Below are 72,089 nucleotides of genomic sequence, written 5' to 3'. Positions count from 1 at the left end.
GGGCCTTGTCGCCTTGCCGGAGCGCGTGGCGCGTCGTGGCAAGTTCATTGGAGCGTCTTGGTTGGCCTTCCCGGCAAGCTCCTCTTGTCGGGGTCTTGTCTCCTTAGCTTAAATACTTTGTTCTTGGATGGCTCCAAGGGAGCCTTGGGGGGATCTTGGCGATCACCCGGCAAGCCTTTGCTGCGGGGTGCTGCAACTGCCCGTGCACAAGTTCGGGGTACTAGGGTACCCCTAATCTAGTACACCGACAAAACTGTGTGCGATCTACTTGATTTTGCGCCTTGATTTGAGTTACGTAATGGGGTCAAAACTGCAAAGGATGGTGTTTGAATTGCTAGAACTTTTGTCTGCAGTGAACATGCAACTATAGGTGTGTCGTCAAAAAAATTTGAATTATTCACTGTTCGTTTGGACGTTTTTATAGATTAACTTGGTTTCATAGGTATTTCAGGTGCATAATTCAAATTTGAACTACATGCACATGCTCCAGTGCATATAAACAGGTTGAAAAATCAAATTTGTGTCCTTGGTTGCATGCTTAGGTCCCATGCAAGAAATGGGAATGAATGTCAAACACCCTGCCACCGTCAATCGGCCGCAAACATTGAGATAACTAGTTTTTAAATTCTAGTAAATCCAAAATTCGTATGAAATTCATGAAACTTGGCACGCTATCATGGAGCGGTATCAACATGCCATGGTAAATTTTTTGTCCCATTTGGGGCAGGTTTGGGTATAAGCTTCTCCCAAACCAGAGCTTCTCACAACAAGCATTATGGTTTCGGTAGGGAACGTGCCACATTTGGGGACGAAACGATATTTGTTGCCTCTTATTGCTTTCTTAAACTTCCTAGTGTCAACATAGAACAACAAGAGTGTTGTGTTTAATTTTGGAAATTTTTCGGGGTTCGTTTGGACATTTTTATACATGAACTGGGTTTTCCAGGCATTTTATGTGCTTAATTCAGATTTGAACTACATGAACATGCTCCAGTGCATATAACCTGCTTGAAAAATCAAATATGTGTCCTTGGTTGCATGCTTACGTCCCATGCAAGAAATGGTAATGAATTTCAAAAACCCTGCCACCGTCACTCTTTCGCAAACATTGAGATACTTGGTTTTTAAATTCTAGTAAATCCAAAACTCGTCTGTAACTCATGAAACCTGGCATGCTATCATGGAGCGGCATCAACATGCCTTGGTAAATTTTTTGACCCATTTGGGGCAGGTTTGGGTATAAGCTTCTCACATACCAGAGCTTCTCACAACAAGCGTGATGGTTTTGGTAGGGAACGTGCCACCTTTGGGGATGAAACAATATTCGTTGCCTCTTATTGCTTTAAAAAAAATTCTAGTTTCAACATAGAACAACAGGAGTGTTGTGTTTAATTTGAATTTTTTCAGGGTTCGTTTGGACATTTTTATACATTAACTGGGTTTTCCAGGCATTTTATGTGCATAATTCAAATTTGAACTACATGCACATGCTCCAGTGCATATAAACTGGTTGAAAAATCAAATCTATGTCCTTGGTTGCATGCTTAGGTCCCATGCAAGAAATGGGAATGAATTTCAAACACCAGGGCGCTGTCACTCGGCCGCAAGCATTGAGATACTTGATTTTTAAATTCTGGTAAATCCAAAACTCATGTGAACTTCATGAAACCTGGCATGCTATCATGGAGTGGCACCAACATGTCGTTGTAAATTTTTTGTCCCATTTGGGGGAGGTTTGGGTATAAGCTTCTCACAACAAGCATGATGGTTTCGGTAGGGAACGTGCCACCTTTGGGGACGAAAAAATATCCGTTGCCTCTTATTGCTTTCAAATTTTTCTAGTGTCAACATAGAACCACAGGAGTGTTGTGTTTAATTTTGGAAATTTTCGGGGTTAAGTTGGACATTTTTATACATTAACTGGGGTTTCTTGGCATTGTATGTGCATAATTAAAATTTGAATTACATGCACATGCTCTAGTGCATATAAACTGGTTGAAAAATCAAATATGTGTCCTTGGTTGCATGCTTAGGTCCCATGCAAGAAATGGGAATGAATTTCAAACACCAGGGCACCGTCACTCGGCCGCAAACACTGAGATACTTGGTTTTTAAATTCTGGTAAATATAAAACTCGTCTGAAATTCATGAAACCTGTCATGCTATCATGGAGTGGCATCAACATGTCGTGGTAATTTTTTTCCCATTTGAGGCAGGTTTGGGTATAAGCTTCTCACAAACCAGAGCTTCTCACAACAAGCGTGATGGTTTCGGTAGGGAACGTGCCACCTTTGGTGACAAAACAATGTCCATTGCCTCTTATTGCTTTAAAAAAAATTCTAGTGTCAACATAGAACAACACGAGTATTTTGTTTTATTTTGGAATTTTTGGGGTTCGTTTGGACATTTTTATACATTAACTGGGTTTTCTAGGCATTTTATGTGCATAATGCAAATTTGAATTACATGCACATGCTGCAGTGCATATAAATTGGTTGAAAGATCAAATATGTGTCCTTCGGTGCATGCTTAGGTCCCATGCAAGAAATGGGAATGAATTTCAAACACCAGGGCACCGTCACTCGGCCGCAAACACTGAGATACTTGGTTTTTAAATTCTAGTAAACCCAAAACTCGTCTGAAATTCATGAAACTTGGCATGCTATCATGGAGTGGCATCAACATCTCGTGGTAAATTTTTTGTCCCATTTGGGGCAGGTTTGGGTATAAGCTTCTCACAAACCAGAGCTTATCACAACAACATGATGGTTTTGGTAGGGAACGTGCCACCTTTGGGGATGAAACGATATCTGTTGCCTCTTATTGCTTTCAAAAAAATTCTAGTGTCAACATAGAACAACAGGAGTGTTGTGTTTAATTTTGGAATTTTTGGGGTTTGTTTGGACATTTTATAAATTAATTGGGTTTTGTAGGCATTTTATGTGCATAATTCAAATTTGAACTACATGCACATGCTCCAGTGCATATAAATTGGTTGAAAAATCAAAACTTTGTCCTTCGGTGCATGATTAGGTCCCATGCAAGAAATGGGAATGAATTTAAAACACCAGGGCACTGTTGATTACCGGCAAAACGTTGAGATACATTATTTTTAAATTCTAGTAAATTCAAACTCGTCTAAAATTCATGAAACTTGGCATGCTATAATGGAATGGCACCCGACAAGCACTACAACAAATATGTCAACTTGTGACCTTGACTATTGGTCACTGAAAGGTCATTGTTTTTCATTTGCGACCCTTTTTGACCAAAAACAGAAGGTCAAAAGCTGCGGTCATAAACAGAAATAACGACCTTCTCTATGAGAAGGTCGTGATCGTTTACGACCAAAATATGCCTACTATTTTGTTTTCGTCACTAGCAACCTCCCCATGCCACGTAGGCATCCGGCGTGGCAAGCTGATGTGGCACAAGATTCAGCCCGGTCCAATTCGGTTTTCTACATGGGCCTAGCCCAACAATTCGGCCTTTTTAATGTATTTTTTCTATCAATTTTTTATCGGCTTCATGGGCCAAGCCCAACATTGCATCCTTTTTATTTTCTAGGCCTTCGGCCTTTTTGCTTCCATTTCTTATTTGGGCCTTTTTACAATCCATTTTGGACCAGGTGTGTTTTCTTTTGTTTTCTTTTGATCATCCAATTAGGTCCCACTTGTCAGTTTTCTTTTGTTTCTTTCCAATAGTGAAATGGGACCAGGTGTGTTGTTTAGGTGCCACACGTCAGTTCTCTGTTTGTGCAAAAACCAATAACTTGAATCAAACAGAGCCAATAACACATAAATTTTCAAACAACAGCCAAATCATGGCAGGTAGTTTACAATCATGGCAGTACAAATCAGGTATTGAAATATAGAATACATCTAAATATTAACATGTCCAGCTCCAGAGAGATAAAACACATTGTTGGGTGCGAGTTTTCTTTAGGATTCTACTCCTGTAGTTCCTTGTACAGCAACTTTTGACGAATTAAGGCCAAAATCTGCGAGTTATAAATCAGAAAAGTTAGGAATATAATCAAGTGAAGCCATGCATATAACATTCTCCTAACAATGAAAAATAGGTGCAGAATTTGAGATCTAATAAGAAACCATGCATATAGCATTCTCGTAACAGCAAGACTGAGATATATTTGGGAAGGGAAAACGACAAGTATCAACCCAGTGCAAGATAACACAGCAACTATGTCAAAGTTATTCAGATTTCCTGATGTGTGTGTCACATTATACAGGCATGCATCAAGCATCAGGTGACCAAGCAAACTATTCTGGAATAGATACAAAACAAGCATGTATTGACCATCCTACTGGTAGCAAGTACATAATGGTAATCACTTAACAAGCAGCACGTGGTAGCAAGTACATAAAGGTAATCACTTAACAAGCAGCATGAACATGAACGAGCGAACATGTATTTGACATTTCGGGATTTCAATACATGCACGACAAAGAGTGACACTTTGTTCTTACCATGGCACAAGCGAGAGATGTCCCCGACGATGCCCTGCTTCTCCAGGTCGCACTAAGGCTCAACCAGCTCCGTGGTGTGGATGATGCCCCCTCCTTGCTCCATCTAGGGCCACGGACTAGGAAGCCCTGCATATTGCAATTTGCACAAGTTGAGAGCAATACAAGGAACTGGTATCAAGCAGAGCACAAGTTGAGAGAAAATTACTGTCCAGAGCCGACCTTCCAAGGGAGCATCATGATGCGTTATCGTGGTGCCTTCATCTAGAGTCACAGGCCGGAGTTGTGAGCTGCTGCTTTGCTTCCCCACATAGCGCGCCTGGGTTCTTCTAAGATACCAACCCGAAAGACGAAAAACATGATTAGGGAGCTGGTACATCAGAAAAGGAATCCATGCACGAATGACATATGCAACTAAAAAACTAAAATCAGTATTGCACATATTATTAGAACTGCATATTAGATGTCTGCAAGATAAGTGTTGCTTCATATAAGATGTTTAGTGATTTAACAATCAGTATGCTGCAGGAAATTTTGTTTGCCATGTCACCCAATGTTTACTAACAAAAATAGAAATTATTCACTGTTAATGCCTTTGAGCTATAAGATAACCAACTAATGTTCTGTCCCATTGAGATGATTTCAGCCCTTCACATGATGGTACATTGTTATCCATGTTGCTATAGTTGGTTACTTTACTTGAGAGATTGCATTTGTGCATCTTAATAGTTTCTTCACCTTTCATCATGGACAAAAGGCAGAAAACAAAAACATACAGCAGACAATCATTCACTTGCCTACAAAACTGCATTCAAGAAACTGACCAGGAGGATATATATACATAAAGAAGATCATATATATAGACAGATTTAACGCCTAAAGCACATCAGGCTTGGATCTAGTGAACAAAGGTTGTGAATAATTTTCATACGAGTATGTACAGTCATGGTTCTGGACATGAAAGTATTTATGTATAGTCATGGTTCTGGACATTAAAATATTTGACAGTTCAAACTGAATGCAAGCAAGTTTGCACATGACATGAGCAAGTCTGCAGTCCCTAATTAGTAGATGATGTTGCTTTTACTTATGATGTAAAACATTTGTTTTGACTTGATTTTCAGGTCATTAAGCTCTCCGATTTTGGCACTCAAGGAGCTGATTCCAACAACATTCTGTATCTAAGAAAACAAAACAGATGGATATAGCATCACACATGTAAATGGAAGAAAAAGAGGGCTTCCTGACCTTGGGCTACAGACTCTCTAGCAGGTCCATGTGCCACGCCGCCAATCCCTACAACGTGTTCTGCACAACCACCGCTGCACCTTGCTACTGCCCATCACGCGGTAATTCATCTCAATTTTGTGGTCTGCATAATGAACAAACAATCAAGCATCAGCATCTCTATACACTCATCAAGCAACAATAATAAAAGCAATAACGCCAAGCACGGGAAGGAGCCAGCAGTAGCTGCCCAGGCCGGCCACTTCAGCTGGCCAGTGCACGAGCAACACACAGCAGCGACGCGGCCCGGTGGCGCACGGAGGAGCACAAGCAGAGTCAGGGGACACCAATGCAGGGGAGGGGAGCGGCGCTGGCCTGAGGTGCTTGAACACGGCGGCAGCGGCGGAGGAGCGCGAGCGCGGGAACTTCCACTCGGACCAGGCGCCTTCCTCGGGTGCTGCTGCTGCTCCCCCGTCATCGTGGTCGTTGCCGTAGGCGCCATTGTGCTGATGTGCTCCCCCGTCGTTGTGGTCGTTGCCGTAGGCGCCAGCTACCGCTCCGTCCAGCCATAGCTCCGAGCCACGGAACGGAGTAGAAGAGGACGGGGCTCACGGCATCCGTGGTGGAGAACGGTTGCGGCTGGCTACGGCTAGGTCGTAGATCCGGTCAAGGCCGCCTCTGCCGTCGTTGGAGACGAAGTAGCTGCGAGCAAGGAGAGGTAGGGTGTGGTCGTCTGGGTGGAGAGGCAGGGGGCGAGGTGCGGGCGGTGGAACCCTAGGACGACGACGGCCTGGGTGGGTGGATGGATCCCGGAGCAGAGCGGAGCGGAGTGAAGCGGAGCGGGTGGGGGCGGCCAGGGGCGAGGGGAGGGGGATGGCGGAGATGGGGGCGACGCGAGGTGGGCTGTGGTAGTCGATGGGATCTGAGATCGAGGGCGCCGTCGATGGAGGGGATCTGAGATGGGGACGAGGGAGGAGGGGGACGAGGCCGTTGGTTGGGTGGGCAAGGACGTGGGCGAGCCGGGTGTGGATGGATGTGGGATCGAACGGATGGATGTGGATCGAATGGATGGATGGATGGATGGGCGCCATGTCATCGATCCGTGTCACGGCTAGTTCTACCAATAAGAATAAAGCACATGCAATTTTGTTTTCCTTCTTCATTTATCAAGTGCAAAGTTGGGTCTTTTTGTGAATAAACTACTAGATACTAGTTGCAAAAAGGCACAACCCCATTTTTCAAAAATATTAGACCACATTTTATGTGGAATTAACCAAATGGTTGTGTGTCAAAAGGTTTCGGTCCAGCTCTTATAAAAAAGAAAAAATTTCGTCGATTCAATAGGAACCGAGTCAAATTTGAAGTACACGTGCCGCATAGTTTACTCTTTAATTTTTCCAAAATTTATTTTTGGGTACATAAGTATCTATTTAATTAGAGAAATGCCAAAAGTTTTCCAAGATTCAACCACTAGCTTGGAACGGTCATGTCCGTCATTTTGACTGCATTAACAGGCATGAATAATTCAAAAGAAAATCAAAAAATTGGAAAACCTTTGCATTGTGTCATTATATATTCTTCTTGTAATGGAAAACGATGTTGCCTAAGGATTTTTTTCATTTTCTTTGGATGAAAAAACCATTTTCCATTTTTCGAGTGCCCAAAAGGACCTCCCAAATAATTGTTGCAAAATTGGACCAAATCATTTTACTAAAATACCAGGCCATATTTAATGCACAATTGACCAAATGGTTGGGTGTAAAAAGTTTTGATCCACCTCTCGTGAAAAAGACAAATTTCCGCCGATTCAGATGGAAGCGGGTCAAATTTGAACTATAGCTGCCTCATAGTTTACTATTTATTTTTTCCAAAAATCATTTCTAGGTACATAAGTATCTATTTAATTAGAGAAACACCAAAATAATTCCAAAATTCAACCACTAGCTAGGAACGGTCATTCCCGCCGTTTTGACCGCATTTTGAAACGGGCATAAAAAATTCAAAAAAATCGTAAAATTTGGAAACCTTCGCATTGTGTCATCATATGTGCCCAAGTTCCCAGGAAAAATAACAAACTTGTAATACGGCAATTATTTTAAAAAAGTGTTCTCAAAAACGAGCTATCACGTGTGGAGATCGATGACTTTCAAGCCAAATGATCAATCTTATGGCCACATTCAGGGCATAGTTTTTTCAAATGATCTCATAGTGTTCACAAGGGTGCATATTGGAATGGCAAACAATGTTTCCTAAGGAAGTTTTCATTTTCTTTGGACGAAAAAACCATTTTCCATTTTTCGAGTGCCCGAAAGGAGGTTTTTTTTGTGAAGGACCTCCCAAATAATTGTTGCAAAATTGGACCAAGTCATTTTTATAAAATACTAGGCCATATTTAATGCACAATTGACCAAATGGTTGGGTGTAAAATGTTTTGATCCACTTCTCGTGAAAAAGACAAATTTCCGCCAACTTAGTTGGAAGCGGGACAAATTTGAACTGTAGTTGCCTCATAGTTTGCTATTTATTTTTTCCAAAAATCATTTCTAGGTACATAAGTATCTATTTAATCATAGAAACACCAAAAAAATTCCAAGATTCAACCACTATCTAGGAACAGTCATTCCCGCCGTTTTGACCGCATTTTGAAACGGGCATAAAAATTTCAAAAATAAAATAAAATTGGAAAACCTTCGCATTGTGTCATTATATATGACCAAGTTACCAGGAAAAATAATAAACTTGTAATACGGCAATTCTTTTAAAAAAGTGTTCTCAGAAATGAGCTATCATGCGTGAAGATTCATGGCTTTCAAGCCAAATGATCAATCCTATGGCCACATTCATGGCATAGTTTGTTCAAATGATCTCATATTGTGCACAAGGGTGCAACTTGGAAGGGCAAACAATATTGCCTAAGGAAGTTTTCATTTTCTTTGGACAAAAAAACCATTTTCCATTTTTCGAGTGCCCAAAAGGAGGTTTTTTTGTGAAGGACCTCCCAAATAATTGTTGCAAAATTGGACCAAATCAATTTTCTAAAATACTAGGACATATTAAATGCACAGTTTAGAAAATGGTTGGGTGTAAAAAGTTTTGATCCACCTCTCATGAAAAAGACAAATTTCCGCCGATTCAGTAGGAAGCGGGTCAAATTTGAACTGCAGCTGCCTCATAGTTTACTATTTATTTTTTCCAAAAATCATTTATAGTTACATAAGTACCTATTTAATCATAAATACATGGTTTGGTGGCGATAAGTCGTGGTTTGGGCGGTGGCCGAGGCCCCCAACTCTAGAGCGTGTAAACTCGCATGCCCGCCGCGTGGTCACCGTGTGACCATGCCGTTGCCATGTGTTCTGGGCAGCCTAGGTATGTCTAGTGGGTTGGGTACTCCCCAGGTAGGTGGTAGGAAGAAAATTACAACATAAGATTCTCACGAGGAGACCGATCGATGCTCAAACATGAATTAGCAGCCAAGTGTTTGATTAGCGGTACGGGAAATGTACATGGCTAATGGGCGTGAGTTTTGGCAGAGGATGATCAGTTACTAAGAAGACCGTCTTCACAAATTTTCAGCTCAAAAGGAGGAGCCTAGGTGGTACTTGCTTTGCAAACTACCACACTGGACATAAATACGAATGTTGAAGCTCGGCTCCAAATAATGAATGGATTGAGCTGGCATTTGGTGGAGGATGGTTATTTAGGCATAGGAAAGCACTGTAGAAAATGGATACTATTTGGACATGCCAAAGTGGTACTTCCTTCACAAACTGTTGTTTTGAACAGAATAGGAAAATGAATATTTTTGAATTATTTTTGAACTAGGCAAGGAAGGTTTTTACATATTTGACGAATATATGACCCAAATAATTTATGAGATTTTTTTGGGAATTTTGGGAATGGCAGAAATATAGGTTGCTTTACAACCTAGGGCAAAAACTGCCACATGGACATGACACATAGGCAAAACTGATGAGGTGGCGCCTAGTCATAGCAACCCGCCACAATTTACAAGGCTATGACCATCTATATTGGTCGTTAACAACTAGAAATAAGGCTATGGCCATCTATATTCATGTAAGGAAATTACGACCTTTCTGACCAAAATGGTCGCAATGGTTTAGGGTTTGGAGCACCCCGAACAGCTTTTGACCAATTGGTCTGAAATGGTCATAGATCTATGACTATTTCTTCCAGGGTCATTGACAGAAGGTCACTAGTTGACATATTTCTTGTAGTGATGCTTTGGTATTTTTCGTGTCCATTTTGAGAGAAGGCCCACTCAAATAACAACCAACAAAGGCATTTAGAAACAAATAGCTGCCACTGTAACATCTCAAACGTTTTGTATAATTTAAATTGTGTGCGTTCTGTTAACCATTCACGTGACGCCACGCCTCACTCTTTTAATTGCTAGGAGGTGCCGTGCAGACAGGTGCTTGAGTGCTTGACTAAACGGGAGGCGTGCAAGCTGTACTCCAATGCGGAGGCTCACCGGGAAGCATGCGAGCTGTACGCCACGCGGGCTCACCGGGAAGCAAGCCCTTTAACTTCCATGGCCGCCCGCCTTGCTCGCATCCTCTCCATTAATGGCGCCCAAGCCGCAGTTTAATACGGTTTTTAAATATAAAACACTCATCCCAAATGTTTTAGTTAGAACACTGGTATGCAAACCAGCAACTTCCCCAGGAATCCAAGGGAAAATGTGCCTAGCTGGATTTGTGTAGCTCTTGATCGCAAACGTTTTAGTTAGAAGACCCGTATGCAAACCGACAGCTTCCCCAGGAAGCCAAGAGAAAATGTGCCTAGAAGGATTTCTGAAGCTCTTGATCACAAACATTTTAGATAGAACACTCGTGTGCAAAGTGAGAGCTACGGTCTCCCCCCTTAAGTCGAGGGAAAATTTGCAACGCAGGATTTGTGCATCCCTTCAACGCAAACGGTTTTTTTGGATGACCCGTGTGCAACCACGTACAAACAATTTGGTAAGATTTGCATCTGTCATATTGGGTATGTTGCCATTTGTCAAACTGGAAAGATTGAAATTTGTTGATCTACTAACATTGTCATTTGTCAATCCTTGTAACATTGTGATTTGTCAAAATATGTAGCTAGAAATCACTAGCACTATCTAATTTTTGCAACTAAAATTCAGTAATTAAGCATAGATTTCATTCATAGATTAAGCAGTCATTCTTAATTTATACAAAAAGTTCAACTCGACAGCTGAACCGACCAAAATTTTCCCCAATTGTGGTCAACCACGTACTGAAATAGCTAGTTCAATTATATATACTAGCTAATTTTAAGTACCTTGTATAGTTCCACCACACATCTATAGTCAGATGAACTGAACAAAATAGCCCCTAAATACTACTACTACGGAGGGGCTTTGTGCTACTTCCAGCAGCCTCTTCTCTGCCGAGCACTCTAAGTAAGAGGCAGAGGAGGAGGAGGCCAACGAGCTGGATAAATGCAATACAGTCTCTGCCGCTATTGCACGTTCAGCGACGCTCCCCAGCTCGAACGCCAACTGTCGCTCCAGACGTTCCCTCTAGAAGCGGCCGGACTGGTCGTAGATCTCCTGATTCCTCGCCTCTGTGTCGGTGTGTGCTGCGGCCACGGCTGTGGTAAGGCTCTTTGCATGCTCAACGAGGCATTCCTCCACCTCCCGCAGGAACTCGATGTAGCGTGCAAGGTCGCTGACGCACGTGCGGGGCTCCACCTCCGCCTCCCTCCTTCGGGCGGCGGTGGCGGAGCGGGTGATGATCCTGGAGGTCGGCGGTGGGCCGGCGGCCACAGCGGCCGACGATGGGGTGGTGGCCACGACGGCCACCTCCCGCCTTCGGGCCGCGGTGGCGGAGCAAGTGATGGCCTGTAGTGGGGTGGCGGCCACGAGGGCCACCTCCCGCCTACGGGCCGCGGCGGCGGAGCGAGCGATGGCCCTAGCTTTTGACGGTGGTGTGGCAGCAACACTACTAGGGAAACCTTATACACAGAACTTTAGTAGTAGCGCTTGTTAAAAAAGCACGCTAGTGCTAACTAGCAGTAGCGTGCTGGCAAAAACCGCGCTACAGATACATATGTAGCAATAGCGCATCTAACAATAAAAGCGCTACTATTAAAACTCCCACTACTAAGCCGATAGGCTACACATAGTAGTAGCGATTTTATGGAAACAACGCTACCGCTACTTGTTTTGTAGCAGCGCATTTACGAAGAAAGGCACTAGTGCTAACGGAAATAAAACTAAATGGAAAGCAAATAAGAAAGAGAAAGGAATAGCAGTAGCACATGTTCAGAAACGCGCTACAGCTAACATAGCAGTAGCGCACTTCCCGGAACTCGCTACTGCTACTTTTGACTTAACCGCACGATTCGTTCTTCCCCACGGCCACTTCCCCCAAATCCCAACTCCTACGCTGTCGCCGCCCTGCATCGCCGTCTGCCGCCGCGTGCTCTCCCGTTGCTCTCTGCACACCCTCGACGCCGCCCCCGACCCCGACCTCGATGCCGCCCTCCGCCGCGCGCCCGAGCCCCGACCCCGACCTCGACGCTGCCTACCCCTCCCTCGCCGCAGGCACCCGAGGTGAGCACGCCTCCTCCTCCCCCTCCCCTACCTCTTCCTAGCTAAATTTGCTAGGGTTCTTCAAATTTTAGATTGCATCAAATTAGTTAGGGTTCATCAAATTAGATGGTAATTAGTGCAGTAGTTCCTAGGTACTAATTAGTTAGTAAGAACTAGGGCAGTAGTGTTTAATAGAATTAGTAAGAAATTTAATAGAACTAGTTAAACTTGTTTTTTAGTAATAATAGTTTAATTAATAGAACAAGTGTATTTTTAGTAAGAAAATTAATATAACTAGTTGAACTAGTATATTTTTAGTAAGAACTAGTTTATTTTTATTTATAGTAAGTTTATTTTTAGTAAGAACTAGTTGAAATAATAGAAGTAGTTGAACATGTCACATTTGTTGTTATTTTTTTAGTTAAAGCAATTATTCCCGCATCAACGTCGATGATGCCTATCCCGCATCCTCGTCGTCGACTCGGTAGAGGACACATGCTTGACCAGATGGGCCATGTCTGGGACTGGGCTCCGTCAGGCTGGTACTGGGAGGCGCTACCTACCGGGGGACGCAGCTTGGTGAGGAGCCAGCCCGTCGTTGACCCGAACCTTCTTTGGTGACAGTCGCGTGGGCCAGTGATGGTGCAGAGGCTTGAGTACCCCGCGGAGGTGGTACGTCACCGTGTCAGCGAGGAGGACGCGCATGCCCGTCGCTACTTGTTTGCGTTGGAGCACATATTCTCCAATACCTGGCAGGTTCTCTAGGGATCTCACTGGAGCTATGATCCTGTGATGGTTCCTTCTCTTTGGGTGTCCACCGCCCGTGCTGATACCCCTCATGCGCTAGGGTTTTAGTTGTATTAGTGATGTTATCTGTATGATAATATTCGGGTTGTATTAGTGATAATATTCGACGATGTATGGACGCAAGAGATGATTTACTTTTGCTTATTGAATGCATGCTAATTTGAATACTTGTTTATTTTACGATTTGGTTTTGCTTATTGAATGCTCAAATTGGAGAAGTACTCCTATTTTGAATGCTAAAATTGGAACCCACTATGCAAGGCGTATGCATTTGATTAGTTGATAGCTTATAGGGTTTTTGTTTTTGCAGAAATCTAGGAGCCCCTCCATCATCCCCGCCGTCGTCCCCGTCACCGACCCCCTCCGACCTCGAGGTGAAACTAGCCAAATATCCATGTCAATATGAGTCCTAAAAGATATTTTGAAATGTTTTTGCTGATATTTTCAACCATTAAAATGCAATGACCATCAAGTTTGAATGCTCATATGATGTAGATAAAAAATGTATATCTTGTGTTGCTCAAATAGGATATGTGCTTGCCCAAGTGGCTGGTCATGTTTGCAGGTTACACCACCAAGTGGCCTATGTTTTGCCGGAGTGTTGATTAATTTCCGTTCCGGCAAATTTCAGGCGCTTGATATGTCCTTTTTTAGCAACGGTCATGCTGGATTTTTCCGTGAATTTTGGCATGACTTGTGCTAGAATATGTAGGAAATACCGAGTGGCCTGGATTTTCTAGAAAGATAATTAAACGATAATTTGGGTTGACCTTAAGTCTATCGAGGCTCCACCATATATGAGAGGATGAAGAATCCCGACGGTTGTCGTGGGGGTCATTTCTCTTTCTTCTCCTTGTGCTAGACCATTGTTATGCACTAGGGGAAGGAGGAGTAACGACCATAACTGACGGTTGCAAATGTCAGAGAGGAATCAGTGAGGGAGAGTATCCACCATGTATGAGAGGATGAAGAATCCCGACTGTTGTCGTGGGGGTCACTTCTCCTTCGTTCCCGTGTGCTCGACATTTTGGTGTAATGCACTCGGGGACGACAGGGGGAGCGACCATCACCAACGGTCGAATGTATACACCACATGAGCTGAGAGTTTTCAAGAAAAAACTCGGCAGACTATTAGTCAACCCGTGATGAATAATGATCTAATTTAGTTTTTGTAGTACATATATTTAATTGTACAAGTTTAATCTTTGAATTATGAACATAGGAAATGTCGTACTCGGACGACAAAAGTCTCCTGGGGGAGTGCGACTGGTGCAACGACGACCGAGGTCATTGCGACAGGCCTCAGCTAGACGAAGATCGGAACTTTAGCATTAAGCTCCAGGAGACCTTCGATGTTGAAACGGTACGCAACGATGACAAGTCTTTTTTTGAATTAAGCACGACTTCAACAATTTCAACGTGTAATTTTCGTCTTTTACAATTCAACTAGCTTATCCCATTCCATGCAAGACACTATGTCTTGGAGAGGATAGGTTTTGAAGACCATGAAAGTTTCGAAACAAAGAAAATTCACCTAAGGACCCATCATGGTATGGATTTTGAAGTAAATCTGTACAATTCTCATAGCGTTACCCATTTTGGTTGCACAAATTGGGAAGCACTTTCCAAGATGTATGGTTTTTATGAGGATATGATTGTCACCATGGATCTTGGTGATCCTGACATCGAGCAAGACAATATGGACATTTGAGTCCTTGATACGCTTCCAATTCTACCGCTATGTGAGTTTCTCAAACATAGTTATTAAATAATTTAATTTGTTTATTTAAAAATAGTGGACAGCTTATTTCCACTGACAGCTTATTTTCATTCTTCAAACAATGTGTAGAAGATGGTACACAGAACCTACTACACCGATGGCTCCGAATTAACTTATCAGGAGAAAAATCATCTGATCGCGTTTTGTACGGAACTTGAGAATTACAATATCTATTATAAAACCCCTCCACATTATGGTCAATATGTGCCACTAGTGCACGTGTTGAACCACTATAACATCCATGGAGATGCCATGGTAAGATTTCTTACTATTATGACATCCGTGCATCTTTTGCATACTTCTAAAACAGAACTACATTACTAACTACTAAGTTATTACTATGTTTTTCAACACAAAATCCGGAAGGATTGTGTGCCTCATCAGAATGGTCGCTTTGATGTTTTGAACACACAGCCAGGTCATCCTATGAATCTCACCTGTCCATATCAGATTTCTAAAACCGATGAACACATCGTAATCAAAGAATGAAAAAAATGTATGGACAGTCGTAAGGAGGTTCTTGGAAGCAACATTGTGCGAAAGGCAAGAATTGGAGACAGGATAATCACCATTCTCCATAATAGTAGGTCCTAAGAGAATGTAGTAGGTTCTATGAGGTACAATGTATATTATGTGGTACAATGTGTTAGAGTTGATGATGAGGAGTAGTTGTGATTATGACTAGTGACCAACTTGCTATGTGATGTCTCATTGATGAAAACGATGATCATGAGGAGGTGTTATATGACAATGATGTATTATGATGATAAGTTGTTAATGATATGATGATGATGATGATGATGATGATGATATTTATCATGTCATTAGGTGAAGGAACTGCGGATTAGTTTCAAGTGGATGTCCATCCACTTGAAACTAGTCCACGGTTCTTTCACCCAGTGATGTAATAACTCATTATGATGTAAAAACAATCTCTAAATTGTTGTTGTATGAAAACTTGTATAAAGGTGTATGAATACAACATGAAATAAAAAAAAATATGGAATAGGAGTAGTAGCGCGGGCTGGTAGAAGCGCTACTAGTAAGTACCACTAGCGCTGCTAGGGGAAAGCGCTACTACTAAGTTGATATAGCAGTAGCATGGGTTAACCCGCGCTACTGCTAACCTTTAGCTATAGAGCCGTACCAGTAGCGCTCCTTCCCACGCTACTGATAGGCCTAAAACCCGCGCTGCTGCTAGGCTTTTCCCTAGTAGTGCAATGGCGGGCGGCAACAGCTGCCGACGGGTAGCGGCGGTGAAGTGTGTGGTGAGTGTTCCGTGCACACCCAACAGGGACGCCACACCCACTACACTACGCCGGGGAATGAGCCGCCGCTGCGGTCCTCCTAGCTGGAGATGTCCTCTGATGACGGTAGAGTGGATGAGCGACGATGATGGACCGGTGCCATTGGCGATTGTGGGAGAAGCAGACAAGATAAGCTACAGGGAGGGAGGGGAAAATGCGACGCAGGACTCGCCGGCCGTGAGGGTTTATATAGCACGCCGGTAAGCATTGGGATTTTGGGGGACTTCACCGAGTCGGGGGGAAGCTTGCGTGGGAACCTGCAAGGTTGCACGGGGACGGGCTCACCGACGATTCATTGGCGCCACTGTTTGGCCAAAAGAACGCCCCTGTGCGCTGCGCAAGCTTGCATTGTAAGCCGTGCGCGGTTACGGGGTGACAAGACGTGCGAGAGGAGGACGAAAGGACACGTACACATATGATTAATACAAAAAATGTTTGCGATTTAATTACCTATTATACCCCATCCTGGTTTATAAGTAGGATTTAACTAATAAAATATGAATGCATGTCGCCAAAGATTATATCGTTGGATTCGTATTTGAACATAGTTTCCAGTTATACAATTTTTTAACATGCATTACCACTTGTTTGGTTAAATTTAAGGTTATATACCAGCAAGCGTTTGCCCGCAACACACACGGCTTATTCGATCACAAACAGCTCGGATGGATCAACTGTATGCCACGTATCGTACATGCAACTCTAATCTGATTCGTGCTTGATGTCTCCGACATCACTCGCACAGTTCGTCTTATTTTCCACGTATCACTGTGCCGGCCTCTGCTCGCGTCCCTTGGCAAGCTCTGCTCACCGTTAGGCGCCGCAGCGCGCTGTGCTTGTTGTTAGGCACCGCGGCATGCTCTGCTCATGTCCGTTGGCGCGCTCGGCTTGTGGACAACTTTTCCTTGCGTGTTCAACTGCTATATGCATATATATATATGGTTGCTCGCCATTGAGGCGACCGCGGAGCGCTCTGCTCGCGTCCCTCCATGCGTGCTCTGCCACCGGTTGGGCGTGCGCACGATCACGTGGGGGGCCCCATATGCATGCGGTTGCGCTGCGCGCATTGCCACGCGATGCAGTTACGTGCGGCACGATGGAGTTACGCGCTGCAAATTAGAACTGCCATCAGGGCCTGCGGATACTCCTGTTCGTCCAGCTTCCCCTTTAATTCCCGCGGCCATTATAACCTTAGTCTCTTCAACCTTTCAATCGCGCCCCACAACACAACAAGCACACCCAGACGACACATAGAGAGGGGATGTCTAGTGGCGCTCCAATGGAGTTCAGCGAGCATAGAGTGGAGACTCACGCGAGGGAGAAGGATCTCTCGGTGGTGTACACGATCGTCCCGGCCTTGGTGGATGACTACATCAACAGCGTTGAGCAGTTCCTTGCTCGAGACAAGTACAAGGTGGTCGGCATCGACCTCCAATACACCGCCGGTCGTCCCGGTATAGATCAGAAGGTTGTCATCGCCCAGTTGTGTGTGCGCCATCATGTCCTCATCTACCACTACTGCATGGCCACAGAGCCTTGCGACCATTTCAACAGGTTTGTCAAGAGCACCGACTACAAGTTCGCCATGGTGGAAACCACCGACGATGTAAAAGCTCTCTTGGCCTGCAAGAACCTTGTCGAAATCCGTGACCACTATAGGGTCTGGGGCAGCATGAAGAAGGGCTCCCTGGTCGAACTCGCCTCAGCCATCATCGAGCCCTACTACGAAAAGATGAAGCGGGATGCCCAGAGAACAAGTCCCGTATCCTGGCACATGGCCTAGATGCAGCAATTGGATGAACCTCACCTCAGGTTCGTGGCCAAGAGCGTGTACACATGCTACGAGATGCACAGGCGGATCGTTGACATGAGGAATTGCCTTGTTACCCAAATCGACGAGCTCAGATCGAGCCACGAGCAGAGCAAGCATAGTGATTATGCTGTTGGTGTTGTTCTAGGACAAAGAGTTGATAAGAAACTGAATGTTATTCATTATGCTAGTAAACCTCTAGACAGTGCTCAACGAAATTATGCTACTACTAAAAAAGAATTCTTAGCAGTGGTGTTTTCTTGTGATAAATTTGGACCTTGTATTGTTGATTCAAAAGTAACTGTTCACACCGATCATGCTGCTATTAAATATCTTATGGAAAAGAAAGATGCTAAACCTAGACTTATTCGATGGGTTCTCTTGTTACAAGAATTTGATTTACATATCATTGATAGAAAAGGAGCTGAGAACCCCGTAGCTGATAATTTATCTAGGCTTGAAAATGTGTCTGATGACCCACTACCAATTGATGATAGTTTTTTTATGAGCAGTTAGCTGCAATAAATATTGCTCATAATTCTCCTTGGTATGCTGAATATGCTAATTACATTGTTGCTAAATATTTACCACTGAGCTTTACATACCAACAAAATAAAAAATATCTTCTATGATTTAAGACATTACTTTTGGGATGACCCACATCTTTATAAAGAAGGAGTAGATGGTATTATTAGATGTTGTGTACCTGAGCATGAACAGGGACAAATCCTATGGAAATGTCACTCTGAAGCTTATGGAGGGCATCATGCTGGAGATAGAACTACTCACAAGGTATTGTAATCTGGATTTTATTGGCCTAATCTCTTCAAGGATGCTCGTAAGTTCATCTTATCTTGTGATGAATGTCAAAAAATAGGTAATATCGGTAAGCGTCAAGAAATGCCTATGAATTATTCACTTGTTGTTGAACCATTTGATGTTTGGGGATTTGATTACATGGGACCTTTTCCTTCTAATGGGTATACACATATTTTTGTTGCTGTTGATTATGTTACTAAATGGGTAGAAGCTACTCCAACTAGTAGTGCTGATCACAACACCTCTATTAAAATACTTAAGGAAGTTATTTTCCCAAGGTTTGGAGTCCCTAGATATTTATTGACTGATGGTGGTTCACACTTTATTCATGGTGCTTTCCGTAAAATGCTTGCCAAGTATGATGTTAACCATAGAATTGCATCACCTTATCATCCTCAGTCTAGTGGTCAAGTTGAACTTAGCAATAGAGAAATAAAATTAATTTTGCAAAAGATTGTCAATAGGTGTAGGAAGAATTGGTATAAGAAATTAGATGATGCACTTTGGGCTTATAGAACAGCATATGAAAATCCTATGGGTATCTCTCCTTATAAAATGTTTTATGGAAAAGCTTGTCATTTGCCTCTTGAGTTAGAACACAAAGCTTATTGGGCCATCAAAGAGCTCAACTATGATTTTAAACTTGCTCATGAAAATAGGTTATTTGATATTAGCTCCTTAGATGAATGCAGAACCCAAGCTATGAAAATGCAAAATTATTCAAAGAAAAAGTTTAAAGATGACATGACAAAAGAATCCAAAAGCATGAGTTTAAAGTCGGAGAATATGTTCTTTTGTACAACTCTCATATCAGGTTCTTTGCAGGAGAACTCCTCTCAAAATGGGAAGGCCCTTACGTTATCGAGGAGGTTTATCGGTCAGGAGCCATCAAAATAAATAATGCCGAAGGTACTAACCAAAAGGTTGTCAATGGGCAACAAATAAAACACTATATCTCAGATACACTCATTAATGTTGAAAGTAATATTATACAAACTTTGACACCAGAAGAAAACATAAAAGAGTCCTTCTAAAACACTCCAGAATCGTGAAAATAAGGAGGTACATGATACGGTAAGTAAACAGACTTCGAAAAATCCGCAAAAATATTTTTTGTCAGTTTTGGAATATTTAGAAAATTAGGAAATAAAGAAACTTCCAGGAAGCGTCCCGTGGTGGCCACAAGACTCCAGGGCATGCCCAGGTGGGTTGTGCCCACCCGGGACACCTTCCGGACTCTATTTTTCTACAGTATTCTTGTCCCCCAAGATAAAAAATCTATATATACTCCTGTTAACCACAGTATCACGGAGAAATCCTCTATTTTATTTTCCTTGTTGTTTTCTGTCAGATCCCATCTACCATGGCCACCTCCGGTTCCTCTAAGGACAAGTTCTTCAAGAACGTCGTCAACCCATATCTGTGGGAGGTGGTGCAACACCCTCAAGTCATCCAGATGCATGAGGGGCTGCTCCACATCCGCGACGTGCAAGGCCCGAAAGGAACAGGAACCGTGGAGGCTCGGCTTGAAGCTATGGAACAAGATGTCTTCCGGTGCAAGGGGATGGTGGAGCGTGGACTTAACGCAAATCACCTCATGATCACAGACCTCTCCCGTGATCTCAAGGTGGATGGCAAGCCCATGAAGGACATCATCTTCACCCTCAACGAGCAAATCAACTTCCTCTAAAGACGGATCTATGATCTCCAAAACCAAGTCTTTGAATATGAGGTGAGGTTTAAAGATATGAGTTTGGCTGCTAGTTGCAGGACCCGCGAGACTCACTCCTCTTATGTTGGTGTGCCACTGCCGTGGAAATCTGAGGACAAGATCTCTTCTTCATCACCACCACATTCTTCTTCATCACCCAAAGAGAATTGAATATCGGGTATGGGCACTCCCCTTGGCTTCTGCCAAGATTTGGGGAGGTGCCCCGGTATCGTATCACCCCACTATCTTTTTGCATTTACTTATTTTAGTTCAATTGTTTGCTTTAGATGAATAAAAGTTTAGTTTGATCCTTTCTTACTGAGAGTTTGCTTAGTGATCTATCTTTGTAATCATGTGTAAGATATATAATAAAGTTTAGTTTGAGTTTTTGCTTTCTTTACTTTCATTTTGCAAAAAAAGAAATAGAAATAAGAAAGAAAAAATAGAAAGGATAGAAATAAAAGAAAGGAAATAAATCAAGAAGATCATATACTAATCCTATGGTAGGTGATGACACCATATACGGAAAAGTATGAGTAGGTAATTTTATTAGAGATTGACAAACATAGCATTAGTCAATGATGCAACTCATGAAAGAATTAATAAAGGAAGAGAAGATTCACATATAAATATACTATCCTAGAAATCTTGTATGATTGTGATCCCTCATCAAAATATTATATGCCAAAATTGTTGACGTTGGACAAGGAAGACAACTTAATGGTTTATGTTTGTTTATATTCACATAGAAGTCATAGTGTCATGGATCCTTCAACATGTGGTGCTTGCCCCTATCTTTGCTAGCCAAAAATTCTGCACTAAGTAGAGATACCACTTGTGCATCCAAAAACCCTTAAACCCAAATCTTATTTTCAAGTGTCCACCATACCTACCTAGGGATTGAGCAAGATCCATAAAGTAAGTTATCGTCGGTGCAAAAAGGCGATAAAAATTGCTTCTAAAAGTGTGTGATCATTTAGAGTAAGAGAAAATTGAGCGTTGCACGAACTTGTGATGGTGAAGAATAAAAGCGACAAACTGCATAATAAAGGTCGCCATCACAAGGGGCAATGTAATGTGACGTTCTTTTGCACTAAGGGGTTGGGCATACAAACAAATAAGCGCATGGCAACCTCTGCTTCCCTTTGCGAAGGGCTTATCTTTTACTTTTCATGTGTTTACTTTTATGAAAAGAGTCAAAGTTTTCCTTCTATCCCTTTTTATTTTTCTCCTTTGGCAAGCATCATGTGGTGAGGAAAGATCTAGGCCCATATGTCGAGTTGAATATAGATAGAATGAGTTATTATTGTTGACATCACCCTTGAGGTGAATATGTTGGGAGGCAAAACAATAAGCCCCTATCTTTCTATGTGTCCTGCTGAAACGTTTTGCTCTTCTGCACGAGGTGAGTGTTAGCAATCATAGAAGACTATATGATGGCTGAGTATGTGGACTTGCCTAAAGATCAATTTGCTGGAAATGCTAATGAAGATGTTGCATCCCATCTTCATACCTTCGTTGAATTATGTGATATGCAAAAGAAAAAATGTGGATAATGATATTTTCAAGTTGAAATTATTTCATTTCTTGGTTTTCATCCTTACCTCGCAATAGTATTGATTCATGGGATAAATGTAAGGATGGTTTTATTGCTAAGTGCTTTCCTCCCGCTAAGACTATATCTCTTAGAAACCAAATCATGAACTTCAAACAACATGAGCAAGAACATGTTGCACAATCTTGGGAGAGAATGAAATTAATGATTAAAAAGTGTCCCACTCATGGATTAAGCTTATGGATGATAATAAAAAAATGCAGGATTGAATTTTGTATGGAGAAATCTTCTAGATTCTGCTACAGGACGTACATTCATGGGAATTACATTAGGAGAGGCAACCAAGCTTCTTGATAATATGACCGCAAATTATTCCCAATGGCACACCGAACGAGCTCCAACTTGTAAGAAGGTAAATTATGTCGAAGAAGTTTCTACTTTGAGTGATAAAATGGATGCTCTTATGAATATGCTTGCTAGTAAAAATGCTCATGTTGATCCTAATGATATCCCATTATCTACTTTGATTGAGCAAAATAACGATACTATTGATGTGAACTTCATTGCAAGAAATAATTTTAACAATAATGCTTATAGAGGGAATTTTAATCCTAGACCATATCCATTCAATCCCTCTAATATTAATGATCCCCGTGGTAGCTCTTATAGTAAAAGGTTGTTTGAAATTAAAAAGGCAACTAAATTTTTTATGCATTCACAGTATGAACAAAACGTGCTATTTGCTAAGGAAATTAAAGAACACTCTACCTTGCTACAAGCTATTAACAAATTTTTTGATGAGGTCAATCAAGAAGTAGCCAACCTTCAATTACAACTTGCTCGGACTGAAAATATGATAGGGAAGATTTTTGATAAACAAACAACACTAGTGAATAAAATGGCTGCTAAACCGGAATCACATCTTTTAACTAGTGAGGATGAAGATATTAAAACTATAGGAGTCTCCACTATAACTTTTTTACTAATATAAAACTTGATAAAAAGGGACAGGAGATGAGTCAACTTTAAGTAGAAGGTGTCTCAATTGTTCGAAGGTTGATGATCTTAATGATAAAAACTACAAAAGTGGGTCTGAAGAGGTCAAAACTTTAGATATTGATGTGCCCACTACTTTGGATTACAAGGACTTTAATTATGATAATGTGTATTTGATTGAATGTATTTCCTTGTTACAATCATGATAATTCACCTAATGCTTACGAACAGAATAAATCTTCTACTAGACACGTTGTAGAAGCCATGATTAAAGCTCATCAACAAAAACTAGAATTGGAAGTGTCAATACCAAGGAAATTACAAGATGAATGGGAACCTACTATTAAAGTTAAGATTAAAGATTATGAATGCAATGCTTTGTGTGATCTAGGTGCTAGCGTCTCTACTATACCAAAAACTTTATGTGACGTTCTAGGTCTCACCGATTTGGATGAATGTTCTTCTAACATTGTGTCCTCAAAGTTGCCGGCATAGACATGCCATGATCTGGAAAATGTAATCATTATGAAATACCTGAGTTAGTCTTAGAGGCAAGACTAGGAATACATTTTACCGTACTTGCATATGGGTTTTCCTCTAAGACTTTATGGATATACGGACTCAAGGACCATTGCAGGTATAGCATGGAATATAAACATAATTACGAACATGAACATAAATAATAACATTTATTATTGACTCTATGGCATATTTCCTATAGCCTCCACCGAGCACCACCATCGGCACATGCCCTCGCAGCTCCTCTTCGCCTGAGTTGGCCACGCCGCCTCACTGCAATCTGATTCCAGCCGCAGCAGCCACTCCTCCTGTGTACCCATCGGACTACACCATAGCCGCTTCAGCCTAGTGTGATACCATGTAGAAGCGGGAGAGGTGTACCTCGTCGGCCCTCTTGATTGCACTGGCAGCTCGCTCGGTCATGGCGGGCGCCCTCAGGGAAGACAACGACCAGCGCCTCCTTCTCTTCTAGGTCTTGCACATGGGCTGGGCCTTATGGGCCAAGTGGAGATGGGCCAGGCCCATACTGGTTCAACACTCCCCCTTTCTCCCCCTGGCAAGTAGCTGCAAGTAGCAGCAGACATTGCGACCTTCTCTCCATTCAGCAACAACAACGACAGCTTCAGGAAGCAGCAGCCTCAGTCGTAGCGGGAGCAAAAACAGCAGCAGTAGCAACACACAGTAGTGCAAACCACCACTAGCAGCAACAACACAACACTTCAATCAGTAGCACCACCCTCTCAGTCCCTCAGGCTTTGATTGGTAGAAGTGCATTAGGGAGGTGGGGATTTCAGGGGATTTGGTGAATCCCTTCCTTCCACCCAATCCCCTCAAATCCCCTTGAAACCCCCGAACCCCTCCAGCCACAGTCCCCTCCATATGAAAAACTTGTTTGGTAGGCAGGGACTGCCATATTAAAATAAGATAGTGCAAACATCTAAAAATGCAATCTTTACATGTAAAACAACATCATATTAAGAAGAGCTTGCTACAAAATTGTAAAGGTCACCTAATAAAAATGTTACCTGATGAAACTTGCTACACGTGAATAATCTTGCAGCAATTCTTCACAGAAACAACATAATTTTGCATGACTTCGGATCAATATCTCATCCCAACAATATCAATTATATCACAGCTACAACATGATTTATCATAAGAGCATGACTTGGAATCAATAATATCTCATATGTGATCTTTCACAGCAACACCATAATTTTGCAACAACCATAATGCAGCACAAGACTTGTGCAATAGCTCAAAATCAGTTATATTTTTACAGACCAAACAACACTAAGAATGATGTTGCCATATAGATGAATTGCTCTTAGATCATCCAGTTTTTGAATGGCCAAAAGTTTGTCCAGATTGTTTAGTCTTGCTTCTCTAGTTGCCTGAGAACCTAATTATAAAACAAAAGCAGAATGAGAGTGACAAAACTTAAATAGGCCAACCTATGTTCTAGTATTCCAGTTAGCTCAACGAATTACCACATACTAATATACACAAAATGCTAGGTACTCGAGAACAAAATTATGTATGCTAATCTACAGAATGGTCATCAACCATAACTTATGAAGACCAGAGGTTTCAAAGCTCGAGAACAAGTCCAGTATATGACAAAGTAATAAGCCACATATGCCTCAACAAGTGTAAATTTCTTTCAAGGTTCATGAACATGTCCATCATATATCACATGTTTGGCTTGGAAAAAGGTTACACGTCAATGAAAATACATGGGATTTTCTTATTGTATATCCTGGCCCAAAGATTTCCAGAATACATTGTTCTAATTACATATTTCAGGTAGCTACTTCCAATTTGATAGTGCTACGATAGTGACAATCAGAGTAGTGATTATTTATTTCTTGATACCACATCCAAAAGCCAACAGAACAGACAAATAGCAGCTTGAATTAAATTCTGACCAGCTTCCCTTTATTAAAGAATCATTTTAATATATGAACAGAGGCGGAACAAGCAAATGGGTAGAGGTAGAACAGAGGCATCAAATGTCAATTGAAATACTAAACGGGTGTGCTGCTAGCAACAGAGAAGATGGTTGTACAAATAAATGTCAGTCAAATTAATACTCTGGTCTCCTGCAAACTGACATTAATGGACAACAATGTATGTGTTCATTTGCCCTAGAATTAATACCCAGCTAGGAAGGAAATACCTATATACGTATTACCCTAGATTTCCTGAAAGGATCAGCTAGCAAGGGTATAAATAGCTCCAAGTAAAGTTTTTACATCAAAACAAAAGTGACCATAACTGAATCAGGTCCCTATTACATTTCTATAGCTATGACTCATGGGAAAACATACAACCCATAGTAAACATTTCTATGTTTGAGATCATTGCTTCTAAAATTCATCAATTGTTTCTAAAATGATCCGTACATATCTTGCTACAATATGACCATTTAAATGTTTCTCAGTGGGATTTTTTTTCTTTTAAAGGAAGTTCTGAGTGTCATAGGCTCATGGCATATGGTACGACCTCAAATCAATTAATACAGGAAATAGTTCCAGCCAGAATAATTTAGGCAACAGTCCTACTGAAACCAAACTTTTGGGGTTGTGTGAATGCCCTGCCTAGGCCTGATAAGTGTAACAGACGGCTCCAGGCAAGAGTAACAATGTTCAATAGACATTTGATGCTCAGGAAAGCAGGGCAACTTTCAGAAGGAGAAAGATGCATACATTTAATACTACACATTAATCAGCACCAACATTTAAGAGAGCTGAGAAAAAAATATAACATCAAGTATCTAAGTTTATAGATTATCAAGTGCTGACAAGATACTAAAACATCCAGTGAACTGAATCAACAGGGTATGTAGAACATACTAACAGGACATGAATAATTCGACTAGGCAATTAATATCTATCACTCTAACAAGACCAGTTTCACACGATTATAGTTAGCGACCATTCTAAATATCTATCACTCTATCAGTTTAGGTGAAGGAGTTCTTATTCTATTTCTAGTGGCATACTTCAGCAGTAAAATTTTCAGTAATTTTTGTTGTACAGGTGACTGGTGTATTGGGCCTATTGGCATATCTGAACCAGTTGCAAGGTAACCCAAAGAAAATTTCGATCAGACACTCATCATTCTCCACAGATCAATTCAGGTAAATCTGTAGTTCAATTCTCTGTCTCTTTATTTTTTGATAAAAGAGAGCTCTCTCTCCGATTTCCATTAAGTGAAATCACCATGTCTTACAAGGAAAGTAAAAGAATAGAAAGCTACGATAGCAAATCTCTACGAGCGTCAGACTATTGAGGGAGGGGGAAAGCCATCCCTCCCCCCTCCCCATTTTGCCCCCAAAGCAGCACCTCACAAGAGATCTAAGGCCTGGGCATAAACAGGTCCCAACACCCGGCTTAAAATGAAGTTTTAGAAATAGAAAGTAGTTCAAAGAGGCAACATAGACAGCCCCCTCTAACAGGTATCCATCATCATACATTTATTTCTGCCCCGAGAAACAAAAGGCTGAAGAGCAGGATGAAACAGAAGGTAAGTTGATGCAGCTTGTTGAAGCGCCCATCTTTTCTTGCAGCACCAGAGAGTGATCCCGAAGAGTTCGAATCTGGTCACCCAAGAATTCTCCTAGTCTCCAGACACCATCCATGTGCTGCTTTAAACACTTCTCTAGCCACCTCACCGACTTGTTTCACTCCTGCCTCCATCATCTCACTTCTTGTGGGGTTTTGCTGCAAAACATTCCAATCATGCAAAAAATTAGAAGCAAATTAACAGGTACACAGGGGTCATTCACCCTTTTGTTATCAAATACAACACTATTTCTTAATTTCCAAATAGTCCAGCATATCGCAGAAATTCCGATCATAACCAAGACCCTCTCATCTTTGCCAAAAGTCTTTACCCAGTTTCACATTACCAGGTCTAGGTTTTCTGCAATGTCATTTAAATTGAAGGCACATTTTAAAATGTTCCATAATAACCTAGCAATAAAGCAGGAAAGGAAGAGGTGGTTTATACTTTCTTTATGCCCACAAAAGGGGCATTTTTTATCACCTATCCACCCCCTGCGCAGAAAGTTATCTTTTGTAAGAATGCTATTTCTAAGAGCCAACCACTTAAAAACTTTGACTCTGTAAAAGGATTTTACAGTATAAATCCCTTTTTTAGTCAGTGTCCATTTCACTTTATCTTTATCCTCACTCAGAGTCACCGAGCTGCAAGCTTCTTTGATGTGTTCCCAAAGTTCTATTGAGTTCCCTGTCAGAGTTCTCCTAAAATGCATGTTATCTATCCCATTATCCAAAATCTCCTTGATTGTTTTCTTCTTATCAAAACATATATTATATAACCTAGGAAAGTTTTTTCTAAGTGGAGCAGATCCAATCCACCAATCTTCCCAAAAATGAATTTTTTCCCCATTTCCCACTGTGAACTTACACAAAGAAGTAAAATGATTTCTATGTTTCAAGATCTCCCTCCAAAACTAAGAGTCCCCCTGCTTGGCAGTTATATTACTAAGATTTTTTTCCGAGGTATTTTTTCAAAATGATATCATGTCACAGCCCCTCTGTTGTCTATAGTTTCCACCACCATTTACACAACAAGGTTTTATTCAAATGGGTAAGGTTTTGGATCCCCAGACCCCCCATATCTTTCGGCCTGCACACGTCAGACCATTTGACTAAATGATATTTTGGTCTCTCCTACCATAAAAGCCTGGCTCTGAAGAAATCCATACGTTTGTTCACCCCAATGGGAAGCCCGTAGAATGACATTATAAAATAAGGTATGACTGTCAAAGAAGACTGGATTAACGTAACCCTCCCTGCACTGGCAAGTAATCTGCCTTGCCAAGTTTCACATATTCTCTCCAGTTTGCTTTCAGGAGGTCTCCATTTTTTATTACCAATTCTGTTTTTATCAATTGGTAATCCTAAATATTTCATAGGCAGAGCACCTATTGGACATGTAAGATCTTTTCATATTCATCTTGTTTATCAATGGCCTCCCCAAATAAAAACAACTCACTCTTATGAAAGTTGACTTTCAGACCAGACATTTGCTCAAAGAGGCATAAGATATATTTCAAGTTATGATCACTATCTAGATCATCTTGCACTAAGAAAATAGTGTCATCTGCATATTGTAGGATGTTGACCCCGTTTGGAACATTTTCATTTAGTACCCCTTTCACCAGACCACTTTTCCTAGCATTATCTAACATAATAGCTAGTGCATCAGCAGCCAAATCAAAATTGAGAGGTGACAAAGAGTCCCCTTGCCTCAGCCCTTTGTGGGTAAGAAAATATTTTCCTAAATTTTCATTGACCTTCACACAAAATTTTCCCCCTCTAATGATTTCCATAACCCAGTCTATCCATTTATCTGGGAATCCTTTTAGTCTGAGCATCTGAAAAAGAAAAGACCACTTGATTTTATCATAAGCCTTTTCAAAATCAATTTTCAATAAGAGAGCACTTTGCTTCCACTTTTTTATACTGTTTAGAGCTTCATGTAAAATTAAGACCCCTTCCATAATATATCTACCCTTGACAAAAGCAGTCTGAGTAGGAGATATAACATCAGCAGCCACTAAATTCAACATGTTCATCAATACTTTTGTAATAATTTTAAAGCAAACATTTAGTAGACCTATAGGTCTAAATTTTTGTATTTTGTTGGCATCCTTACCTTTAGGGACTAGATTTATAATCCCATAGTTCAATCTGCTAATATCAATTTTTCTTCTTGCAAAATCATCCAACAGGGCTTTGAGATCATATTTCACCAATTCCCAATAATGCTGATAAAATTCAGTTGTAAATCCATCCGGGCCAGGTGATTTGTTATGTGCCATTTTAAAGACCACCTTCTTAATTTCTTCCAAAGAGAATTCCTCAGTCAAAATATATCTATATCTATCTTGTATCTTGTTTGGGTTATCAACCTTTAGAGAGACTGAAGAGTCATCAGGGGGACCAAATAAGTTTTTTTTAAATGCAGTGATGTAATCTATTAGATTTTTATCTCCCTCAATAGTCCCCTCATCCTACTCCAGTCTATTTATTCTATTTCTTCTATGTCTCCCATTAGCTTTAGCATGGAAGAATTTTGTGTTACTGTCCCCCTATAAAATTTCATCTATCTTAGCTCTCTGTCTCCATTTAGCCTCTTCCTGTTGAAGAAGTCTATCAAGTTGTGCTCTCAGCTCCACTTGTCCTTTTCTATCAGCAGCTGTAAGACCATTTATTTCATAATGTTTATCAATAATATCTAGTTTCATCATAATATCTTTTTTTTAACTCTATATACCAGGCATTCATATTTCTGTTCCAACCTTTTAGTTTAGGTCTAAGAAACTAAATTTACCTAGAAGTCAGTCTATACTGTCACCAATAACACTTGGATCATTCCAAACCTCCTGGACAATTTGATCAATCCCTTCCCTTAGAAACCAAGCATTTTCAAAACTGAAAATTGGATCAGTTTTTTTGTATATCCCCAGAATCTAAGAATAGAGGAGTATGATCAGATTTCTCTCTAGTCAAAGCTGTAACCTGAGTTAAAGGGTAAGCATCCTCCCATTCTGTACTACACAGAATTCTATCTAGTTTTTTAAAGCTGGGAATAGGTAAATTATTTCCCCATGTAAATTGTCTCCCATTCATCTCAAGCTCTCTAACCCCAGCCTATTCTGGAATGGCATTAAACAAAAAAACTCCAGTGCCCAAGAGATCCTAGTTTGTTTTTTCAGTGGCTTTTCTAATGATGTTGAAGTCACCCCAATCAAAATGGGGTTAACACATTGTTGAAATTTTTTGGACAACTCAGCTAGAAAGATTGCTTTTCTTTCTGGTTGAGCATCTCCGTATATCACCACCAGGTCCCATATCAATCTTGTTTTCGAATCTTAGACTGTCATTTTGATGTGATAATCTCCTTCATCTTGTGAGATCACCTCCAAAGTGGTATCGTTAACTCCCAACAGAAGATCACCAAATTCCCCCCTAGCTGGGGTGAAATGCCAGTGAAAATCTCTGTCAGCATAGATTTGTTGTAGATCATTTCTAGAAAATTGTTGTCTCACAGTCTCTTGTAGACCCAAGAAGTCAACCTTCATGTACACAATCATTTCCCTAAGGAATCTTTTTTTTAATGTCCCCTAAAGCCTCTCATATTCCAAAAAATACCTCTCATCTTTTTCTCCCCTCTTTCTTAAAAAAAGATTCTAGAATTTTTACAACAGAGACAGTTTTAACTCCAGAACCTCTGGTTGGTTTGCCTTTGTTTTTCCCTTTTTTGGATGAAAAGAGCCCCCTCAGTAAATCCCAGTTCTCTTCTTCCTCTTTATCCTCATCATTCTCCCCCTGATCCAATAAATCCTCTAAGGTGTGTTCCCAAGTGTCAATAATGGCAATATCCTCAGGTAAAGAAGTTTATTTTTATTTTTATTATAGTCAGCCAACCACATATCAATTCTAGCCTGGTCAATAGTTTTTATCAATTTTAAGTTGAGTCTAACCACATCAAGTTTATTACCCAAGTTAACCCCCACCCCCTCAGCAATTTTCTGAAGGAAAATATGAGATCTAGATAAAATTCTAGAAGATGAAGGCTCACCATAGTTATCTTTTTTGGCTGCTCGCTCCTTGGCCAGCTCTGTGAAGTTGCAGTCATCCTTCCCTCTCAATCTAGCACATCTCCTAAGCTCTTCCTCTTTGGATTCTAGTTCCCCTTTCTTAGATTTTTTCACTTTGGTCCCAAAGGAGTCTGTCTCCTAACTGGCAGTGTAATCCACTCGCTCCACATAACCTAGCGCAATAGCCTGATCTATCAGTTCTAAATCTAACATATCTTCCCCATCCACCTGCTTGTGTTCTGCTGCCATTTCATCATCAAAAGCTTCTTCTTCTTCTCCCATCTCAATGTTTTTTTCACCTGACTGGGACCCCCTCACTTCCTCATTTGCTTTCAGGTCAATTTGCAATAGTTCATGTTGTCTTCTGACCTCCTTCTCCAGGGTTTTTCTTATGATTTCCATTTCTTTCCTCTTCTTCTCTTCAAGCATAAGTTGTGCAGTCTGTCTAGCAGCTAGCTCCTCTGCTTTTTGTAATCTCACCATCAAGCTGTCTTCTCCCCCTGTTCATCTCCCACTATCCTTGCTCCCATTATCTCTTTAGTTGCTCCACTAGTTTGACATGTGTCACTAGTTCTCAGGACCATTTGCTCATATTGTTTTAGCCCCAGGCTTCCCAGACTAACATTCTGTTTTCCAGTCTTAGTCTGTTTGCTCTTCTTCTGTACATCATTCTCTCTTTGTGCTTCAAAATTTTCCAGGTCTAGGTAATCAAAGATTTTCCTTTTATTCCCCTCATCAAATTTGTTCCAGCGATGTTCTGCAACAGAGTCAAAATCAAAGCCTATGTCATGTAACAGCAAGTTCTTTGTAGTTATCTCAGTTCCAGCAGGGATCTTGTGTAAGTCCCTCACTCCCACCTTCACCCTGATTTCTTTCTTAGAATGTATATGTTCCACATCCACTTCCACCCCAGGCCCCAAAGCTGAACCAATTTCACATACACCCAGATAATGTCTCAATGTATCAGGCACTCCCCACATCTTGATCCATACTGAGTGAAGTTTTCCTTTTACTTTATCATTTGGACTCCAAAAGTCTACCTCCACCATAGCTCCTGTACCAAGCAGAGTGAATTTTCCAAAATTCTTCAGCTCCACCAATTTGGCCTTGTTAGGAAATCTCATGAGAAAGGTTGTGGGGCTTTGAAATTTGGCTCTCCAGGTCCACCCCCAATCAAACATTTTGCTAAATCCATAAGCAATTGTGGTTTCATTTAGTTGCCCAGAGTGTATTGTAACCAAATCCATAGGGTTTGTGTGTTCAGCAGCTACTATGTATTTTGTATCTTGAACCAGAAGACACCCCAGGCCCCTAGCTCCATACCCAACATACTTTGCAACTAGTTTAACTTGTTTTAACACAGTGCATTCTTCAGTATTGTGAGATGGCCTCTGACACACCACACAGAACACCTTGTTTTTACAGTCAATCTTCAGATGTCCCTGTTCTTTGCACCTGACACGGAATAGCTCTTTATTATTCCCTCTTTCCTTCTTTTTTGCTGCCTCTTTAGCCCCTTCCTCCCCCCCCCCCCTTGTGTCTGTAAGATCTCCTGTTTTGGAATATTTGAGAGCAGTTACTGATATTGCTGAGCCATTTGTTCTTGTGGTATGAAGCCAAATTGCCGAACACCCATGCCAACAGGTACCATTTGTGGGAAGTTGTTGTTGCTCATCATTGGGAAACCTCCAGCCATATGAACATGTCCACCCTGCATTCCCATCTGCTGCATATTGGGATTGCCAACAACAAACCCATTTCCAGGGCCTGTCTCCCCAATCCTAGTCTGAGATCTCTCCTACTGATTCCTAGATCTACCTGAATTGAATCTATCTGGCTTGTTGTTGTCATCATCTTTGCCATGCCATTTCCTATCGATGCTCCTTCCCCACCAGATCCACTACTATTTGTCACAGACCCCCCTCTAAAGTTTCCACCTCTGTTTCTCTAGTCGTAACCATCCTGATCCCTCGGATCCTACCTGTTGAACCCTCTACCAAAGCTACCAGACTTGCCATAGAAATTACCTCTTGCACCAAGGTTGCCCCCTCTCCCTAGTCTTGGTCTCCAATTATCCTGCATGCCTGCCATGGTCTCCTCTTCTTCCCAGTAGATTTCTTCCTCCTCATAATTCACTCCCCGGCTTGCCGCCGCCGTGTCCTTGTTAGGGTTTGGCAGGTGGAGGAAATCAGGTTATGGGATGTAGGATGGGATCCCTCCTTTATATAGGGCCTCTCCCCCCTCTCCTTCTTCTAGGCCACCCCCACCAACCACTTTTTTGGGCCTGGGAACAGCAAGGCCCAACTTGCCAACTTTTCCCCAATTTCTGTGGTCCATAATGCTTCTCCCTCGTCTCTCCTCTCCTGTTTCATGCTCTGCCCCTTTCCTCTGAACTTCATCAATCACTTCTTCCAGCATAATATTTTCTGGGATTTCAATATCCCTTATATCTTTGTGAACATTCTCAACTTCACAAAATACCATACCTCTGTTATCAATTTCCTCATCATTGAATTTTTCTTCCTCAATCTCAACATCAGTTAAATATCCAGGGAATCTGGTTAAATCCCAGACTCTGGTGGCCTTATGCCTAATTTTTATCAATGACATATCTACATCATTATTATGATATCTACCCCAATTAGCCCAGTCAATGTGTGTAAAATTATCCTGACAATCTGCCAAAATTTTAACATTCTGCCCATTATCAACCTCTGTTTCATTCTTCAGGAGCAAACTCTGAACATATGTGTTCATTTTCTTCTTCATCTTACGATTAATCCGCCTAATTTGACGCTGACTATCAATTTCATGAACTCTATCCCCCAATTCGTATGCAGGAGGTATGTAATCAAGTGCGGGGCAGTGAGCCTTACCTGAAGTGGCGACATCCTCATCAGAATCATTGCCTGAATCTTCACTAGCCAGCCTCCAGAAGCGGTTGCTGGCTAGTGAAGAGCTCAGGCATCGATTCCAGTGAGACGTCGGAATTGGAGGAGCCGGAGCGAATCGAGCGGAGCGACGCGGCATCCTCACCTCCTCCTGTGGTGGCTATTCCACCGGGTCCTCGTAGATCATGATCGGAGCCATGCCGACCCTGGAGCAGGGAGGGCCAGGACCCCCTCGCGGGAATCTGAGCGCCGATTCCCTCATGGCCGGGGCAAGATCCGCGGTCTCGATGGAGGTGAAGGCCACCCACTTCCTCGCCACGGATCTCACCGGCGAATCCGCCTGATCCATCGCCCACAGCAGAACCTGCAGCGGATGCTTGTGCCCGCGGCGTCCGAAGAGCGATCTCTCTCGCTTGCTTGTGTACCACGATCCAATCTCCCTCAGACGGGCTCGCAGGCGCGCGTCCCTGCCTGCGAACCTCTGCATCTTCTCCTCGTCGATCTCCACCATCTCCGCCGCGGGCGTCTGTGAGCGAAGGAGTAGATGGGGTGTGAGGGAGAAGAGGTGGGAGACGAGGGGAATTCGGAGCGAGCTCACAAGTGTCTCCCGAATTTAATCCCCCACCGGCCGCATTTCCTCCCTCGCCGGCTCCCGAGGCACCACCCCCGTCCGGGGCCTCCCCCTCGATATACGCAACGTGGCAGGGGAACACGATCGTAGCACCAGGGACCAGCACGATCCCTCCCCCAGTACGTACGTCTGCCGTGTACCCCCGATCGTCGACGAGATGCACCCTCGCCGGGCGCGAGCTCAGGACCACCTCGTCGTGGTGGTACCTGAGAACCCTCGCCGTCCTGAGATCCACAGCGAACCACGCCGGCCATCGCTGTGTTTCGGGTTCGCCCACCGCGTCGCCAGAGAGACGTGTCGATTCGGCCATCTCCACCCTTCTCTGTCTCCGTGCCGGCTGTTGAGTCCTTGGACAAAAACTCTAATCGATTCAATCACTAGTTACTGCTTCTACAGCCTACAAAATTTTATCCAGCAAAATTTTTCTCCATGGCGACCATGTCCATGTCGATGTGCAGGCGGTGTCAAAGTACAGGAACGCAGTGAACTGAAGCGAGGAGGAAGAAGGCCGCCGGCTGTGGCCCTAGAGTTTGCAGGGGAGGGGTGGAGAAGTGGAGGAGAGGGGAGGAATCACCTCGGGAAGAACGCAGCAACAGCAAGCAGTAGCATGTGTACACAGCGGCAGCAAGCAACAACTTGCGCACGGCCGCATGCATCAAACAGCCGGCACGGACGAGCCCCCTACGCCGCGTGCATGGCAGTTGGCGCAAGCGAGGCGGCTCGAGTGGTGCTCTTGTTCAGGTCATCGGCTGGGCACTAGTGGCGTCCGGGTTCAGTGAAGCAGTTTGACGACAGCGGGAACGCATCGTGCTGCAGACGGGTTTAACGTCGATAAATAGGACATTTACATCACCGCCGCCCTCCCGATCCCGTCCGCAGCGCCAGATGGTCACCACCGCAGGGAGTCAAACGGCTCAAGCGTGCCATGCCCTGTTCAGATTCGGACTCTCTTGTATGAATCTGTACCCGTAACCAGAGCTAAGTGACCAATCTGTGTTATTTTGCAAGTTTGTGTATGGATCTGTACTCATCGTGCAAGTTTATGTATCGTAGATTCGTAGATGATATTAACTGTGTGACAAACGACGCATCAGGCAGGACAAGCAACAGCAAGCAGCAGCAGCAGCATGGCTAAAATGTGAAAGACAGAAAGCAACAGCACAGCCGCAGCACCAACAAGCAGCATAGGGGCAGCAGTAAGCAGCAGCCTCACATAGACTACCGCAGCAGCAAGCAGCAGCCTCACGTAGACTTCCGCAGCAGCAAGCAGCTCTTCCACTGCCATCTGAGTGACTTGTTATAATCCTGTATGATAATAAGGTATTAAACGCAGGATAATCGGATCCAGTGCACTCAGTTGAAAAGGAGGTTTCAATATTCAAAGGCCCATATTATTTTACGCACTTACAATGGCTCTGTCAGATCTGCATCTATAGAATCGATCGTCTGAACTTCACCATTATCTATGATCTAGCCAAACAAAATTCATGTCAACAATAGAGAAACCACCACCAAGATGGGAGATCTGGGGAAGAGAAGAAAATGAAAACCCAAAAGCCCATACCTGCATTAAAGGTGGGATTGTCTGCTACATCGTCAATGCAGGAAGAAAAAGAGAGACAAAAGAAAGCATCAGTAGAATTCAAGTCGTCACATAAGCAGCATTATTATTCCAATGACACAACGCAATTGGCCTCATAACTGAATCTAGCGGGGATCTCTTTGTTGGTCATTTCGAATCATCAATTGACTTTGCTCATTTAGCAGCATTTAGTCATCGGTGGGCTAATTGGCACAACAAACTTTGGTTATATCATTTCTTTATTTATTTTTATCTAAAACGATTTCTTCTCCAAATAAGCAGTAGTACGTCACGCTGATACTATTCAAACTTCTCAGATGAACTATTTTGTCATGGCTACGTAATTATTGACCGGCCATTGAATCGTAACCAATACTTCAACTATTCAAGTTTATATCTATTCCGTGCCTTCTGAAACATTCCATTTCATTAGGTAAAACAAAATGTAAGATACCGTATATATTCTGTAGTGTCCTAAATCCTGATAAACTTTATTAATCCTAGCGGCTAACATGACAGACAAAGAGGTTGAGCGAAACAAGGATGAAACACCCCTGACAACCAATAGTTCGGTTATCCGGGCTGAGCGAAAAAAAATGGTTACTCCAAATATCAGGCCTCTAATGCCGTCATTGCCCTTTCTGACATCTGTCTTCATTAAATTTCTGTCATACTGTTAATCTTACTTGCACCATTATTCATTACACACAAGTTTCTGTACTAGCCGATAATTAACTAAACAAACCTTTTGCAAAAAAGTTTTATTTCTAAGTTTAGCGATCTCACATCCATCCCGGTGGCTGTCCCGTGCCGATGCATGCGCGCACTCACACTTACACAACTGGTGAGACTTGTCAACAAACAAAATTATGACTTGTCAACTACAGTTATTCTTTCGATAAAGGGTAATATATTAATATCAAGATGATACTAATTACACCCAGCATCTACAACAACATGATATCTAGAGCTAGTCGAGATATCGAGGATGCACACTGCCAAAAAGAAAAAAAAAAGAGAAAACAAAAAAGGGACATGTAAAGGCCAAGGCAAGGCGAGCAACCCACTGGCCACTGCAGCACAACATCAACAACTACCACTGCCATAGGCGGCACAAAGACTATGAGAAGGTGCCCAATAGCAATGCCTCCAGGAAGGAAACAACATGAATGCTGTCGTCGCCAGATCCAGCCATATATGTTAGATCCTTGGTTTTCACCCAGGGGAGAAAGTTCGAGCAGACTCTAGATAGTGCCTTCAACAAGGGAGCGCAAACCACCACTGCCAGGTACAACCAATGAAGGCCAGGCCTAGGATTTTATCCCCGAAACTCGAGGCCGGGTAATCTAAGAGGACCACCGCAAGAGAAGCCCACATAGTTACCATCACCAACTTGCCATGAAGAATTCTTGCTACAATGTCCCAATCAGCAGCAGAAATGTGGACCGGGATTAAGCCGACAAATCGGGCATTTGCTGAGACGTCAGATCTACCTATGCTGATATGAAGCACACCCAGACCGTCACCGGAAGACGACATATACCCGCTGGTTTGTGGGTGGGAAGTGAAGGGTAGTCTATCATGCGGGGCCGCATGGCCCCATCACATGTGTCACCTCCGATGGCCTCACCGGCCAAGCTACCGTAGCCACCGGCTCCATCGGTGGCATCACCATCTGTACCCGTGCCGAAGGGATCATGAAGGCCGAGACGTGTATGCCATAGGGAAGGCCGACCCTCATCGGATCAGGCGTGATCCACTCCGATGCAACCCCGTGGCACAAGTCACCGCCGCCATATGCCCCCCACGACCAAGATGCGAAAAGACGTCACGCCACCTATCGACCAGAACCCGTCCCCTAGTCGTTGCAGACCGGAATAGGGCCAGATCCACCATCACCACCATGCTGCCCCTGCCCCTAGTCTAGGATCTGCCGGGGCGCACACCGTTTAAGGTCGCTGCCGCTCCCTAGCCGGAGGGCTCCCCGCAGCGAGCAGCCTACACTGATTTCGCCTGTCGGCTTCCTTCGGCGGTGACGAGCTGGGCAGGACAAGATGGGATAGCGGTGGCTGCGGCCAGGGTTGCACAAAAAAGCCCCCCCCCCCCCCCCCCCCCGCCCCCGGCAAGGAGCGACGTGAGCGGTGTTTTTTCATTCTTGATTTAATACTTCATGAAAATAAAAAGGAAAAGATGTGCAAGCCAATCTAATATACTGATTATATTGCTAAATTAAAATAATTTTAAAATCAAGTTGATCTGGACATCTTTTATTTGTTTAAGAAAGCAATATCTCTTCAGTTTCATTTACTAAACCACAAAGTTCAGTTCTACTACAAAGCATAAGTAAATGAATTTTGATGTGAACGTCTATCAATTTGGCACTCTATAACTGCAATAAGAGATCGTGCCCACTGGACACTAATTGAATAGACAAAGCTTTGCAAGTTAGTATTCTTAGACAACTCACCTCGCTAGTTTTCTTACTTGCTTCTTGTGGCTCGCTTGTTTTCTTACTTGCTTCTTGTGGCTCACCACCGTCAAAAACGACATCTAAATTCACCTCATCAACCACGTTGTCTGCCTCTTTAATGAACATGTTTATAGTTATATCCTCAACTATAAGGCCACCATTCACTGTGGTGCTCCATACAACAAATTCATTGGCACGATCTCTCAGAGCCTGGCCCTGCGGTTGCAATGTTATTTCGACATTACACTTGGATCGTGGAGGCATAATGCCTTTCTGTGGCTGTGTGTTGTATGACACCGGGCTCGTATTTTCAACGTGGGAGGCAATGTAACAGTCCATCTCATTGGTTAGCTGAAGTGCACATGACATCTGTTTGTTAAGCTCAAAAGGAAAATGTAGTTGGAGTGGCTCAATTCCAAGCATATCATCTTCCGAGTAAGGGCTTATCTGCAGTAAAAGAGCAGGTGTTAAGAAGAAGAAGAAAGAAAGAAAAAAGTGGGGACCATACAAACTTACCTGTCCAAATGTATGTTCATAGGAATTGCTGATTTTTCCATTAGCACCTTCAGTTTCTCTAATAACATGTATCATATCCCATATATAAGGCCGTTTGGATGGCTCAATTTGCTGGCATAGTAACCCAATTTCGAGGCATTTTGCTACTTGTTGGTAAACCAATGGTGTTTCCTTCCCTGTTTTCTTCCATCTGTGCCTCCATCTCCTAAGTACTTGTCATTGTACAAATGTGACATTGAATAAGTCAAAATGTTTAACAAAAAAACTCAAGTGTCGAGACGATGACCGTGGTGCTAAAATTCCTATGTTCTACAAACGGACACATCGGGATGGATCAACTTTCTCCAACCTTTTGAAACAGGCTTTCGCCCCGCTTTATAAATAAAACAACATCCGAACAGTGCACAGCCGAACAATACAAAATGGTGAGGTAGCCCTCTTACAAAGCCGATCCTGAGATATCCGGCACACGTAGGATGCATGCGGCTATGCTACCAACAACAAGCACCGGACGAACTAAACACCCCCACGCTACGACCTAGCACACCTAGGCTCCACGGCAACGCTCTCAAGAGGGAGAACGGCGAAAAGCGTCGCCGCTGCCGAGTCCACACTGGACAAAGGTCTTCACCCGGAGCCCTGACACGGAGAGAAGAACCACAACGACGTCTTCAATAGAGCGTGGCACCCACGCCATACACGGAAAACCAGAATACTTGTTGGAGTAGTACGACCTTTGTATAATACGACCTTTGCTTATCATCCTCGCCTCCAAGAATACTTGTTGTAATACGGCAAGCGCTAGAACTCAAACACTAACTCACTTACCAGACTGCATTGGAGATAAGGTTATGCTAACACTCACTACTACAGATTCATACATCACTGATGGGCGCCTAAACCCCGCCACTGACGGTTTTTGCGCCCAAAGTGATTAAACTTCAGTGTTGACTGTTTTCATCATCGACGAAGCAAAAACAAGCCCATGGGCCAGCCACGTGCCCGCACCCTCCGTCGTTGTCCGCTGATCCGGAACACCCTCAAATGTGTGGACGCCAGTCCGCGGTTCCGCCGCCGCCATAGACACAACCTCGGGGACAAGCAGCAGCCGTCGCTCGTGGACGCCACCGTCGTCACCGTCATCCCCCGCACTGTCACAACCGTCATGGCCCCCCATGTCGGGTTTGAGGCAGGAGATAGTAGAGGAGCCCGGGGACCCTCCCGTTGGCACCGCCCTTCTACATCCATACTCACCCACCGACCATACACTACCAGAATAATTGTTGCTGCCGACGGCTTTATCTACGCCGACGGCCCCCGTCGGCATAGATGACAGTGTGCCGACGGCCGCAGGAAGACCGTAGGCTTAGAAAAGTCGTCGGCATACCTCCGTCTATGCTGACGGGGGCCGTCGGCGTAGAAAGGCCGTCAGCGTATCTTCCACTATGCCGACGGGGGCCGTCGGCGTAGAAAGACCGTCGACACATACATGGGCCCGCTGACCCTGGCTCAGACGGCGGGTTGACGCCGTCAAAACTATGCCGACGGCCCTAACGGTGGCCGTCGGCATAGCTATGAAACTTTTTTAGTTCAGGAAATGCCATGTGGCCTATCTACGCCGACGGCCATGCCGTAGGCATATCTATGTAAAATAATTTTTTTGTTCAGCAAAAAACCACGTGGCACCTATATATGCCGACGGCCATGCCGTCGGCATACCTATTATATGTTTTTTATTTCTCATTTTACATTTTTAAACTTTAGATTTGAATTAATTTAAATCTAATTTATATAAACTGAAAGATACACAAATTATATATGAATTTGGGGCAGAATTTTCCATAGATTATGTATATCCGGCTTGTTTTTACTTTTGAGTTTGTTAACCTCATGTACTTTTGCATATAGGTCATTGTACTTAGTAAACTAGTAATTTGTACGTGAGCACGTTAGATTATTATGTTTTTTACAATTCGTATCAAATCACGGTAGCACAATGAATTTCTATATGAAGAATGCATTTGAAAAAAATAGTTCTATTCCAAAAATAAATGTTATTGACGTGTTTGTAAAATCTTTTATTTTTTCAAATTCAAACTTAAAATATAGATAAAATTAGTTTGATGTTATAATTTTCAACTTTCCAAACTGTCAGCGTTTTCTTATGAAAACTATTTCATTTGTGTGTTCTCGACCGCAAAATGCTTTAAATAAATTAATGAACCATTAAAGAAAATTAAAATAAAATGTAAATCTAAAACTAAATTTCCTTCTGGTTGTTTGAATATTTCTCTCAAGTGAACAACAATATTGCCATGCGTGATATTTTTTCTACAGTGTACTAATTTTTTGAGAAAAATAAAAATGCTTCTGTGCATGCATTCAACATTTCTCATGCGAGAAGCAAAATGCTATTTCAGTGATATAGGCTACTAACCTCTTGGCGCACACTCGATTAGAGCTTATAGCCTACACTTCTAACAGGGCCCAGTTCACAACATTAAGCTAGCTCCTATGGGGAAACATGCGGGGCGGGTCGAGCCAGAGGGAATCTAGTGGTGGGTTGGGTCCAGACTATGTTCGGGGATGTTCCTATGGGCTGACCTATCGCAACCAGGTGGAAGAGTCCACTGCTCAAAGCCCGTCCGACGAAAGTCAAAGGGGTAGATCGTCGGGTCAACGAGGCTAGGGTTTAGTCCGGCCGGGTGGCCTTCGGGGTGTAGCTATGCCACCGTATCATCACACGGGTCCTCATGCATGTCTGAAAGTAATGTGGCATGCGTAGACACCTGTATTGGGGCTCGGGGTGTGGCCCCTCCACGGACGGCAGTGCCACCGTCACTTCGAGTGGGGGACGTGCGCGTCGGGTAGAAGCGGAGGTAATCTATTGGTGGGTTGGGTCCAGACCTTGTTCGGGGATGTTCCTATGGGCTGACCAACCGCAACTAGGTGGAAGAGTCCACTGGTCCAAGCCCGTCCTGTGAAAGTCAAGGGCTAGATAATCAGGTCAACTGGTCTAGGGTTAGGTCGGCTGGGAGGCTTGGGGGGTAACAATGCCACCGAAACACCTCACCGGGTCCTGATGCATGTCTGAAAGTGATGTGGCATGCGAAGACGCACATCTTGGGCTCCGGGGTGTGGCCCCCCTCCACGGACGGCAGTGCGGCGTCGCTTCGAGGGGGGGGTCGTGCGCATCGGGTCGAGCCGGAGCGAATCTAGTGGCGGGTTGGGTCCAGACCGTCTTCGGGGATGTTCCTATGGGCTAACCTATGGCAAGTAGGTGGAAGAGTCCACTGGTCAAAGCCCGTCCGGCGATAGTCAAAGGGCTAGATCTCCTGGTCAACGGGGATTCGGGGTGGCCTTTCGGGTGTAGCTATGCCACCGAAACATCGCACGGGTCCTGATGCATGTGTGAAAGTCATGTGGCATGCATAGATGCCCATCTGGGGCTCCTGGGTGTGGCCCCCCTCCACGGACAGCAGTGCTGCTGTCACTTGGAGGTGGGAATCATGTGGGTCCAGTAGAACCGGAGGGAATCTAGCGGTGGGTTGGGTCCATACCGTGTTCGGGGATGTTCCTATGGGCTGACCTATCACTACCAGGTAGAAGAGTCTACTGGTCAAAGCCCCATCCGGCGATAGTCAAAGGGCTAGATCTCCTGGTCAACGGGGATTCAGGGTGGCCTCCGGGTGTAGCTATGCCACCGAAACATCGCATAGCTCCTGATGCATGTGTGAAAGTGATGTGGCATGTGTAGAGATGCCCATCTTGGGGCTTCGAGGTTAGGCCCCCCTCCACAGACGGCAGTGCCGCCGTCACTTGGAGGGGGGAATCGCGTGGGTCCGGTAGAACTGGAGGGAATATATTGGTGGGTTGGGTCCATACCGTGTGCGGGGATGCTCTTATGGGCTGACCTATCGCAACCAGGTGGAAGAGTCAATTGTTCAAAGCCCGCTCGGCGAAAGTCAAAGGGATAGATCTCCTGATCAACGGGGCTTCATGGTGGCCTTTCGGGTGTAGCTATGCCACCGAAACACCGCATCGGGTCCTGATGCATGTGTGGAAGTGATGTGGCATGCGTAGACGCCTGTCTTAGGGCTCCGGGGTTTGACCCCCCTCCAAAAACGGCACTGCCGCCGTCACTTGGAGGGGGAATCGTGCGGGTCGGGTAGAACCGGAGGGAATCTAGTGGTGGGTTGGGTCCAAACCGTGTTCGGCGATGTTCCTATGGGCTGGTCAAAGCCCGTCCGGTGAAAGTCAAACGGCTAGATCTCCTACACAACGAGGCTTCGTGGTGGCCTTCCGGGTGTAGCTGTGCCACCAAAACACCGCATCGGGTCTTGATGCATGTGTGAAAGTGAAGTGGCATGCGTAGACGCCCGTCTTGGGGCTCCGGGGTGTGGCCCCCCTCCACGGACGGCAACGCCGCCGTCACTTGGATGAGTGGAAACATGCGAGTCGGGTCGAGCTGGAGGGAATCTAGTGATGGGTTGGGTCCAGACCGTGTTTGGGGATGTTCCTATGGGCTGACGTATCGCAACCAGGTGGAAGAGTCCACTGGTTAAAGCCCGTCCGGCGAAAGTCAAAGGGCTAGATGTCCTGATCAACGGGGCTTCGTGGTGGCCTTCCGGGTGTAGCCATGCAACCGGAACACCGCATCAGGTCCTCATGCATGTGTGAAAGTGTTGTGGCATGCGTAGACGCCCTTCTTGGGACTGCGAGGTGTGCCCCCCTCCACGGACGGCAGCGTCGCCGTCACTTGGATGAGGGGAAACACCTAGCACGTGGCTTCAGAGTTTGATCCCCTTCACGGACGGCTCTGCCGCCGGCACTTGGAGGGGGGGGGGGACGGCCACGTCGGATCGATCCGGAGAGAATCTTGTGGTGAGGAACGCCGCATGTGCCGTCATCGAGGGCGACGAGGCAAGCCAGAGAGATGGTCTGTGTGACCATCAGACAACCAATCTACTGTAACCATCATAGCCATCCTTCTTCCACCCAAGTATGTCCATGTGACTACCTCACAACCCACCAATACATGACTTCGCGGGTTCAGCTTCGGGTGGCGTCACCCGCCGCTCCTCCTCCACTAAGCAATGATTTTGAGTCGGAAGAGCTGTGCAACATGCATCTCTCATGGAGGGATTCACCACTCGTGACCACCACCGCTCACCCGCGACCCTAGGGTTTTGGGCGTCGGCTATCCGGCAACCACCGGCTTCGTGGTTAAGTGTTAACCGGAATAAGAGGTTAAAGAAAAATAAGAAAAACGAAAGGAAAAAACACAATTGTAAGAGGTTACTTGTCATTGGTGGAAACACTTATGCCTTGGATTGATGACATGGCGCACATCCATCCATCCACATCCATCCATCCATCTATCTCTCCATCCCACATCCATCCATCCACCTAAAGAAAAGAAAAAAAAAACCCACCCAATCCATCCATCTCTCTCTCACTTCTCCCTCGATATCTCTCTCAGCTCTCCTGCCCGATCCCCTCTGTCTCCGCCGCTGGCGCCGCCGCTCGATTCCGGCCACTGCCGGCATGCTTCGCTGCCGTACTTGCCACCTACTGCTCCCCCTCGAGCTGATCTACCTTCTCCACCCGCTCGATTTGCTTATCCTCTCTCTCTCGCGCGCGCGAGTCCCCCTCTCCCTACGCGACTCCATGCCATCGCCGCCGCCCACGCCGGCGGGTTCCGGCGATTTCCACCGGGGCGCAGCAGGCTTCCGCGCTCCCCTCTCACCGGGCCTTCATCCAGTATGGCCAGATCCGCCGGGCATGGCCCCTACCCTCACCCACGGCTAGGGATTTGGCGGCTCCCACGTCGGCGTGGCTGAAGTAGGTACACCCTCTCCATCCTCGCCGGGATCCGCAGCAACTGCCAGCCCAACCTCCCCTCCTCACCCTAACTCACCTTCTTTTTCAATCCCTTGCTGCAGGTCACCCATCACGCGGACGGGTCGAAGCGCTGGATCTCGGGACAGGGCGGCGCGGAGGCCTTCCTTCCATAGGATTCCGAGCTCGACGAGCCTAGCGGCTGCCGTCCTTGCCCCACTCGAGGAGGAGGGGCGCACCTAGCAGGCCACCAGTGGCATGTTCTACTCCTCGTCTTCCTCCACTGCCTGAACCACCACGCCTTCAACAGCGGGCTGCTGCAGCATCGACCGGTGATCCTTCCTTCCTCCAGTCTTTGCTTGCAGTTAGCCTTTTAGGGCCAATCAAATCCAATGTGCTAGTTTAGTTTGCCACAGTTTGGTGACACTCCAATCTGAATATGTCCTTGTAGCTCGGAGTGCTTTGGGTTTCAGTTAACTCGTGCGTACTTGTATAGAACAGAAAGAAGAAGAGATCAATTCGGTTTCAGAGAGAGAGAGAGAGAGAGAGACGTGGATGGTTCAGTCATTTATATATACATGTATTATTGGGCTGCAGCATGAATGAATATGCCATGTTCAGCTTCAAGAATTTATGAATCGAACTATTTGGTGAGCTTTAGTTAAAAGGAAGATTTTACGAGCTCTAGACAGTAGCAATAACTAAAAATCAATTTGGCCTGCATCTATCCTATTTTCTAGAAACCGAGGGTTAGCTAGGTTTGATACGTTTATTCATAGAAAATGAGAGTAATTCAGTATATGTTTTCCTGTTTTCATTTCAGAGTGATGGTAAATTCTTAATGTTCTTCCGTTTTGGCTTATTCAGAGAACATAGCTAGATTCTTGTCTTGTGCCTTACTGAAACCCATTTGAGGCAATTAACCTCTTAAACTTGTTGTTTCTAATTACTTATAGATATGCATGTATGGTCTCTCAAACTTTTTGCTACTAATTACTGAATAAGTACTTTTATTTGTAGTCCTTGGCAATGCTTGTGAATCTTCTGCCACGCGAGACTTTTTCTTCATATTAAAGTAATATGCCCCTCGGAAAGATGAAATTTATATCAAACGATTCTAATTATTTACAAATAATGAACTGTTTCCACATTTGTTCATTCCAATAATTATTCTAGTTATATGCCCCTCGGAGAGATGAAAGGTTAAAAGCTACTCCATCCGTCCCATAATGTAGGACGTTTTTTGACACTAGACTAGTGTCAAAAAACATCTTACATTATGGGACAGAGGGAGTACTGTATAAACAAGGGATGGATGCCTCTGTATTGTCTTGCCTTTTACCTTTAGGACAGGGCCAGGAGTAGTAGTAGTAGTACTATAGCAAATAACTATTTGCTCCCTTATGTTATTATCAAAAAAACCCACAATTACTAAACTGATTTGCTTGCATTGTAGGAGTCAAAAGTCAAAAGCATTTTAGGTAAAATCTTCCAAATCAGATTCCTTTTTTCTTGACATGTGTCTCTCATATGATGCTTTCACACTGTTATTTCGATTGTTACGTGTTTGGATTGCATGCCTTAAAAAAGTACTGTACTCACATATGGAATATTTGAAAATTGAAAACAAGCAAACAAAATGCAGCTTATGATAGTCTATTGTAATTGAGAATTCTTTAACTTTTGTAGGAAGCAAACAAAAGGACGACACTCACAAGGAACGAAGAAGCCAGCTATCCTTGTCAACTTGATGTTTTAGCTTCCATTTTGTACAACTCATCTCCCATACTTACATCTTTTAGTTGTCCATTTGTGAACCTGATGTATGGTGTCTTGGTGGTTATGTTTCTAACAAACTAAAGTGCATATATGTGATATAATTAGTTAATGGAATAAAAGCTGATTGGTGCACATAATGTGAACCTGATATATGGTGTCTTGGTGACCGTGTGAACTTGTCGTGCTCGTGTTGGATATGACTGAACTTTGTTTGGACTATATGATGGATTTGATGTTATATAAATTTTGAAATTAATGATGATCCTGTTATGTGGCTACATAGGCCCTGTAGCTATTTTAATTTACAGGGCAGAATCAAAAGCAGCAATTTTTTTACCTATGCTCGAGGACTATGCCTACTTTTATGTTGGACCTGTGATGATGTTTATCATGTTGGACTTGCGATGATGATGAAGTTGTGATGATTATCTTATCTATTCTGTTGTGATGATGATGATGATGATGATGCTGTTATTTGAATTGAAAAGCAACAAAAATAGGAAAAAAAGAGAAAATAATGCATAACTAGGCCGCCGGCCTAACCGTCGGCATAGTGCCCTCGTGTTACCAGCAGCCGACACGTGGCAATAGCGGGGAAGTCTGGTGCGGAGCTATGCCGACGGTTAGGCCGTCGACATCGTCGGCCTAGCTGACACGTGGCAACACCTTGGCAGTTGTGGCACGGAGCTACGCCGATGGTTAGGCCGTCGGCATAGCCCCAAAACTATGCTGACGGCCTAACCGTCGGCATAGATTCGTGCCAAGGCTTCTCAGGTGCTGCCACGTGTCGGCGTATGATTGACACAGTTTTAACGGTAGCGTCGTTGACGGCCGTCAGGTGGAGAACGTTGTCGATGGTGGATGTATGCCGACGGTTGTACGGACACCGTCGGCTTAGCTAGCTATGCCGACGGTTTTTATATGCCGACGGCCGCCTTGGGATACGCCGACGTACAAGTTGCCGACGGGGTTATGCTGACAGCCACCGTCGGCATAGCCCTATGCCGACGGTTTTTGGTCCTATGCCGACGGCCCTGGGCCGTTGGCAACGTACCTTATTCCAGTAGTGATGTGGACAGCGACTGGGCAGTAGCGGGGGCCTTCTTCCCTTCCCGTCATCGTCTCCCATGTTGGACATGTCGGATTTGGAGCTAGAGATGGCTATTGGTGTGGCTAGCCCCTCCCCAAGGTTCAACAGGGTGGTCGTGTGTAGTTCGAGGCAAAATCATAACTTTTCGACGGCGATCAATGCCGGCGATCAATGGTGCACATGTGTTGTTTTCTTCCTTGAAGACGTTGCAAAAGAACTCGCTCACAACTCATTGCGGATGACGATGAACTTCGGCAACAGAGGTCAGCCTGGGCCGGTGACGGTGTTGTCAACTTCGAGAGGCCATGAGTGATTCAACAAGCTGGTGGCGCTGGGTTGCTACTGTTGCTATTTCCTAAATGACGCTCCTGGGCTAGATTAGCTAGGGGGTTTGTCTCGCTTGTCAGGTTTTGCATGGTCGTCCTTTAATCAACCACACTCTATATGGTTTTTAGCCTAGTTTTCTTCATAAGCTGGGCCAGTCTTTCTTATATGTGAATGTGCAGGAGCTCTCTACCCTCTTTATGTGGTCTCCTAAAAAAAATAACGCACACAACTTGTGTTCCCTAGGCGGAAAAGAAACCTCTGCGTGTGTGGGTATTTCCTAAACCCGCCAATGTTACATATTAATAACCTATAGCATGGTATACTACACATGATTTAGAGCGTGAATAGGAGAGCGAGAGTGGTCCAAGGAGTCCGGGAAGCCAAGAAGGGACATGGCCGGTGACTCAGCCCACATGGCTGAAATATAAATGTTTCGAGCCATGACATGATGGTATCATCCATCAGAATCAATTTCCGAGATCGTCGTTGTATGTTTTCGAGAAAGACCATTACATGGCTTATACCTCTCTTTCAATATGTATTATTTAACTGGATATGTAGGCCATACAATACCATAAAATGCAAATTAAGTAGGTTTAGTAAAATGGCAAAAGAATATACAAGGTGGAAGTTAGGATATTTCTAAAAAGAGTTTGCCTGCAGGGCAAGATAAAGACCTCTTACATTATTATTGTTGGGGATCGCCTTCTGTCCTGTCACTAGTTCAATAATTATAACACCCAAACTGTACATGTCTGATTTGAATGACATCTTTCCCTGCTGTAGGTATTCTGGAGCACAGTATCCTCTACATAAAAGGCCAGTATTTTAATGCATTAGAGCATGAGAAAATGTGAGAGTAAATGTCAAGAAAGTCAGATATATTGATACATAGCTTACACTGATCCGAAGCGGTCTTCACTCATGGTTTGTGACTTTTCATCTAGTCTCGATAAACCAAAATCAGTGATTTTCGGAACCATATCATTATCTAGCAGTATATTGTCAGGTTTCATATCCATATGATAAATTTGCTTTTCCCGGTGCAGATGGTACAAACCTTCACAAATGCCTCTAATTATTTCATAACACGTGTTCCATTCAAGTCCCCTTAATTCATCTGCATAACGCAAAAGTAGCATTGAGCCATGAAAGTTTCAAACATTTAATTTATGCAGGCTAGATTGCACAATTAATGACCTTTAATATTGTGTTCCAGTCTATCTCACTTCTTGACTGTGGGTAAAATGTGTCGAACGTAAGTTAAAAATAAAAAAGGACAAATAAGTAAAGATAAGAGTTGTATCACATGCAAGAATGACGTACCGGTAATATAATTTTTCAGGCTTCCATTGCTGATATACTCAAAGCAGAGTAGTCTTTCTCTTACCTCTGCGTAAATAAATTCTTTTGATCCTTCTTTTTCTATGGCTATCTGGTCTGTGCTAGCACAGAAGCCAAGAAACCGTACAACATTTTCGTGTTCAATGTTCAACAGGCTGTCAACTTCGCGATAAAACAACGTCTCATTGATTGAATGGATGTTCTTTATCCTCTTTACTGCAACGTAGTTCCCATTTGGGAGCACTCCCTGTTTAACATCTCTTGTAAGCCTTTAAAAAGTGTTTAGCTAAATTTAATATGATGTGCGAGAAAGATAATACTGAAAGTTTGGTATACAACACTTGATGGACACAACTCTTTTCGACAGAGCACAAAGTACACACCCTTGGAAATACACTACACTTGCTCCACCACACCCAAATGCTAGGAAAAATATGAGGCCCCCTGGTCAACTTAAGGCGGCAGAATGTTTTCCCAATTAATGCATGTGTGCATGTGTGCGACACAATGTGTCCCTATCCAAGAAATGAAATTTCGTAATATACCACACAAAGAATCTGCCTGCCTGACTGACTTCAATATATACTAATATACCATTAAAACCAACTGGTATCTTGGAGAAGTATGCAACATATGTATATACAGTGATACTTATAATAGGTTGAAACACGGAGTATTCAAATAGTTTGGCTACCTCAAGTATTGCTCGATATAACAATTCCAAGCGGGGTCTCTAGATGACATGCATAGTTTGTGTTAAAATATAATTTCACCTTATAAACGGTTGCAAATCCACCGTGGCCGATTTCTCGATCGCCCGAGAAATTTCCTGTGACATCCTTCAAAAGTGCGAGTGATAGATTTTTCGGCTTCTCTCTTCCATCAAGTATATGCTCCAGGACCTCATGATCCATCTGTATATCTAATGTATAATCCATTTCATGCTATGCACTTTCAACACTAACAATAAATAAAGTGTGTTCCTAGTAGAACAAAATTGAATGAAGAACTGCCAAATGACTAAGTTACTACCTTTCTCTAGTAGCACATAATAATTTTACAACAAAATTATCAAGTAAATAACTCGCGTGACAACCAACATTTAAGGCAACGCTATTCTAAGTATGCTACCGTGATCTTCTTTCAACGTAATAAGGAAATGCAGATGTGCATTGCATTCGCGTGTGCCTAAGTTATGCTTTGGAGACATGTGCATTTTAAGAAATTTTGTAGAAGTAATTTATGCGCATCATGTTAAAACTTATGCACCAGCTGCAAACAAGGGCCGAGGCCCAAAATCCTTTAGAAAAGCTTTTCTGGAAATTGCAAATGAAAGACATGAAAATAGCTACTGGGTTGGGCTAGCCCCAAACTTTGCCTAGCATCCTTTAGAAAAGCTTTTCTGGAAATTGCAAATGAAAGACATGAAAATAGCTATTGGGTTGGGCTAGCCCCAAACTTTGCCTAGCCCTCTGCTCCGCCTGTGCTGCAGAAGAAAAGGTGGTTAATATTGTAAACTACATAAAGTAAGTTAAGTCTTTTGGCTTTCTTGGTGCAGGATATATCAAACCATTTTTTTTCATAATATTTTTGCATGTGCATATGTTATAACACGATCCTCACATATGGAATTTCTGAGAATTATTTCTTCAAGATGTACAAGTATGTAAATCCTAAACTCATGCACCTAGTCTTGCACGTACCAAAACCACTCTCCCAAAATGAACCGTTATATTTGTTTTAACGTTTTACTTGTTTTACATCAATAGTTCTCATGAGCAAAAGCAATTGAAATAACAAGAACATGCATACCCATTGGCGGCTTAGCTTGTCAGAAAGAACAAAGCAGAACTGCTACACAATGTCGAATGATGTAATAAAACCCTGTAATGCATAAATGCAAAATAAAAGATGCTACTGTAAGACTATGCCAAAATAGATATGAATATAATGCTTGTAAAGATAAGATAACAGTATTGATGTTGTTGTTGTAAAGACTAATGTGATCTAGTGCTCAACATAATTGGTATGAGAAGCAAATCGAAACTGAAAGGCTGAGAGGTACTACATGAGAACCCCTATATGCACCTCTGCCCTATTTTTTATGGCACAACACCGAAAACACAGCTTCAGAAGAACCTGAAGAAATCATTATATATATTTTTGCAACATGTGAAATCTTTCGGGAACTAATCATGCATATATTTTCCTACTATTGCTGAGAGCATTCAATGCTTTGCATGTTAGCACTCAAGCTCCATCAAGTTCAGGAACCATAGACCGAGCCTAAGTCGGCCACAATAACTAATTTCAAACATGGCTAATGTAAGCATTGCCTAAACATACAATATTAGTGAACTTTTGGATGTGACAACTAATCGCCAGTCTTGTGCTTCTTTACATCTTAACGTATTAGCTTTCTAGGACTTAAGGTTTTAATTGCAAAGTCTGTGCCTCTCCTAAGCATGTTAGTCACAAAGCTGGCGATGAAAGATCACATATCCTTCACGTAGAGAGGCAGTGCTATCTAAGATCCATATTCTTGCTATGCCTTACCAATCAGGTGGACCGAGTGGGTGTTGGCTGATGGAAATCGGTTGAGGAAACACTCCCTTGTTTAGTGTTGATAATAGAGAGCACATAATTAAGCTCATTTCTTTTGATTTATTTCTGTTTGGTTGTTATGTTGAACTTCTCTAGAGCTTGTAAGCCCGGCAGATATTATTCTAGCTTTCTGTAAAACTTCACTGAAAAACCTCTTTTCTAAATAAAATATGTACTTTTAATGTTTCATGGAATATCCGTCAACTACTAATCGGACTAGTCTTAGACTAGTGCTAGACTAGTCGACATAGTACTGTAGTAGTCAACTACTTACCTTGGGAGGAGACGTTGAGAGATCAGAAGAAGTAGCTGCGGCGGAAGAGGAGCATTCAGGCCAGTTCTTTTGGTAGCTTTTTTAGGCTTATAGAATAAGCTACCCCCTATCTAGCTTATTCTAGAAGCTCAACCAAGTTTATTTTTTTAAAAGCCTGCTAGTCAACTCTTAGTTAGCAGGCTTCTAAAAAATGAATTTGGTTGAACTTTTAGAATAAGCAGGGTAGAGGGGCAGTTTATTGCAGCTTATTCTAGAAGCCAGCAAAAGAACTAGCCCGAATGAATAGTCGTCTCCTTGCTTGCTGGCTAGCTGCAGCCTGTGGGTGGAGTGGAGTGGACAGTGGAGCAAAGGGAGCAGCGCAACGTGAACTGTAAAGAAGAATTAAAGACGACATATATGCAAAGGGAGCACCGCAACGTGCCAGTATTAAAGAGGACCTGTAGATGACAGATGCGCATGCATGGGACAAAGAAGGACGACTTGACTTGTCTCAAGACGAATCATTACGTAGGAGCTTAAATATTCACTTCTTTCCAAAATATGTAAGTTCTGTTTTTTTTTTGGCAGCCATCATTTTAACTATATTTCTATTTGCAATATACTCGATCTGTTTATATTTACTCTGCATGTTAGCTTTGACTGAAGCCAAACCTTATAAAGTGCGGCCAACTTTGTAAAAAAAAACAATATGTACATTTACAATGACAAATCTATATGGTGTGAAAAATATATTCAATGATGAATCTAACAGAAAAAAAGTTTGTTCCTATTAGAGCACCATTCCATGGAGAACCGACGTTTGGCTAGATCGCTAGTACCTTTCTATAGCAGCATATGGTAGTTGTCCAAGAAAGTTATCTGCGGTAAATCACTGAAGCGCCAACAAATATTTAGCAAAAAACGGAACTGATACACATTGTCCACTGAAGTAATAAAACCCTGCATTAAATGCAAAATAAAAGAAATTATTGTAAGCTTTGTACCAAAGTAAATACACACATAACATGATGCTTGTAACGTTGAGATAACAGTGCTGCTACTGTTGTTTAAAAGCCTAATTTGATGTAGTGCTAAAAAAGGTTTTTTCCTACTGGAGCAGCATTCCATGGAGAACTGACGTTTGACTGGATCGCTAGTAGGAGTACCTTTCTATAGCAGCATATGGTAGTTGTCCAACAAAGTTGACTCCAGAAAATCATTCACGCGCCAACAAATATTTAGCACCAACGGGAGCTGATACACATTGTCCACTGCTGTAATAAAACCCTGCATTACATACAAAATAAAAGAAATTATTGTAAGATTTGTAACAAAGTCAATACACACATGACATAATGCTTGTAAAGTTGAGATAACAGTATGGCTAAAAAAGCCTAATTTGATGTATTGCTAAAAATGCCCGTCTACCCCTTTTCCACGGAATTAAAAAGATGCACAGCTCAAGAAGACCCCTAAGAAAATACTATGTCCATATTTTGTAGCAGGTGGAAGCTCCCAGGGATTAATTAATCATGCATATATATTTTTCCTGACCCAAACTAACTAGCTCGTTGCCTGTCCAAAACGGCAGACAAGGGCTCGGCGCACCCGGAAGCAGCGACTTTTGCCGCAGGGCCGGGGCATAAGTTACTGAAGAAGAAAGAAGCCGTGAAGAGCATCAGAAGAAGAAGCAGGGTACACTTGAGTGGTCAGATCTGGATGGGTGGCGGGAGGTGGTGGAGGGAAACGCAAAGCAGGGGAGATTAATTGAAGGGAACCTCAGACGGCGACCCTGCCTAGAACATATCTACGCTGGATCTGGATTTGCAGAGGAAGAGGGAAGCCACCTGACCTTCCTCTCCGGCCAGCGGAGGCGACAAGAGCAGGCAGAGGCCATGGATTAACAATACAACCTCCCAGTTTACCAAAGCACCGATCGACAGCTTGAAGATAACAATCAATCATCTGCATAAAGCGATAGCACTGACCTTGAGACCTTGAGAGAGCAGACGTTGATAGATCGATGACGAGAGAAAGGTTTAGGGTTTAGGGTTTACATCGATGATGAGATAGCAGCTGGGTAGGTGGGGGTGGGTGGGTAATATACAAAGTTGACTTGACTTGACTCGAGGCTATTAGAGTAATACCAGCACATTACTGGTTAATTGAGCTCAGCATGGATTAGTATAAGGTAAACAACGATTTGCAATCGGCTGGGCGGCTGAACTTTCGGCCGGTCACGCCCGCTCTCCACGCGCCGACACGCTTTTGACACTGTCACGTGCGACACAGATCCTTTGCTGGCCCACCACCACCACTCTACTTCTTATCCTCGATCCCTCGCTCGTAACACTGGACATCTGAGACATCTTTGGTCTGGTAGTAACATATTTTCTTCTTCATTTGTTGAGTTGGCTTCTCTGATCACTGGCAATACTGAGAGGAACTCCATGTTGCAGCAACTTGGACGTTTCCGAGGGTACCGGTTTGATTTGCATCGGCCAACACCAAAAGCTCTGGAAGTTGGGAATTGCTGTTGAGAAGCCAATGCAGGAGGTCATTGATTTGCTCGCAATGTTACCTCATCTACTGGTTGTGGATACGAAAATCCCCAAAAATGAGGATTATCGTCCGTGATGGTGCGGTGGCATTCCAACTTCTCAAATATTTCAGAATCATGTGCTTTGCCCCGTGCCTAACCTTCATGACAGGGGCAATGCCCGAACTCCAAAAGTTGGTTTTGCAAATCCATGAGCAAGGAGTGTAGCATCACGACCCCTCGACCATTGAGGGCGTGGAGCACCTGCCAAATCTCAGGCAAGCTGACATTGGTATTTGCTTTGAGGGAGCGGATACAGAGTCACGAAGGTGGGCTGCCGACGCGGAGGCTATCTTGATGAATGCCATCAGTGTCTATCGAGGACACCCGAGCATCAAGATCAGGCTTCGAGATAACATAGACTCTTTTATTCATGAACTTCCTTGAGCAGTTCTGATGGGGCTGGAGAGGTAGAGAGGCAACCCAATGATGCAGGCACCCTCAAACTTCTGCTTACTTCCATTCATACAGCACTTTAATTCCATTCGTACAACACCAAATAAGTTACTCTTGGAGTTTTCTCTGTTCATATGAGGGCAGGAGCTGCAGAGAACCAACATGCATGGAACAGCAGTCAAGCTCCATTACTCCACAGATTCGCACTATACATCCAATGCTTCATTCGAGGTGTCGAGCATTTTGATGATATATAGGACAAAGACTGAAATACCTGATGCTCTGTTACGACCAGAAGGCAGAAGTGCAGTGGTGGAGGGGTGTGCGTGCAGTGGTTTTGACGAAACTGAAGAGAAAAACAGAGCATTGGATTTTTTGGAAAAAGGGTGATTCCCCGGCCTCTGCATCAGAAAGATGCATACGGCCATCTTATTAACCAAATAAAGTAGTGCCAACATGATTTAAAAGGTCTCCAAAAGTAATAAAAAAGCACATACAGCTCACACAGAGCCAATAGGGGCTAGAGACACCAACTAGCCAAGAAAAGACGCCACAACCGGCTGGCTAAAACTAGATAGGGAAACTAAATGCCTATCATATTACATGACCGCCATCCAAACCGGTTGAAGATATCCCGAGCTACCATCTGCCAGCGGAAAGACCCAGTAACCAAATGCTCCCTGGCCTCCGTCTGGGTGAGTAGCGACCACGAACGGATCAGTGCCGTAGTTCGGAATATGACCTGCAAAAAATGTATACATGATATTCTGTTAAAAACCAAATCATTTCTGCAAGTCCAGATAGTCCACAGCAAAGCACAAACTCCAACCCGAATATGTCTCGCTAAGTCAGGCTCAATCCCATTAAGCCATGTCCCAAATAACGCATAAACAGAATTCGGTGGATTGATACTAAAAGCAATGTGGACCGTCTGCCAAAGTACCTTGGCCAACGGGCAATCAAAAAAAGAGGTGTTTGATAGTCTCATCCCGATCGCAGAAATTACACCTAGTAGGTCCTGTCCAATTACGCTTTATCAGGTTGTCCTTAGTTAAAATAACTTGTTTATGAACAAACCACATAAACACTTTTATTTTCAAAGGAACTTTGACATCCCAAACATGCTTGGACGTAGGAATGGAGTTTGAATTAATAACATCAATATACACTGATTTAACCGTAAATACTCCAGACTTAGTCAATTTCCAGCGTAATTCATCGGGTTGTTGTGAAAACTGGACTTCCATCAGTCTCCTAACTAGATGGAGCCATTCTTCCCAACGATTGCCCGCTAGCGTTCGTCGGAACTGAATATTAAGGGGGGTAGATTGAAAGACCGATGCAACGAACACCTCACGTCGTTGAACAATACGGTATAAAGACGGATATTGGATGGCCAAGGGTGTCTCGCCAAGCCAAGTATCCTCCCAGAAACGTGTACTCGTGCCGTTTCCAATAACAAACTTCGTCCTATTAAACAATGATTGTTTGACTTTCATCAAGCCTTTCCAGAAAGGCGAATCGATCGGCCTGACAGTAACCTGGGACAAAGTTTTTGTCTGGAGGTACTTGCTGTGAAGGATTTGAGCCCACATAGCATCATTCTCCAATGAGAGCTTCCACGCTAAGAAGGCATTTATTCTTAACTTTTAGATTCTCAATACCTAGACCCCCTTGGTCTTTCGGTCTACAGATGATATCCCATTTAGCAAGCCGATATTTTCTTTTAAGCTCATCACCCTGCCAAAAAAAACGCGATCGATAGAAGTCCAGTCTCTTCCTAACACCAATTGGGACCTCAAATAACGATAGGAGAAACATTGGCATACTCGTGAGCACCGAATTAATCAGGATTAATCGGCCTCTGTATGACATGAGCTTACCCTTCCAACAACTCATTTTCTTCTCAAATCGGTCCTCGATGCACTTCCGCTCTCTGTTGGTCAGCCTACGATGGTGGATTGGAATCCCCAGGTAAGAGAAGGGTAACTCTCCCAACTCACACCCAAACAATTGCCTATAAGCCTCCTGTTCATCTTTGGCCCTACCAAAACAGAACAACTCGCTCTTATGAAAGTTAATCTTTAACCCGGTCAATTGTTCAAATAGGCATAACACAAGCTTCATATTTCTCGCCTTGGCCAAGTCATGCTCCAGAAAGATGATTGTATCATCAGCGTACTGAAGGATGGATACACCTCCATCAATGAGATGAGGTACCAATCCACCTACTTGACCATTTTCCTTAGCCCTTCTTATCAAAATTGCTAACATATCCACCACAATGTTAAACAGGATAGGGGACATCGGATCTCCTTGTCTTAGGCATTTATGTGTCTGGAAGTAATGACCTATGTCATCATTAACTTTAATTCCCACACTACCTTTTTGCGTAAATGATTCAACCTGTCGGCGCCAGGCTTCATCAAAACCTTTCATACACAATGACTATTGGAGGAATGGCCATTTGACCTTATCGTACGCTTTCTCGAAATCCACTTTAAAAATTACTCCATCTAATTTTTTGGAATGGATTTCATGGAGTGTTTCATGCAGGACGACCACCCCTTCAAGGATGTTTCTGTCCGGCATGAAAGCAGTTTGAGACTGTTGCATCACAGAATGCGCAATCTGTGTGAGTCTGTTAGTCCCGACCTTGGTGAAAATTTTGAAACTAACATTGAGGAGACAGATCGGCCTGAATTGCTTAATTCTCACCGCATCCGTCTTCTTGGGAAGCAGTGTGATAGTCCCAAAATTCAAGTGAAATAATTGAAGCTGTCCAGAGAACAGATCATGGAACATAGGTAGTAAATCCCCCTTAATAATGTGCCAGCACTTTTTATAGAACTCTGCCGGGAATCCATCCGGTCCGGGAGCCTTATTGTTTTTCATCTGTGCAATAGCATCAAACACCTCCTTCTCCGAGAACGGGGCAACCAGAATATCATTATCGACAGCCGATAGCTGAGGCACATCCTCAGTCCTGGACTCATCGAGGGACACACAATTATCCTCCGGAGGTCCAAATAACTGCTTATAATAGTCGGTAATATATGTTTTTAGGTTATCCTGATCTAAAATAGTACCCTCGTCTTGCTCAAGCTGAAAGATTCACTTCTTTCTGTGCTTGCCATTAGCTATCAAATGGAAGAACTGGGTATTCGCGTCCCCTTGGACCATTTTGCGGACTTTAGCACGCAAAGCCCACTTCAATTCTTCTTCGCGGAGCAGTTCTTTCAACCTCTTCTCCGACTCATTTTTAACCTGGAGCTCAGCTGGTGATAAAATATTGGATTCGGCCTGTATGTCCAGGGCCTGTATAAGAGTAAGGAGTCTATCCTTTTCAATTTTATACACACCACTGAGGTGCTTAGCCCAACCCCGTAAGAAACTCCTCAAATGCCTAATCTTATTCTGCCAACGCTCTATCGCAGTCTTGCCTCCTACACCTCTATCCCATTCCCTAGCAATCAAGTCCAAGAACCCCTCACGTTCAAACCATGACATCTCAAAGGAGAAGGTGTTCTTGTTACCCACATGGTTCGGCTCACCTGAGTCCACGAACAATGGGGTGTGATCAGATATTCCCCTCGAAAGAGCTTGCACCGTGACCAGAGGGAACTTTTGTTCCCACTCCACGCTCGCAAGAACTCGATCAAGTTTTTCATAGGTTGGGTTTGGCAGAGCATTAGCCCAGGTGAACTTTCTACCAGAAAGCTCTATCTCTCTCAGATCCAAGCTTTCAATAATGGTATTGAACATAATCGACCATCTGCCGTCAAAGTTATCATTGTTCTTCTCCTCTCTCCTCCTGATAATATTGAAATCACCGCCAACTAAAATTGGGAGCTGTTCTGACCCACATATTCGAACCAGGTCCACCAGAAACTCCGCTTTAAGCTCGGGCTGTGCGGCACCATACACCGCCACCAAAGCCCAGTTAAAACCATCTATCCTAGACCTGACTCGAAACTTCACCGCGAAGTCGCCCATCACTACACTTCGGACTTCAAGCGAATCGCATCTCACACCTAGTAAGATACCACCCGATCTTCCTCGCGGAGGGAGGCAATGCCAATCAAAATCAATACCACCCACCAAAGAAGAGAGAAACTGGGGCGCAAAGTTATCTCTACCCGTCTCCGATAGAGCAACAAAATCTAACCTCTGCTCTAAAGCTGCCTCAGCAAGGAATCTTCTTTTAGCCAAGTCCTTCAGATCTCTGCTATTCCAAAAAATTCCTCTCATAATTCATCATGGAATTTTTTAGTGGTACGAATCCTAGCACTCCTACGAATTGCGGAATCGGGATAGATCTTCCGTTTCCACTTACGCTTAGGTTTACTAAGCTCTGTCGCCCGGTCCTCATAACCGGGTTCACATATATTACTATCATCATTCTCTAGGGGTATATCATCTTCCTCAGAGTCATGATTGGAGGGTGCTAGATCTGCACACAGATTATCGAGCACTCTAACCCCTAACGCATCAATCTCATCATCATTCATTGGTTTAACTGCTGCAAGATTACGAATAGTCTCTAAGGCTCGTTCTGCCTCCAAATCTAATAAATCATTCACCGAATTGGTAATCTCACTATCCGTAGCACCTAGTGAAAAACCTAATTGGTTTGCATTATTTATAATCTCCTCACTAGAAAAATGCAATAAGGAATTAGATAAGTTGACGGACATACCAGAAGACAAAGCAGCCTCCTGAAGCTTGGCTGCCCTCATAGCGCACTGCTGCTACATATCATCCACCTCTGGGATGTCGAGGATGCGAGCACTCATCCGTCTCCCCTCGGCGATAGGGTCCGGGATCCCGCCAAACGCGACAACCTCCTCCCTAGTAAAACCTGGCTCAGAGTCCCTCAAAGGGTCTACCGAGGTTACCAGAGAAGGCGTCTGCGATCGGTCTAAGCTGGTCGTGAGCATAGCATTGAGTAAATGGCACGACACGGTTTAGTATAGGGCACTAGTGCAGAACCGGGCAATAGCACCGGTTCGTAAGGCCCTTTAGTGCCGGTTCCGTAACCGGCACTAAAGTGTGGGCACTAAAGCCCCCCTAGTACCGGTTCAGCATGAACCGGTGCTAAAGGGCAACCACGTGGCACGAGCCAGCTCCGGGGGCCGGAAGCCCTTTAGTACCGGTTGGTAACACTAACCGGTAGTAAATGTTTGTGGGTTTTGTTTTATTTTTTATTTTTCATTTAAATTTGTGTTATCAATTTAATTTAAGATTTTTTTACGTTATAATGAGTTGTTATACTTGATATGGATATGGATATGGCATATATATATATATATATACTTGATCACTTAGCTAGGATCCATCCAGTTCAAACTAATTTGCGGTTTCTTTCATAAATGATATATATAATAACTCATCATCATCATCATCACATATTAATAAATAAATAAACTCTTGCATCATATCATCACCATCAACAATGATATATATATACTAGCTAGCTAAAAATCATCGTAGTCGTCATTAATTACCACTATTTAATCATCATAGTCATTACCGCTATCTAATCATCACCAACACTAGCTAGCTTAAAGAAGAAACATTCACTTGTAACAGAAGCAAAGATATCATCAAGTTTAACATGGTCATGATATTATAAGCGTTCACAAGCAAATTACTATTTAAGATTAATTAAGTTCAGGACAATACGGACATGAGAGAGGACGGGTACTAAGAGGATGAACTAGCTAAATCACTCCTGCTGCTCCCTCTCGGGTAGAATAGCATAGAACATGTATAGCTCTCCTGATTCATCATACTGGAGCATGCAGATGAATCTGTCTCCTAATCTTGGGTTGCGCTTCTCCTTGCTGCCCCCTAGTACTTCTCTGCGATCGTTAACAGTTTTGCTCCAATCTTTCACTATTAAGCATTCTCCGCTTTCAGAAATCCTGAATGCACTCATGTGCAATGTAGGAAATCTTGGTCGTAAGCTAACCATTGACATGCGACCTTTTGTCTCGATCCACTGAGGCACAACTGTCATCGGGAGTCTCTGTTGAAGAACATCGTATAATAATTAATATACTTAGCAATGAAAGTTTAGCTTCAAAAATAATGTATGCAAAAGATGCACTAAGGACAAATAGTAAAAATCTTACCATCTTTTGATTATAGATGTGACCGTAGTTCAATACGATCACTATTGGTTGCACGTTTTGAGAACTAACATTTCTAAGTTCAGGAAGAAAATTTGTCTTGACAGTATGAAGATCCTCAAGCCATGAAACATAATGACTTATCTCCTCGCAGTTTAGTTCAGCCCCGGGGCAGTAGTAGGTCATGTCTACCAAACGCCGGACATGTTTGCTTGAACCGAAATAAGCTGACAATACAAATTAGTTGTCAACTATTTTTGAATAAACTGTATCAAAGACATAAACATATGCATGCATGGTTGAGAAAAACTCACATAATAGTAGAACTGGAGGCGTTTGCACATCAACCCAGATATCTATATTACCTTCAATATCATCTTCCGGACGAATATCAAAGGTGATAACCATATCAGGCTCAAATGCATAAGTCTTGCATAGTGCTTGCCAAATTTTGCATTCAAAATGGGTCTATGTGTCTCCATTATATAATTTAACGTTGAAAGTATACCCATGCTCGGTCTTCAAGTAAACTCTCTTTACCTCCATGTCATCTATAGCACTAAAACCTATCTTATCCAAGACAAAAATTCTTGCATGGCAGGGGATGCGCTAGTAGAATAGTAAAAATTTAAAATTATAAGTTGAATCAAATGAAGCATAAGTCATGCTTTAAAATTATAAGTTGAAGCAAATGAAGCATAAGTTTTGCATTCAAATAATAATTACCATTGTGACTTACTGTATCCACTTTGAATGTCTCATCCAGCTTGATGCTGAAGCGCCTACCATCAACAAAAAAATTCCTGTCGCACATGCCGCGCTGGTCTTCACAGTGTTCGCACATAATGAAATCTTTTTCGTCGTTGGATGACATTTCCTATGTACATATAGGTGAAACATTAAACACTTATTACTATCTAACATTAATTAATATCTAGCTAATTCAAATATATATTCATCTAACATTTGACATTAATATATCTAACTATATTCATCTCTAACAATTGACATTACTATATATTTAACTTTTCTATCTAATTCATCTAACATTCGACAATAATCTAACATTTATATAAACTAAAAATATATAAAAAATTAAATAAAGAGAAAACTCATTAACAAATAATATTTTAATTAGATCATCAAATCTCAGATATCTAAATTTTCTTACTAAAAATAAACTAGTTATATTAATTATTCAACTAGTTCAAATCTCATATACCTAAATAAACTAGTTCGATTATTTTCTTACTAAAAATAAACTAGTTATATTAATTATTCAACTAGTTCAAATCTCATATATATACCTAAATAAAGTAGTTCGATTATTTTCTTACTAAAAATAAACTAGTTATATTAATTATTCAACTAGTAAAAAAATTTGTATGTGTATGTGTGTGTACTGCGTGTATACGTATACGTGTGTGTGTGTACGTATGTGCATGCAAAGTACGCTGCGGGGGCGCTGGCGTGTACGGGGCAGGGGCAGCGCGCGGCGTACGGGGCGGGGGCGGGGGCAGCGGCGTACGGGGCGGGGGCGGGGGCGTCGGCGGACGACGCAGCCGGGATAGACGTACCGGGCGCGGCGCCGCGACGACGACGACAGACGGCGGTGGGCGACGGGCGACGACGACAGACGGCGGGCGACGGGCGGTGGCACGACGACGACGGGATTGAGCGGCGCGCGCGGTTGGAGACGAAGTGGGGGATGAAAACAGAAATTTTCGTAAGTGCTATATATATAGAATGGGCCTTTAGTACTGGTTGGTGGCTCCAACCGGTACTAAAGGCCTATTTTCGTCAGATACTAAAGGCCTATTTTCGCCAGGCCAAGCGGCGGGAAACGAAGCCTTTAGTACCGGTTGGAGCCACCAACTGGTACTAAAGGCCGACCTTTAGTACCGGTTGGTGGCTCCAACCGGTACTAAAGGCCTAGCGCTGCCACCCCGCGGTGCACAAAGTTTAGTCCCACCTCGCCGGGCGAAGGGCAGCCGCACTGGTTTATAAACCCAGCCGCGGTTGCCTCTTTGAACTCCTCTATATAGCAGGCTTGTGGGCCTAACTTCTGCGCGCTGCCCTATGAGTTTGCTGGACCTTTAGGGCCTGTAATTGCACGCCCATGGCTTAGCAGGCCCACAGGGCAGCGCCCCAATTTTTTTATAGTTTTTTTCTTTTCTGCTTTATTTTCTTCTATTTATTTCTACGTAGTATTTTGTATAGTTTTTTCTTTTCTGTTATATTTATTTCTTCTATGAAAAATAGTAAATATAATTTTTTTTCCTTTTCTGCTTTATTTTTTCTTCTATTTATTTCTGAGTAGATTTTTTTCTTTTCTGCTATATTTATTTTCTTCTATTTATTTCTGAGTAGTTTTTTATATATGTTTTTTCTTTTCTGCTATAGTTTTTTTTCTTTTCTGCTTTATTTATTTTTTCTATTCATTTATTTGTATATACCACGCGAAGTTGATGGTTAAAACTTGATGGTCAAAGTCTGGAGTTATAAACAAAGTTTAGAAAAATGAAATGTCGAAGTGCAACTAGTTTTTGCCATAACAGAAGAAGTCCGGAGTTGTAATAAATTATTAAAAATAAAAAAGAGGTGCAATACTCATTAATTATCTCCAAGTCTTTCGGAATAGTATCGCTTTGAATGGTGCATACTGAACGCAAAAATATAAGAGCATTTAGATCATGATCTTATATTTCTTTACAGTATGAATTGTCAATATGATCTTATACATCAAAAAAAATTTGATCATCAATGATCTTTGTGTGTACAATCTGAATTGTCAATATGAGTCCTCAACGATTTATAAACCGATGAAGTTTCATATTGCAGCCACAAATTCTACACATAGAGTTCAATGAAGACCAAGTGCTTGTGATAGTTTGAGAAGTAACATATTTAAGGTGGTAAAAGGCTTGTTAGGGGAGCGAGGTGGGACTAAAAACAGCTTGCCATAACCTCATTAGTACCGGTTCGTGGTATGAACCGGCACTAAATGGTGATGGTGGGGCCATAGCCTGACCGCAGGCTGACACAGCCTCTTTAGTACCGGTTCGTGGCATGAACCGGTATTAAAGGTTCGCCACGAACCGGTACTATTGATCGCCGCCACGAACCCACACTAATGTACACATTAGTACCGGCTCAAATTCAAACCGGCACTGTTGCGCTTCACATTTGACCCTTTTTCTACTAGTGGGGCGATTAAATACTGGTGTATGAGGGTATTTTGATGGCTGTTTGGAAGACCAGTTTTGGACTCAATACCGTGTAAATTATTACAGGTCTAGTGTGAAGAATTCTTCTCAAAATTTGTGCAGAAGTATTGGATGTAATAACATTTTACTAGCCTAACCCGCGCGGCAGCACACCGCGCTCGATGATCACTCGCAAATGCGCAATCTACTGATTCAAGAGTGGATCAGTGCATATGCTGATTTAATCTCAGAATAATATATAGAGACATTGAAGAAACCGAACATACGATGCTATTGAAATGTTGCAAACGTAGGGATAGAAAGGTACAAATTAAAAGTAGCACACTTTAGAAGTAAACGAGTTATTTAAATTACATACAGTTCACTGCAAACAGAGAACTACATATAAAAACACAAGCACACTACATACCCAGAACACTATATCCGGCAAGGTTTACGCTTCAATATTCATCCACTTGGATGAAAATGACCCATGGTGAATTTTGAACGTGCCACGTGCCCTTTTTTGGTACCTGGCTGTGTAGAAATGAGTGGTGTGTTCAGTTTTTTGTTTGAATTTTTTTTAAACGTGCGTGGTCTTCATGTTGGTGTGCGTAGCATTTTTTGTTGCATGTGGGCCACCGCGGTCGGTTGACTTCGCCGCCCGAGAATTCTTCTGTCGTACTCCCTCTGGTTCTTTTTACTCTGCATATTAGGTTTGACCGAAGTCAATCTCATCCAACTTTGACCAAGTTTATACAAAAAACTATAGACATTCACATAACAACACCAATATCATTCGATTCATCTTGGAATATATTTTCATATTATATTTATTACATATTATAGATGCTAATAATTTTTAATATAAATTTGGTCAAATTTAACAAAGTTTGACTTTCGGCAAATCCAATATGCAGAGTAAAAAAGACCGTAGGGAGTACGTGTCCCGCTTTGTGCATGTGCTTTGACTGGCCACCGGGTTGCCTGATTCGTGGATACTTCTCCCATTGTGGGTCCCATTTTGTTGCTTTGTGCAGCTACCACTTTGTAGATTGTTTTTGTGTGTTGCTGAAGGATTAGCACGTATGCATGTTCCTGAGACTACCGGCGGTGCCGCTGTTGCCGGGTATTCTAGAGACCGTTCTGTTGCATCTTTTTTTCTTCCTGCTTCTGGTATTCTCAGAAGCCTATAAATACGTGCTTTGTTACATTTAGCATTCCATCTGCCTTTCGAGTGTCTCCACTTATATAGAAGGTTCATTTCTGTGGCTTGCCGGAACGGTCCCATTGTCCGGGTCGTCCTCCTGGGATTCGTGGTGCCGTTGCTGGTCGCCGTGATGTGCTAGGCCCTCCTGGACAGTGGCGGAGCCGGAACTTCTTTTGTGGAGCCTGGGCAAGTTGAGCCTAAGTGTATAGTCTAGAAATCTAAAATCGGGTATTTGGATAAACAACATATAATACAACACCAAACTTCCCAACCACAAATCCACATTAATAATGAAGTGAAAATATAAACATAATAGTCTAACAAAATATAGTTCAATAGAGTAAATAAATTTGAGAATTGACAACAGAGGCAAACTCACCATGTATCCAACAAAAGTAAAGCTATCCATACCAGTTGTCATTGTGCAATTTCTTCCACCATGATTAAAAGCACCTCTGACTTTCATTTTTGTCAAAAGAAAATCATATAATCATCCTTGCATAAAGACAAACTCGCCATGTTGCCAAAGTCCCAAAAGACACCGATAAAAAATGGATTTGTAACTGGAATTAATTTAGTTGTGAGATGTGAATATATTGAAAATAGAAAGATTGCAAGAATAGAGATGGTTAGATGGAACATATCAAAATTCCCTTAAGCTTCAAGAAATCATTCCCTAAATTTAAGCCATAAGTATATTTGTTCATTGCAAATGACTTTTCAGATATAAGGAAATCATCAAACACTTCGTATCAAAACTCTTTCTTCTGAAGGCCTGTAGTAGTAATGTAGTACTCCCTCCGTTTCTAAATATAAGCCTTTTCAAAGATCTTTTGATACAGACTATATACAGATGTATATAGACGTATTTTAAAGTATAGATTCATTTATTTTGCTCTGTATGCAGTTCATATTGAAATCTCTAAAAGGCTTATATTTAGGAACGGAGGGGGACAGGGGTAGTAATTAACACTTTAACTAGTAGCATAGAACGGAGGAGCACGCTGCTGCTGCTACTGTGTTGAGGTTGTACACTCAGTTGATAATATATCATCATCACAAAAACTAACTAAAAGCTTATCTGGCAAGAGCTATTCAGAATTGCTATTCCACACACGTGATGTTAGGCACGCTGCTGCTGCTGCCACTGTGTACACTTGCACTTGAGATCTTGGTTGCGCTTCAATCCCTAGCCCTAGCAAATTATTCAGAGATGACTAGATGAGGGATCCCTAGACCCTAGCCCTAATTACCATGGAGGATTCTTATTTTCTTAGATTAGAACTGCCAAAGATGAGACAAAGGAGGGAATGAGGGACGAGTAGACCTGCATCGGCGCCGGACGTCCGCTCGCCGCCGGCCGTGCGTAGCCGTCTAGGGCCAGCCGCCAGTACCTGTCGCCCAGTCCCTGCCCTTGCCGCCTGTGAGGAACGAAGAGACGGGGAATCGGAGACATCGATCTGTCTCCGTCGTAGGTATTCCCTCGTCTCATTTGTTTTCCGCCTAGGCTACGAGCCGGTGAAAAAAAAAGGCCCAGTTATTTTTTTGCCCGGGTAAAACAAGCTAGCAAACAGGTTTGGCCCATTAAAAATTTGTCGATCGCTGCTATCGTGCAGCCAGCGAGCCCGGGCAACTGCCCAAGGTCGCTGGGCGGTGGCTCCGCCACTGCTCCTGGAGGTGGCGGCGACGTGCAGGGTGGTCCTGCATTCACAGCGGATGCCGCTGCCCGTGGCCAATTGCAGGCCACTGTCAGTCCCTCGCCTGGCCCGCCGACTCTCCATTGACGGCCTTCTCCGGCGCGGCCAAGCGGTTGACATCGCCGCGGAGGACGACGACGCGGGGAAGCGGACGTCGTGGTCGATTCTGTCCAGCTGGTGGTGTGCGCTGCCGTGCTGGGCCAAAAGCTGGCACAAAACGGCTGTGCCGGCAACGCACTGCGGAAGGGCACCAAGCTCCTCAAGGACCGTCTCGATCACAACCATGTCGCGACCATCATGCTCAGGGCCGGCCCTGGGCCAGGGCAGCGGGGGCGACGGCCTGGGGCCCAGCCAAACTAGGGGCCCCGACCCAGTCCATATATATATCCTGAAATCTTAAAAGTGCACGCCCACTTTTTCGTAGGAACGGGCGGCCGGGCTGGTTACTTACATGTGTGTCTTTTTTTGTCAGCTAGTGAATGTTTTTTATTAGCATTAAATGCGTACGGACTAGTCCTGGAAACAGATTCACGCACATTTATTTTGGCCACTTCAATTTTTGAAATGTCGTATCTTTTAAACCACACGTCGGAATTCAGATCCGTCTTCACCGTTGGATTCATCGCGACGAGATCTTCGAAACTAGATCCCGCATGGATATGTTTCGACGAAATTTTCTTGATGTCAACTTTGGCGCTGTATTGTGCAACTTCAGTACTGCTTTGTGCAACTTTAGTACTGCATGGTGCAATTTTTTTCAAACCCAGTATTTTGGAGCTGCATCCTCAGTAGTTGTCGTTGCACACATAGTAGTCCTAGTTGGCACATACATGGCCACATAGTTGCATAATCTGGTCCGCATAGTCGCATATGAATTATCATAGCTTGTAATGTAGTCTAGTTGCACACACATTGATATTTAGTTAGCTTGTAACGTAGTCTAGTTGCGCACACATTGATGTTTAGTTGGCAGGAAGACTAGTTGCACACATATATGCTTAGTTGGCTTGTAATATAGTCTAGTTGCACACACATTGATGTTTAGTTGGCAGGACACTAGTTGCACACGCATTAATATTTAGTTGGCAGGACTAGTTACACACACATATACTCAGTTGGCACGGCAATGTAGTCTAGTTGCATAATGCAGTACTATAGTTGCACCATATAGCACCAAAGTTGGCATCAAAAAAAATTCGTCAAAACATACCCATATGGGATCTAGTTTCGAAGATCTCGTCGCGATGAACCCAAAGGTGAAAACGGATCTAAATTCCAACGTGTGGTTTAAAAGATATGACTTTTTAAAGATTTAAGAGACGAAAATAAATGTGTTTCACGGACCAGTCTGTACGCATTTGCTATACGCATTTAATGCTAATAAAAACATCCATTAACTAACAGAAAAAGACACACAATAGATAATTGCTATTTATAAATTATTAGAGGACCAAAACTTGCAATTTTGGGCCGGCCGCTCGCAAAGTATAGTGAGCAGCCGGCCGCTCGCTAGACCGGTCCTATATATATGTATATGCTTGAGGTACATCCATACAAGTGGAGAACCAACAAGGCCTGAGAGGCCCATCGTGATATGTATGTAGATAAGAAGCCCAAAGAATGCACACGCTGAATTCGTTCCGAATAACGATCGGTTGTAAGTATATGTACGTGTTTGCGCGGAGCCATGGCTGTCAGTTTTTTTTCCTTTTGACCTTTCCGTGGCTGTTAGTTTGATTGCTTCTTCAATTCTCCAAACCCAATCGATAGCAGTATTCACAAGCTCGGGGCCTATGGCTTCGTTTCCCATCATAAACGGAGGACGGAGCGGCCCAATGCCGTGAAACTCTGCCGCAGGCCGGAGCATTGCAACGGCTGCCGACTGCGCCTAGGGCGAGGAAAACCCGAACGAGTGAGGTAATTTATTTTATGAATTGTTCAGCCCTTAATTTTAATCTGATGGATGGAAATTAAGTTGTATTCTTGTTTTTATAACACTTGCACTCTTTGACGAGATAGCTGGTCTTGGTCACGTGGTCTCAACGTTTTGTACTTGGATAGTTGTAGAGCATACCAGTGTTGGAGCACACATTATTGCTGCTAATTTACCCCAAGTTGAGGTGTTCTCCTTTTTGTTTTTACAAATATGTTGCCTAAAACATTTATCTAATTCCGAGAAGAGAACAAGGAGAAAATGAGCACATCAGTTAACTAAATTTTAGAAGGAGATTATGAATAAATTTATTTTTTGGAATCACACTACTTTATAATCTAAAGCAATTAGATGCCAATATTATTGAAGCACCACAACCTATTATTATCATATACTTCCTCCGTAAAGAAATATAAGAGTGTTTAGATCACTACTTTAGTGATCTAAATGCTTCTATATTTCTAAGAGCGTTTAGATCACTAAAGTAGTGACCTAGACGCTCTTGTATTTCTTTATAGAGGAAGTACTATTTACAAGGGGAAAATATATCATAGTTTATGGCTTTACCAGATTTTTTTATATCAAAGTATGGAATTCTTTTTTTCCTCCACCGCGGCCGCTGGGCCCACTCATGGAGTCCGCCCTGGGGCCCTCGAAACTCCAGGGCCGGTCCTGATCATGCTATCGTTGGACACGCAACAACAAGAATCGAGGAAACACGACGATCGCCCATTCCCAGCGCCGCCCGCAGGAAGCTCCGACGATGGCTCTACGCGCTTCAATCACGTGGAGAGACCCATCAACGGACCGTCCGACGACGCGTGGGTGTAGTCGCGCGCCGCCTGCCCTCAAGGAACAACACGCACGGAGTCCAGAGCTCCCGGGGAGCATGCCTTCACCAAGTGCCTGGGTGGCCTGGTCAGCGTTGTCATGCAGAAGGTGATCCGCCGCCTCTGGCCGGCGTCATTGCTGTAGGAAACTGACGCCTCGGGTAGGTTCGCGCCAACCGACGTGAGGAGGTGCTCCGGCTCATGTCGCTCGGTTGTTTCCTCCTGCCTTGCCGCCTTGTGTGCGTGCTTGCGGTTTGCGCATGAGCCCGCTATTGCGTTGCGTGTGGGCGTGGCTTGCATGATACTGCTGCTGCGTGTGTCTGCTAGCTGGGTGCTAGATTTATTCATTTGATACTTCCGTGTTCTATTTGAAGTGTTTAATCTCCGGTTGACCTTCTGGTAATCATTTGCTAAAAAGGCTGACGTTATATTTAGTAGTACTCCTACTATTTAGATTAGACTGTACAGCAACAGTGAATGTAGGATCGGAGCCGGCTGCTCGCCGGCAATGACGGCAACATAAACGCAATCCGCCCTTGCTATGCCGACCAAGCCAGGATGCACTGGGAGATGCAGTTGGGTACGTCGATCGTTCATGCTGCCGATCTGGCCAACGACGTCTGCGTCTGGTTCATCTACAACCAGGCTCTAGCTGATGGTGAGTTCCTCGACGTCTGGGCTGATCTAATGACCAGCTCTCTACGTACGCACGTGAAGTAATAGCTGCGAGAAAATAATACTATACGTGGTAGTGTAGGGTAGAACGGAGGATGCTTGGGGACTCCAGTAATCAGGGCATCTCCAGCCGCGCCCCCAAGAAGGTCCTCCAAGCGTTTTTTTGTCCGCCGGTGCCAAAAAATCGGCCCAGTCGCGCCTTCAAGAGCCCAGTTTTCGCCGGCTCGGGCCGAAATTGGCGCCGGCGGACCCAACCCGAACCCGGCGTGCTGGGGGTCGCTCGGGGGCGCCGGGCGAATCGTTTTTGGCGCGAAGAGCCACGAGCCCGCCGCGTCAGCGACTCTACTCTCTTCTCGCCCCTTCGTCGTCCTCATCGCCTTGTTTCCCGCGGCGAATCAATGCCAAAGCTGGCGCGCGCTGCCGCGCCGGTCAGCCTCCATTGATGCCTCACGGGCGGCGCAGTGAAGGCTGGGCGACGCGTCCCTCGGCCGCCACGCAATCACGCCACGCGTAGCACGCCGGCCAAGCCTACCACGCGGCGTCTCCGCCTATAAAAGCCGACTGCAAGCGCGCCGGAGAGACTCACCCCGATCATCCACTGACGACGCGCTCATTTCTCCCCCTTTCCTCCTCTCGCCGTCACCAGTTAAGAAAGCATGGCTGAGCGTTTCCCAGGCGACGGCACGGCGGCGAACGGATTCGGGCGCCGTCATCTGCACGAGGACGAGGCTCGCCTCCTTTTCGAGGCCGAGTACCCGGTCCCGCCGGACATGCGGGTGCCCGGGGCGTGGAGGATCAGCGCCGGTGGCGTGCCGGTGCCCCCGGTACCCATCGACGCGGCGCGGCGTGCGGAGATCGCACG

The 72,089-nt window shown here is 43.5% G+C and overlaps 1 protein-coding gene and 1 long non-coding RNA gene across 5 annotated transcripts; one reads left to right on the top strand and one right to left on the bottom strand.

Moving 5' to 3' along the window:
- Positions 1 to 35,796: 35,796 nt before the first annotated feature.
- On the bottom strand, positions 35,797 to 52,195 carry LOC123149709 (putative receptor-like protein kinase At4g00960). 3 transcript variants are annotated; one of them, XM_044569418.1, is made up of 10 exons: positions 51,503 to 52,195; positions 50,464 to 50,612; positions 49,673 to 49,937; positions 49,247 to 49,466; positions 49,031 to 49,154; positions 39,310 to 39,522; positions 38,791 to 39,240; positions 36,306 to 36,326; positions 36,150 to 36,211; positions 35,797 to 36,046 (listed from the first exon to the last, which is right to left on the bottom strand). In XM_044569418.1, the coding sequence occupies exons 1-10, from the start codon at positions 51,504 to 51,506 to the stop codon at positions 35,809 to 35,811; spliced, it is 1,746 nt and encodes a 581-aa protein (XP_044425353.1). In that variant the 5' UTR covers positions 51,507 to 52,195; the 3' UTR covers positions 35,797 to 35,808. The 3 variants fall into 3 exon arrangements, with proteins under 3 accessions (XP_044425353.1, XP_044425352.1, XP_044425354.1); XM_044569417.1 differs by lacking the exon at positions 51,503 to 52,195 and having other exon boundaries at positions 50,464 to 51,489; XM_044569419.1 differs by lacking the exon at positions 51,503 to 52,195 and having other exon boundaries at positions 35,907 to 36,046; positions 36,150 to 36,204; positions 50,464 to 51,488.
- On the top strand, positions 44,726 to 47,185 carry LOC123149710 (uncharacterized). Of its 2 annotated transcripts, none has more exons than XR_006474816.1 (3): positions 44,726 to 45,153; positions 45,255 to 45,482; positions 46,840 to 47,185. It is a non-coding gene; the product is annotated as an uncharacterized lncRNA (long non-coding RNA). The 2 variants fall into 2 exon arrangements; XR_006474815.1 differs by having other exon boundaries at positions 44,726 to 45,157.
- Positions 52,196 to 72,089: the final 19,894 nt, after the last annotated feature.

This window comes from Triticum aestivum, chromosome 7A (assembly GCF_018294505.1).
Source record: "Triticum aestivum cultivar Chinese Spring chromosome 7A, IWGSC CS RefSeq v2.1, whole genome shotgun sequence".
NCBI classification, from domain to species: Eukaryota; Viridiplantae; Streptophyta; class Magnoliopsida; order Poales; family Poaceae; genus Triticum; species Triticum aestivum.
The sequence above is the reverse complement of the archived record's forward strand: the minus strand, read 5'-3'. Positions and strand labels throughout refer to the sequence as shown.

Excerpts from the sequence above, each read along its gene's own strand:
- LOC123149709 (XM_044569417.1), bottom strand. The coding sequence starts at position 50,628 with ATGGATTATACATTAGATATACAGATGGATCATGAGGTCCTGGAGCAT. Across the intron at positions 49,467-49,672 it reads CCTGAAAAATTATATTACCG|ATGAATTAAGGGGACTTGAA; the intron begins GTACGTCATTCT and ends TGCGTTATGCAG. Across the intron at positions 39,523-49,030 it reads CGATCCCCAACAATAATAAT|GTACTTAGGAGATGGAGGCA; the intron begins GTAAGAGGTCTT and ends GTACAATGACAA.